Source organism: Oncorhynchus clarkii, chromosome 12 (assembly GCF_045791955.1).
Source record: "Oncorhynchus clarkii lewisi isolate Uvic-CL-2024 chromosome 12, UVic_Ocla_1.0, whole genome shotgun sequence".
NCBI classification, from domain to species: domain Eukaryota; kingdom Metazoa; phylum Chordata; class Actinopteri; order Salmoniformes; family Salmonidae; genus Oncorhynchus; species Oncorhynchus clarkii.
The window spans coordinates 68,692,438-68,747,436 of NC_092158.1; the positions used below are offsets into that span (position 1 = coordinate 68,692,438).

A 54,999-nucleotide genomic window follows, 5' to 3' on the forward strand; every position below is an offset into this window, starting at 1 on the left:
TTTTTCCACTAATTGGTCTTTTGACCAATCTGTCTCTGGTATTTCCAGCCTTGAAAACCCTCCATACAATCAACAGCTTTTGTCTTCTTTAAATAGATTTATATGTTTTTCCACAGGACCTTAGAAAGACAAAACAATAAATACTTAACACAAATATAAAACGCAACATGCAATAATTTCAATGATTTTACTGAGTGACAGTTCATATCAGGATATCAGTCAATTAAAATAAATTCCATAGGCCCTAATCTATGGATTTCACATGACTGGGCAGGGGCGAAGCCATGGGTGGGCCTGGGAGTGCATAGGCCCACCCACTTGGGAGCCAGCCAGGCCCAGCAAATTAAAATGAGTTTTTCACCACAAAATGGCTTTATTACTGACAGAAATATTCCTCAGTTTCATCAGCTATCTGGGTGGCTGGTCTCAGACAATTCCGCATGCGAAGAAGCCAGATGTGGAAGTCCTGGGCTGGCGTGGTTACACGTGGTCTGCGGTTGTTAGGCCGGTTGGACTTAATGCCAAATTCTCTAAATGACGTTGGAGGTGGCTTATGGTAGAGAAATTAACATTAAATTCTCTAGCAACAGCTCTGGTGAGCATTCCTGCAGTCAGCATTCCAATTTGCGAGTTCCTTTAAAACTTGAGGCATATGTGGCATGGTGTTGTGTGACAAAAGTGCACATTTTAGAGTGCATTTTATATTCATAAGCAAAAAGTGGCCTTTTATTGTCCACAGCACAAGGTGCACCTGTGTAATGATCGTTCTGGTTAATCAACTTCTTGATATGCCTCACCTGTCAGGTGGATGGATTGTCTTGGGAAAGGAGAAATGCTCACTAACAGGGTAAACAAGGGGAGGGGGGGATATTTTATTTGAGCTCATGAAACATGGGACCAACACAATATATGTTGCGTTTATATTTTTGTTCAGTGTAGAAATTATTTTTTTTGCCACATTTCAGGCTTCAAACATAAAGATATAAAACTGTATTTTTTTGTGAATAATCAACAAGTGGGACACAATCATGAAGTGGATGGAACGACATTTATTGGATATTTAATTTTTTTTTTTATTTATTTTTTTAAATTTTACCCCCCAATTTCGTAGTATCCAATTGTTGTAGTAGCTACTATCTTGTCTCATCGCTACAACTCCCGTACGGGCTCAGGAGAGACGAAGGTTGAAAGTCATGCGTCCTCCGATACACAACCAACCAAGCCGCTGCTTCTTTAACACAGCGCACATCCAACCCGGAAGCCAGCCGCACCAATGCGCCGGAGGAAACACCTGGCCACCTTAGCGTACACTGCGCCCAGCCCGCCACAGGAGTCGCTGGTGCGCGATGAGACAAGGACACCCCTACCGACCAAGCCCTCCCTAACCCGGGCGACGCTAGGCCAATTGTGCGTCGCCCCACGGACCTCCCGGTCGCGGCCGGTTACGACAGAGCCTGGGCGCGAACCCAGGACTCTGATGGCACAGCTGGCGCTGCAGTACAGCGCCCTTAACCACTGCGCCACCCGGGAGGCCCTATTTATTGGATATTTCAAACTTTTTTAACAAATCAAAAACTGAAAAATTGGGCGTGCAAAATTATTCAGCCCCTTTACTTTCAGTGCAGCAAACTCTCTCCAGAAGTTCAGTGAGGATCTCTGAATGATCCAATGTTGACCTAAATGACTAATGATGATAAATACAATCCACCTGTGTGTAATCAAGTCTCCGTATAAATGCACCTGCACTGTGATAGTCTCAGAGGTCCGTTAAAAGCGCAGAGAGCATCATGAAGAACAAGGAACACACCAGGCAGGTCCGAGATACTGTTGTGAAGAAGTTTAAAGCCGGATTTGAATACAAAAAGATTTCCCAAGCTTTAAACATCCCAAGGAGCACTGTGCAAGCGATAATATTGAAATGGAAGGAGTATCAGACCACTGCAAATCTACCAAGACCTGGCCGTCCCTCTAAACTTTCAGCTCATACAAGGAGAAGACTGATCAGAGATGCAGCCAAGAGGCCCATGATCACTCTGGATGAACTGCAGAGATCTACAGCTGAGGTGGGAGACTCTGTCCATAGGACAACAATCAGTCGTATATTGCACAAATCTGGCCTTTATGGAAGAGTGGCAAGAAGAAAGCCATTTCTTAAAGATATCCATAAAAAGTGTTGTTTAAAGTTTGCCACAAGCCACCTGGGAGACACACCAAACATGTGGAAGAAGGTGCTCTGGTCAGATGAAACCAAAATTGAACTTTTTGGCAACAATGCAAAACGTTATGTTTGGCATAAAAGCAACACAGCTGAACACACCATCCCCACTGTCAAACATGGTGGTGGCAGCATCATGGTTTGGGCCTGCTTTTCTTCAGCAGGGACAGGGAAGATGGTTCAAATTGATGGGAAGATGGATGGAGCCAAATACAGGACCATTCTGGAAGAAAACCTGATGGAGTCTGCAAAAGACCTGAGACTGGGACGGAGATTTGTCTTCCAACAAGACAATGATCCAAAACATAAAGCAAAATCTACAATGGAATGGTTCAAAAATAAACATATCCAGGTGTTAGAATGGCCAAGTCAAAGTCCAGACCTGAATCCAATCGAGAATCTGTGGAAAGAACTGAAAACTGCTGTTCACAAATGCTCTCTATCCAACCTCACTGAGCTCGAGCTGTTTTGCAAGGAGGAATGGGAAAAAATTTCAGTCTCTCGATGTGCAGAACTGATAGAGACATACCCCAAGCGACTTACAGCTGTAATCGCAGCAAAAGGTCGCGCTACAAAGTATTAACTTAAGGGGGCTGAATAATTTTGCACGCCCAATTTTTCAGTTTTTGATTTGTTAAAAAGGTTTGAAATATCCAATAAATGTCGTTCCACTTCATGATTGTGTCCCACTTGTTGTTGATTCTTCACAAAAAAATACAGTTTTATATCTTTATGTTTGAAGCCTGAAATGTGGCAAAAGGTCGCAAAGTTCAAGGGGGCCGAATACTTTCGCAAGGCACTGTATGTATGTAAATGTCTGTCACACAGAACATTTACAGAACATTTAGGCCTCACTGTGTTGTGTTACACAAGAAAACTAACATTTCAAAGTGATTTGTAAAATGGGCCAACAATACAGTATTTTACCTGAAGTTGTTATAGTGTCCTTTTTGTTTACTTTTTCATTTGAGTTGAATTCATTACAAATGGCAGTCGAGGTATTATTTTTGTTTTCTGTTGATGAATCATGCTGTTTGTTCTCGATAATTGGGTGGTTTGTCACAATTCGCTTCAAGAGGATTTTTTTTAAACGTTTTCTTTTACCTCTGTCTATTGTTTGGTTTAGGTGACCTGTTCCAATTCCACAATGCTTATGTATTAGTGTCCCATCCCTGTTTTTTTAAAAATCATCCTTAGGTCAGCATTAAGTACACATTGTTAATCTAATCAGACTTCACAAAGATGACCTGGTTATTCCTTACTTACCTTAGTCTGGGACTTTCTAGTGTAGAACTAATTAAACTGAAGTTAAGCAACGTCTCAGAAAGCCAGTTATTTTATCTGGGTTAATTTAAGTAGAATTAGCCTAGTCCTAAATTAAACTCTGTCCATGAAACCCCACTATATGTCTAATTTCAAGCAATTAGCTGCAGGCTTAAAGAAACATTCAATCATATACTTTGCATAGAAACCCAAATAAAAGCATGTAGATACTGTATAGAAAGATGTGTGTGTGTGTGTGTGTGTGTGTGTGTGTGTGTGTGTGTGTGTGTGTGTGTGTCATGTTCTTCTTTGAGATTGGGTTGGCGGAGCGCATCCAACTTTTATGTGCATACACTGCCACCTACTGTACTGGAGTGTGAGGCCATTCACAGCCTGTCTACACTAAATACCAGTAATACAAATTTGGGAAAAAGGAAAATGACCCCGCCAACAACTAGCCCTCTCTAGAAAACCCCCCACCCATTCCACTATTTAACCCTGTCTAATCCTACTACTGACTAATGGTCTGAGAGGACAGTAAAATACCACTCAACACCCCCTGCAAATCTTCTGCAGTAAAATGCCTTCCCAAGAACCACAACCTCTATTTTCAGTGATTTACATTCCATTTCTGCAGTACAGTTGACAACCATGGCTATGAATGCTAAGAACCCCACCTTACTGAAGCACATATTATTCCCATCCCTCTCTATTGGTTTCTGCCTACTCACAGGAATCTCTGCCTACTCACACTTTCTGTACTACTGTAACCCTGGCAACCTCAACCTGCTTTTCTCTCACCAGACACCCCCGATCTCCAGCCCCATGGGCACCCCCACAGTTTACACACATAACTTTCTCCACCGATACTACACATTCCTTCATCTCATACCCTCCTGCACACTTCTTACATCTAGGAAGCGCTATCCTATACACTACTGCAACATGACCATAAGCTTGGCACCTAAAACACCTAACACATCCTACCTTGACCTTTTCGGGCAAAGACTCTGCATCAAAACTCAACAGGACAAGGCACGTGTGGTCCGGAGAGCCCGCTCCCTCTGGACAGAAGAAACACAATAAATCATCAGGAGTCCATTTTGCGTTACTTTCACCAACTCAACATTACCCAACCTTCTGGATCAACCAGAATACAAGGATCCATTCTCTCCACAAATTTCACTCCCACTGGGCCAGAATCATCCTTTTCATCATTGGGACAAGGCACGAACTCGGCGATCCTCACCGCAGGTACTTTATCTTCACCTTCGTCAGGTTCCATCTCTGAACTACTGGAGCACGTATCCCTCTTTTTGCACTTTACGCCCGTCGCCAACTGTGTGTCATCCTTGCTAGAATGGAGGTTTAAAAACGACAGCTGCATATTAGATGTCTTCGTCTACTTGGTACATCTATCTCATCATGCCCATCTAGTGTGGAGGTTGACGGGAGAATAATAACAAAACCAGTTGATATTGGCAATCATTTTGCAGATTTTTTTACACAAAAAATTAAATTACTAAGCAACAATGTAGACATAAATTCTTCCAAACAAGCTATTGTCCAATGGATTGATGATCATATTATGAGCAATAAGATCTGCTCTTTTAGTCTACAAACGGTGTCAGTGGAGGAGGTGTTAAACCTATTGAAGTCATTACCTGATGGTAAATCTACAGGTTATGGTCTTATGGACAATTTTTTGCTTCGCTGTGCTGCTCCCCAGATTGCAGTTCCACTGAGATACATATTTAATTGGTCACTGGAAAAGGGGTTGTTTGCAAATGTATGGAAGCATGCGAAACTGTGTCCTATTCCTAAAGACAGCAAAGAACCCATTACTCCTGCCAATAGTCGACCAATTAGTCTACTCCCTACACTCAGTAAGATAGTGGAGGGTATTGTGAGTAGACAAATGTGGGAGTATATGGAAAAGAATGATCTGATTACAGCCAATTAGCATGCTTATCGCAAAAAACATTCCACTACCACTGCATTGGTTGACATGACTGACCAGTGGCTCAATGCTATGGATAATGGCAGGTTTGTAGGTGTACTATTTTTAGATTTCAGTGCAGCATTTGATTTAGTGGATCATGAAATTATTTTGACAAAATTAATGCATTATGGTTTTAAGGAGGTCGCATTGAATTGGGTACAGTCATATCTAACTGACAGGAAACAGTCTACCTATATCAATGGTTCATTTTCTTCCCCTAATGTGTTAAACTGTGGAATACCGCAGGGCAGTTGCCTTGGGCCACTTCTCTACTTAATATACACCAACGACCTTCCCTATGCCTTGGTTGAAACTCAATCTACTATATTTGCAGATGATACTACAATTTATGCAGCAAGACAATCGGTTCAACAGGTACAGCAAGCTTTGCAAGGAGATTTGGAGATTATCAGGAAATGGATTTGCCAAAACAAACTTGCTTTAAACACCAAGAAAACCAAAGTTGTGTTGGTCTGTTCAACTAGGAAAAGGCCAAAACAGCATGGGATACAATTAAGTATGGGAGGAGTACAAATTGAAGAAGTGGCAGAAACCAAACTACTGGGAGTGCAGCTAGACAACTGCTTATCATGGTCGTCTCAAATAACTAATCTATGTAAAAAAAAATATTAAAACAGCATGCATAATCAGAAGTCAGATAACATAATCAGATAGCTAAATATTTACCAGGGAAAATCCTTCAGCAAATAACACAGGCATTGGTTGAGAGTCAAGTGAACTATTGTTCGGTGGTCTGGGGAAATGCATCATCTAGTGAAGTTAGGAGGCTGCAGAATGCACAGAATAAAGCAGCAAGGATTGTTTTAAGGCGGAGATATGGTTCTTCTGTTGCAGTCATGCGCAGTGTTCTTGGTTGGTCCTCAATCGACAAGATAATTGAAAAAAACATGCTTATCTTATTTTATAATGTACATCATTTAAAACGGCCAAGTTCTATTCACAATGGTATTCAGTTGGTAAGAGACAGACATTCCGTAAATACTAGAAATAGATTGTCCACCATCTATGCGTTATCCAGACAGAAAAAAGAAATGGGCAAAAAAACATTTCGATTTAGAGCAATAAAGAAATGGAATAAATTAACTGAGCAAACTAGAAACCTTTCAATATATAAGTTTAAACATTATTTAAAAACTATTTAAATATAGTATATAGAAATGTTGTGGGACTATAGTAGATGAAGAATCAATACTTTTTTAGATTGAGTATTTATTGGGTCATTATGCTAGTGTATTAAGTATGTTTGTAATAGTGTGTTATATGTGAAAGTGTGTTTGTATTATAAATTGTATTTTAATGTTAAGGACTCTTGGAAGATTAGTCCAAATGGGGACTAAAAAAGATCCTAATAAAATCAAAATAAAATCAATCACAGATCCAAGTTCTGATATGGACCTGAGGCTTTCCAACCAGGACCCGATATGCATAAATCAAAAATGTAAATATAGAGACCCGTTCCAAATGGACCCATGGACAACTAGACCTGTTCCGTATAGACCTGGTTAGATACAGACCCAATCCCATTCGAGTGAGGGAAGCAACAGAAAATGCATTTTTTAAGCTACTTTATTAACCAGAGCTGATAAATCGCGAGAGGAGGAAAAAGAGGTGCCTCCCTCAGGCAGGGGAGGGGCCATCCTGTCAGCCAGTGATACGGGGAGCAGGGAGGGAGAGATGAGATACAGCAAACAACCAAGCTGACTCACGCTATTTTAGACTAATAGCTGCCATAGTTACAGTGCCTTGCGAAAGTATTCGGCCCCCTTGAACTTTGCGACCTTTTGCCACATATCAGGCTTCAAACATAAAGATATAAAACTGTATTTTTTTGTGAAGAATCAACAACAAGTGGGACACAATCATGAAGTGGAACGACATTTATTGGATATTTCAAACTTTTTTAACAAATCAAAAACTGAAACATTGGGCGTGCAAAATTATTCAGCCCCTTTACTTTCAGTGCAGCAAACTCTCTCCAGAAGTTCAGTGAGGATCTCTGAATGATCCAATGTTGACCTAAATGACTAATGATGATAAATACAATCCACCTGTGTGTGTAATCAAGTCTCCGTATAAATGCACCGACACTGTGATAGTCTCAGAGGTCCGTTAAAAGCGCAGAGAGCATCATGAAGAACAAGGAACACACCAGGCAGGTCCGAGATACTGTTGTGAAGAAGTTTAAAGCCGGATTTGGATACAAAAATATTTCCCAAGCTTTAAACATCCCAAGGAGCACTGTGCAAGCGATAATATTGAAATGGAAGGAGTATCAGACCACTGCAAATCTACCAAGACCTGGCCGTCCCTCTAAACTTTCAGCTCATACAAGGAGAAGACTGATCAGAGATGCAGCCAAGAGGCCCATGATCACTCTGGATGAACTGCAGAGATCTACAGCTGAGGTGGGAGACTCTGTCCATAGGACAACAATCAGTCGTATATTGCACAAATCTGGCCTTTATGGAAGAGTGGCAAGAAGAAAGCCATTTCTTAAAGATATCCATAAAAAGTGTTGTTTAAAGTTTGCCACAAGCCACCTGGGAGACACACCAAACATGTGGAAGAAGGTGCTCTGGTCAGATGAAACCAAAATTGAACTTTTTGGCAACAATGCAAAACGTTATGTTTGGCATAAAAGCAACACAGCTGAACACACCATCCCCACTGTCAAACATGGTGGTGGCAGCATCATGGTTTGGGCCTGCTTTTCTTCAGCAGGGACAGGGAAGATGGTTCAAATTGATGGGAAGATGGATGGAGCCAAATACAGGACCATTCTGGAAGAAAACCTGATGGAGTCTGCAAAAGACCTGAGACTGGGACGGAGATTTGTCTTCCAACAAGACAATGATCCAAAACATAAAGCAAAATCTACAATGGAATGGTTCAAAAATAAACATATCCAGGTGTTAGAATGGCCAAGTCAAAGTCCAGACCTGAATCCAATCGAGAATCTGTGGAAAGAACTGAAAACTGCTGTTCACAAATGCTCTCTATCCAACCTCACTGAGCTCGAGCTGTTTTGCAAGGAGGAATGGGAAAAAATTTCAGTCTCTCGATGTGCAGAACTGATAGAGACATACCCCAAGCGACTTACAGCTGTAATCGCAGCAAAAGGTCGCGCTACAAAGTATTAACTTAAGGGGGCTGAATAATTTTGCACGCCCAATTTTTCAGTTTTTGATTTGTTAAAAAAGTTTGAAATATCCAATAAATGTCGTTCCACTTCATGATTGTGTCCCACTTGTTGTTGATTCTTCACAAAAAATACAGTTTTATATCTTTATGTTTGAAGCCTGAAATGTGGCAAAAGATCGCAAAGTTCAAGGGGGCCGAATACTTTCGCAAGGCACTGTAACTGAATTCAAACATGAGTTGGTTTCGGGGTGTGGTTTGATGTGGGTGTCTCTTATGTGTGTTCGCCGACTTAGACTAATTATTCCGGCAATTAGCTTCAACTGGTTTCAACTCGCTGATGTACGGTTTGAGGTTTTTAAGTCTTGAAATTAGGACTTGTTTGGAAACAACACACCCATTGGCACAAAGTCTTGAAATTAGGACTTGTTTGGAAACAACACACCCATTGGCACACAATGGTCTTGCAGTTAGCCACTGTTGTTTGTGTCTTGTGACCCCCACTTCTACTCACTCTTTGGTTAGGGCCCTTGACCTATTAGGAACTGTCCTCAACCCATCAATTGGTCCCAAGTCCTGACACACCATTTGGGAAAAACTGGTGTAGAGACAGAATGGCATCCACCGAGTCAGTGGCTTTTATCTTCTTTGTCACTTTTCATATCTTCACATATAAATAATGTCAAGCTGGTCGGAGAACATTTCCCCACAGAATAAACAAGTCATTCATCTTTCTGTGGCAGTGTAAATTACTCTTGGTAGAAAAGCAGAAAGTGATCTTTTGAACTTAAAGATTATATGCTGTTGATAGTTAGAATTGTGTTTGTCAGAAATTACAGGCACTGGTGTACCACACACACCCCAGCAAAACGGGGTTGCCCTCAAGCTTTGGGGGCCCCCAACTCCCCCCCAAATATAAAAAAATATTGAAAGTCAGGACAGTCCTTGCCCGGTAAGAAAACATATATTTTTTGAATTTTTTGTTTAAAGAAATGTATTTTGTTGTATTATTTATGCTTCATAAGTACATTTAGGGAATTTTATAATGGAAAGATTTGATTTGGGAATTTTCAAAATACTTTCAATATTATTCATTTTCATGCCGGCTCTTTGCCTATAAATGCCCTTGTCCGAAGTGAAGGATCCCAATTTCAAACTCTCCAAAAAAGTGTTTAAAATTGGCAAAAATGTATATTAACTGAAAAATGATGGTATGTACACTGAACAAAAATATAAACCCAACATGCAACAATTTCAAAGATTTTACTGACTTAGTTTGCAAGGAAATCAGTCAATTGAAATAAATAAATTAGGCCCTAATCTATGGATTTCACATGACTGGGAACACAAATATGTGTCTTTTGGTCACAGGAATTGTGCACAGATCCTTGCGACATGCATTATCATGCTGAAACATGAGGTGATGGTGTGGGTGAATTGCATGACATCGGGCTTCAGGATCTCGTCACAGTATCTCTTTGCATTCAAATTGCCATCGATAAAATGCAATTGTATTCATTGTCCGTAGCTTATTCCTGCTCATACCATAACCACACCGCCACCATGGGACATTCTGTTCACAACATTGACATCAGCAAACCGCTCGCACACACCACGCCATACGTCTGCCACCTGCCCGGTACAATTGAAACCGGGGTTCATCCACAAAGAGCACATTTCTCCAGCGTGCCAGTGGCCATCAAAGGTGAGCATTTGACCACTGAAGTCGATTACGATGCCGAACTGCAGTCAGCTCAAGACCCTGGTGAGGATGACGAGCACGCAGATGAGCTTCCTTGAGATGGTTTCTTCGGTTGTGAAAAACCCGCAGTTTCATCAGCTGTCCGGTTGTGAGGCCGGTTGGATGTACTGCCAAATTCTCTAAAACGTACGTTGGAGGAGGCTTATGGTAGAGAAATGAACAGCTCTGGTGGATATTCTTGCAGTTAGCATGCCAATGGCACACTCCCTCAAAAAATGAGACATCTGTGGCATTGTGTTGTATCACAAAACTGCACATTTTAAAGTGGCCTTTTCCTGTCAGGGGGGTGGATTATCTTGGCAAAGTAGAAATGCTCATTAAACAGCTCATTATATTTTTTGTTCAGTATAGTTTCTTGCTATAGCCCTCTGTGACTTTAAATAATATTTCTCAAAACTTAGATTCCTAAAAAATGTGTCCGGAGATTTTGTTTACTCCGTCAGATTTGTCTAAAATCCTAAATGAATCAGGAATGGGCAGGGTCAGCTATACCATAAGGACCCCTTATTCATGTCCTCAGTACATGTAGTGCAACAAGACCACTCATGGTCTGTAAAGTTCTCTACTTTTGATAGATTTAAACAAACAATACTGGAATCATCACGGTCACAACCAGAAACTGTCAACTCCGTCTTCCTTATAGATTAAAATATGCAATATGCATTTTGGTTCAAATAAGTTACATCTAATTAGGTTTTAGAGTCATAAATCATCTGAAGAAAAAACTAATTGTTACTGTGTATACCACTTGAATGAAGAAGAAAAATGCAATTTTTGTCATCTCCATAAAATATCAACTCTGTCAGATTTTTGTCTAACGTCAATTCCGTCAGAGTGCTGAAAGATTTGATAGAATGGTTGTGTTTTTATTGTGGATTTTCAAATGAATGATTTTCTATATTTTACAAATGTAACTCCGTCAGTGGCTTGTCAACTCCTTCACTGATGGCTAACCCCCTTGTTTTTGTCAATATTATGATTATTTTGTTGTAATCACTGCACTGCAACTTATGTTTAAACAATTATTTGTATTATAAGTATTTGCTGTGCTAGACCTAAGGGATAACCAGACGGCATCCCCAGCCGCGTCCTCAGAGCATGCGCAGACCAGCTGGCTGGTGTGTTTACGGACATATTCAATCAATCCTTATCCCAGTCTGCTGTTCCCACATGCTTTAAGAGGGCCACCATTGTCCCTGTTCCCAAGAAAGCTAAGATAACTGAGCTAAACGAATACCACCCTGTAGCACTGACTTCCGTCATCATGAAGTGCTTTGAGAGACTAGTCAAGGACCACATCACCTCCACCCTACCTGACACCCTAGACCCACTCCAATTTGCTTACCGCCCAAATAGGTCCACAGACGACGCAATCACAACCACACTGCACACTGCCCTAACCCATCTGGACAAGAGGAATACCTATGTGAGAATGCTGTTCATCGACTACATCTCAGCATTTAACACCATAGTACCCTCCAAACTCTTCATCAAGCTCGAGACCCTACGTTTTTGGCAGGAATATTTTTGGGGTGACTTTGGGACAGTGTCTTAATATTTTATTAAAGAGCGTAATGTTTTATTCAATTTACCACTTCAAATGTGACTTTTGATGTTGCATTATGTGTATTTCACTTAACAGGTAAATGTATCCTACTGCGAACAGACATCAATTCAATGCCAAAAACGTAGACACATTGCTCAAAGCTTTGTTGTTGAAAGGTTAGGAGCTCCCGAGTGGTCTAAGGCCGTGGTTCAATGTAATTTCATTTTTTTTATTATTGCATATTTTTTTAATTTTTTAATTTTTGTACCCCCTTTTACATTGCCACATGACTCGACCTTCGGGAAGCACCAATGTGTCAGTGGAAACACTGTTCACCTGATGACCGAGGTCAGCCTGCAGGTGCCCGGCCCGCCACAAGGAGTCGCTAGAGCGCGATGAGCCAAGAAAAGCCCCCCAGGCCAAACCCTCCCCTAACCTGGAAGATGCTGTACCAATTGTGCACCGCACTATGGGACTCCCAATCACGGCCGGTTGTGATACAGCCCGGGATCGAACCCGGGTCTCTGTTGACGCCTCTAGCACTGCGATGCAGTGGCTTAGACTGCTGCGCCACTCGGGAGGCCTGCGAATCAACGTAATTTCACTGAAGTGTGTGCCCAATGGGTATTTTTCACTGCAGGAAACTTAATCCAATTTATTGGTCCACTTCCCAAAAGAAAACTGGTTTTACAAGGGATTCTGTTTCAGTATTGACCTTTTTGACTGTGATCCTGCCTCCAGAACCATCCAGTTTACATTTGAAAGACAGAAGAAAACATAATTCCACCCTAGACATGCCCACAAATGTTTTTTTGTAGATCTGTAGGCCTATAGTGGGCAGGGTTTCATCACACCTACAATTGCTTTCAATAGATACAAATATGTAAGCTCTTTGCAGTTTGCACATTTAACAAAAGCCCTTCATAGCATCACATCAGCTCCCAGGTTGGAGTTGTGTTGACAGTAGTCATGGCAGCATCTGCGCAGGAGATGGCACCCTGGCAGGTGTACCTTGCCAGTGGCGCTAACCGGCTCTCCCATGACCACAGAAGGGGACACTGGAACAGTGTTTGCAGTGGTGCGGGAGGATATGGAACCCGCATCTCAATGGAATATGCATCAAGTGTCCCTGTGAGCGTCACCAATGTCTCAAACTCCCTGTGCGTCAATGAGAGGGAGAATATGCAAGATCTTAACGATCGCTTCGCCTCCTACCTGGAAAAGGTAAATGAGATACCTTATCACTTAATATTTGTTTCAAACGGCTCAGCTGAAATAATTTCCTTTAACAAATGGGGGGGGGGGGGGGGGGTTCTTTTTTGTGATGCTAGGAGAAAGTTAGCTGTATATTAGTTGAGAAATTAACTGAAATCGAGGGACGATATTCTGGTCAGATACAACGGCCACCCACTGCTTTTAAGTACACTCAGCCTTTTAATTTAAATACACTTGGCCGTCAGTTGCTCTGGTGTGATTCCCCTCTTAGTTGCTAAAACAGTGAGAAGCCTACCTAGGATGTGTGTTGTATGAATGTGTGTGGCTCAGGTACACCAACTAGAGGCAGCCAACGCTCAGCTTGAGCTACAGATCAAGGAACATCTGGAGAGAAGCTCCCTTGGTGACCGTAAAGACATGGGTGGACACTTGGGGATGATCGATAACCTTCGGAACCAGGTAGGTCTACATGGGGACCTATCACTGAACACCTTCCCAAGTTCACCTTCTCCTCTTAAGCATCATCTTGTGACCAGACTCATTCTCCTGTTCCTTTGTGACCTGTAACCTCTGATTTAGAAAATACTTGCCAGATATAGAATTCCATCCCATCCTTTCAAACAAACAGTAGTGGGAAGAAGGGAAAGCAAATAAGCGAAGGAAGGAACCCACTGGGCACAAACGTCAATTCAACATCTATTCCACATTGGTTCAATGTAATTTCATTGAAATGACACTGAAACAACATTGATTCAGCCAGTGTGTGCCCAGTGGGAAGGAAGGTGTAACAGAGTTGTGGGATACAGCCAACATCTCATGGGGAAAACATTTAAAAAGGCTAAGGTCTTGGCACAGTCCTTCTATGTCAGGTTTTGACTTGAGTGCATGTGCTCTTAAAATAAAATGTTAGATTACTAATTTCATTGGAACAGTTTAACTGCATCACTGACTTGCAATGACAAAGACTGATAGTAAACATGCTAATGAAATATATTAGCTTCTGCCTATCTGTGTTTCTCCTATAGATTTCTGAATGGTACACAACCCATGCCCAACTCAGGCTGCAGGTCGCCAATGCTCAACTGGAAGTCTATGGCTATAAATACAAGTTAGTTTGTTTATAGTGTAAATGTGTGGAACCACTGTGTCCTGTGGGTTCACCAAGAATGATTACGCAAACAATGGCATGAACTTTGGTCACAAGTAAATTGCATTATTTTCCTTGCTCATGTGATCTTTGAAAGGTCACACGTGTATGGGCAATAATGAAATTCACACACATACACACTCTAAATTTCATCTTCTGTCTGGTATAGGTGTGAACAGGAGGAGAGGCGTCTCTTGGCAGCGGAGGCAGAGCTGAGCCACCTGCAGAGTATTCAGCATGAGTTCATCGATAGGGAAGGAGATCTGCACATCCAACTGGATGGAAACCTGGAGGAAATGGACCTCCTCAAGAGCAACCATGAGGAGGTGGGGTCTTTATACTGTTACTGTTTCAATGACATTTTTTATATTGTATGGTTCCATAGGTCTAGTACCATTACGGCACATACTGTTTGCATTGACTTTCTATTGTCAATGTTGTTTCAGAGCTTTTGGAAACAACAATGACATCCATGTTTGTATTTCCTGTGTCTGTATAGGGAGTGCAGGGAGTGATGGCCCAGATGTCTGGGTTGGTTAACGTGGAGATGGACTGTGCTCACTCAGTGGACCTGAATGAGAGTCTTAGTCGCCTAAGGGAGCAGTGTGGGGCGATGGTCCTGAAGAACAAAACAGAGGCTGAGAGCTGGTTTCGGAGCAAGGTGGGCCACTGTCAACACAAACACTGAGTCCTGAAGATGTTATAGATACAGAATATATGATAAGATATTCTCCATGTTTGTTTTGACCCTTCAGGTGGACAGCATGAAGACCCAGGTGACCGTCTGTTCCGATGGGTCCGAGGTTAGGCAGACAGAGATAGATGACCTAAAGAGAAAAGTCCAGGACCTAACTCTGGAGTTGCAGCTATTGGAGACCCAGGTAATAAACCACATACGCCAAAAAAATGTACACAATGAAGTTTGCAGTCTTTTTTGTTGCACTGAAACTCTGGAGACAGAATCTGAGATTTACAGGTTTAAAATGGCTGCTCTTTCACTTTACTCACTTGCTTACAGAATCTGTCAATGGTGAGGGACGAGATGGAAGTGAACGAGCGATACAGTGTTCACCTCAATCGGCTTCAGCAGCACTTAGACAGCCTGGAGGTGGAGCTGCTGCAGCTATGTACAGCCACAGAGCAGCAGGCTGTCCAGTACCTGATGCTACTGGACATCAAGACCAGTCTGGAGAGGGAGATTGCTGAATACAGGAGACTGCTGGATGGAGGGGGAGCCAGGTAAGGCCAAGAAAAGGGTTGTCACTAGTGATTACCCAAGAAAAGGGTGCAACGGGTGATTTGACAGAAGCGAAATTCATGTCCGAGGTCTGACAGATATTTTTGTCTTCAGCAGGAAATCAAGCTCCAACGCCATGGCCAGTGTCACGTCTCACTGTGCAATGAGCAATGGAACTGCCTTCCAACACGTCTTCATGCCAATTCAGAGTTCCTCCATTAGTGTACCAAGAGCAAGTGTACCAATAATTTGTGTACCAAGAGCAAGCGTGTCAAGTATTAGTGAGACCTCAAGAGAGACCTCAAGCAATTTAGAAAACGGAGGACAAGTGGTAGGTGCAGCCATTGGGGAGCAGGTTACCCGTGTGCAGAAAGTGTTTCTGTATAATGCCTCCCATAAAACAGTGCAGAGTGTACAAACTTCCAATCAGGTTAGCACTGTAAAAGAAGTCCAAAGCAAGTGTTTAGAAAGTGGGCATCGGGTTGGATATTCAGAGAGCAGCACTAACACCAGCTCTGCACAACATGGAGCTAGCGCTAACACCAGCTCTGCACAACATGGAGCTGGCGCTAACACCCGCTCTGCACAACATGGAGCTAGCGCTAACACCAGCTCTGCACAACATGGAGCTAGCGCTAACACCAGCTCTGCACAACATGGAGCTGGCGCTAACACCAGCTCTGCACAACATGGAGCTAGCGCTAACACCAGCTCTGCACAACATGGAGCTAGCGCTAACACCAGCTCTGCACAACATGGAGCTAGCGCTAACACCAGCTCTGCACAACATGGAGCTCACGTTGTGAGCAGTGTTGAGAATAAAACCACCACTGTCAGTAGAGTCAATGACAGACCACTTGATAATATCAGTGTGATTATCTCAACAGCTCAGATTAGCGAAGATGCATCTCAGATTAAAGACACAGAAGTTGTTCAGATCACTAGTAGTGATGTTGATGTTACCAATGTTAACTGTGAAGGACAGACTGCTAGCAAGGTGAATGAAGAAGAGATAAGCATTGCCGATGACACAGTACAAGTTAGCAGTGAGGAGGCCGTAGTGGTGGTTGGTGTCAGTGATGTAAAAAGCACAGGTCAGATAAAATGTAGGGAAACTGAGATCCAGGAGAGAAGTGTGGAAAGTGAAACTAACATTGGCAGTGAAAATCAGATTGTTAGTACTGTGCATGATGCTCGAATTATCTCCGATAAGGAAGAAAACCAAATCAGAAGTGAGGAGACTCAGATTGACAGCATGGAGGTTAAGAGTCAGATAAATAGCTGTCAAATTGAAACTCAGATCAGTGGAGTTCTGAGTGTTTCGGAAAGTGTTGCTCAGATAACCCGTGTAGGAAATGGCAGTCAGATCAGCTGTGTTGAAACTGGAGCACAGCTCTGCTCCTTGGAGATAAACATCACAGAAAATGAGGTTCAGCCAAGCAGTCAGCCAATATAAGTAAATATCACCCAATCGGAAGACAGATTTGAGATGATAAATGCTGAACATGGAGAGCATGTTATTATAGAGGAAACGATCATTGAGGAGACAAGCTGTATATCCAGAAAGAGTGACACTGTGGAGAGCAGCAGGGTTGAAAGCGTAGGACCGGTTGATGAGCTGGAAGTCACAGCTGTAGTTGGTGATGCAGACGACGAAGGTCAAACAAACTGTGAGGAGAGTAGAGGTCAGATAAACATTGCTCAGGGTGGTGACCTGACGAGCACAATCATAACAACAAGTGTGGTTGAAATGAAGAGTGCTGATGAGGCTGATGACCTGACAAGAAGTGTGGTTGAGATGATCAGCACAGAAATATCAATGGCATCCAGCCCTGAATTTGAGGTTCCAATTGTCCACAGGGAGTACAGAGCTCAAACCCCCTTGATGGAGAGTGAAGGTATGATTAGCAGAGATGTTCAAATGATTGACCACGTCTCTACAGGTGACATAAGCACTGTGGAAACTGTAGTAGTCTCGTTCCCATTCGTGTCTCAGACAACTGACAGCGATAATGCTAGCAGCATGGGATGCGAGGCTAAGGAAACTGTGATCCAGGTGAAGAAAGTGGAAGGTCCAGTTCCAAACAGCAGTGCAGAACATCGGGGTATGATCACCAATGTTGTACAGATTAGCAGCGCTGCAAGTGACAATACGATCAGCAGTGCCACCGGTGAAGCGGTAAAAGTGCCAGCTAGCACAGTGGCAAGTGCAGTGGAGATCATCAGTGATATGAGAAGTGGAAGTATGATAAGTCCTGGAGGTATGACTAGTGTAGGCAGTGGTGGTTTGATCAGCAGGACAGAAAGTGGCTATATGATGAATAATGTGGTAAGTGGACAGATGATATCTTGTGCAGGAAGTGGACACATGATAACTAGTGCAGGAAGTGGACACATGGTAACTAGTGCAGGAAGTGGACAGATGATAACTAGTGCAGGAAGTGGACAGATGATAACTAGTGCAGGAAGTGGACACATGATAACTAGTGCAGGAAGTGGACACATGTTAACTAGTGCAAGTAGTGGAGGAAGTGGAGAATGGTTGGTTTATGGTGGAGGTACAGGCAGACTCAGTGGTCCAGGTAGTGGAGGCAGACTCAGTGGTCCAGGTAGTGGAGGCAGGCTCAGTGGTCCAGGTAGTGGAGGCAGACTCAGTGGTCCAGGTAGTGGAGACAGACTCAGTAACGGCAGTGGAGTCTGGACCCATGTGAATTCCGAAAGTGTCTCTCAGTTTAACAGAAACACGAGCAATGAAAGGACTGGTAGACTTAGCAGTGCAGGAAGTGGAGAATGGAAGGTTTATAGTAGAAGTAATGGACAGATCAATAAGGCAGGAAGTGGGGGAAGAATCAGCAGTGCTGGAAGTGGACACATGATCAGCAGTGCTGGAAGTGGACACATGATCAGCAGTGCTGGAAGTGGACACATGATCAGCAGTGCTGCAAGTGGAGGTAGACTGAGAAGCAGAAGCACAGGAAGTGGAGGTGGACTAAGTAGTGCAGGTAGTGGACATATGATCAGCAGTGCAGGAAGTGGAGGTAGACTGAGTAGCAGTAGCACAGGAAGTGGAGGTAGTGGACATATGATCAGTAGTGCAGGTACTAGTGGACAGAGAATTAGTAGTACAGAGGGTGGTGTCAGGATCAGCAGTGGGGGTAGTCGAGTGATTACCAGCAGTGGTGGTCCAGCCAGCAGCCCCAGCAGAGTGACCATCAGGAACACAGGAAGTGGAGGCGGTGGAGGCAGAGAGCGGATCAGCGTCTGTAAAATGGCTGCCCTCTCCATATCAGCTGCCGTGAAAGAAAGAGAAAAGGCCCAGGAGGTCCGTCGGGAATCCTACACAAAACGGGTGTCAGGTGAGAACCCCAGTTTTCAAAGTGGTTTAAACAGAGACACATTTCCAGCTCGACTGTTCTTGTAAAGTCGCATTCAATATGAGATGAATGATTGTGATCGATAAAGCACATTGGTGTTCTTCCCAGTGCATTCTCTCCCTGTCTCAACCTCTCAGTTCACCCTGTCTTTTTCTTTCCTTCGCTCCCTCTCTCACTTTGCATTCCCCAGCCACCAGTCCTCAGGTCCAGCGGTGGGTGAGAACATCAGTGGAAGAAACTGTGGACAACAGTAAAACTGATGACGACAGTGTGCCATTCTGAGTGGACAGAGGAGCAAGGCATAATGACAAAATAGTCACACTACTTATAGTTAATACATATTTATTACATTGCATTCCATCAAAGGAGCGTTAATACCTTTAAATGACCAGTATCACAATGCACCTTCAGGTTAGAGATCACAGGATCTCTGTCTGCAATAATTCCTGTTACTGTGCCTTTCATCATTGCTGTGAATAAGTAATGCACTGAGTTTTCTGTTTGAACAGTAATCTATAAAGTTCTGAAATATACTCTGACATAGTTATAGGGACGCAGGGGTGATGCAATTTGTTCTACGCCAAACAATTTGATCTTATTGGATTCGGTTTCCTTGTAAAGCGCTTACACTTACATTTATCCAGAAGATGTCAGTATATGCATTTAGGTGATCAGTTGTGGAGCGAGTCAGCTAGTCATCTCATTTGACACATTTACGCAAGTTAGTATAACTTGTAGATTTTATTTTAGTAGTTTGAAGTCAATGTATCAAAGCTTAAATAAAGCTTCTGATGACGTATTACTTTATATTGTTTTTAATGATGAAGAAAATATTTTACTGTTATTACTTCACACTTATGAATACAATTGTTCTGAAATATTATTCTCATCTTATTTCGTTTTATTGTGATACACATTTGAAATGTATTTTAAAGTGTTCTTATAATAAAGTTACAATAAAGTTTTACTTAATTCAAACATGAAACAAACTGGCTTTGGGTGTGTTCGTAAATTCACTCTGGCTATCTACTCCGATTTCAGAGCACTCTCGTCTGAGTGTAAACATCTGCAAAAAAAACATATTTAAATTGTTTCCAGAGGCATAGTTAAATTCACCAACGCTCTAGAAAAAATAAAAACAGCTTAACCAGCTCTGCTACAGTTGAGTGAAATGGTCAGAGTGAAGTGTTCTCTCATTTGTGTCTGGAAGTAGCTAGCAAGCTAGCCAACTTTAGCCAGTTAGCTTGAGTGCTTGACTGCAGTTGTGAGGTCAGAACGCTCTGATCAACTCTACTTTTCCGCCAGAGCGTCCTGTGTGCGCTCTGAACTGCTCCTGAAAATGCTCTCAATTTAGGAACGCCCAGAGCGCACTCTGAGTGAATTTACAAACGCACCCTTAGTTGGCTCATGCTATTTAATTCCAATGACACAGTGAGGTGTCATTGTGTTTAGTGAGGTAGTAAGGCACTGTCTACACTACAGAGCTCAGGCCATGAATGAACAGTGTTGGGGAAGCTACTCTGAAAATATACACTGAAAAGATATAAACGCGACATGCAACAATTTCAAAAGATTTTACTGAGATACTGCAGTTCATATAAGGAAATCAGTCAATTAAAATAAATTCATTAGGCCCTTATCTATGGATTTCACATGACTGGGAACACAGATATGCATCTGTTGGTCACAGATATCTTTAAAAAAATAAGGTAGGGGCGTGGATCAGAAAACCAGTCAGTATGTGGTGTGACCAACATTTCCCTCATACAGCACGATACATCTCCTTCGCATAGAGTTGATCAGCCTGTTGATTGTGGACTGTGGAATGTTGTCCCACTCCCCACTCCTCTTCAAGTTAATGGATATTGGCGAGAACTGGATCACGCTGTCATACATGGGTGACATGTCTGGTGAGTAGGCAGGCCATGGAAGAACTGGGAAATGTCAGCTTCCAGGAATTGTGTATAGGACCTTGAGACATGTGGCCGTGCATTATCATGCTGAAACATGAGGTGATGGCGTCAGATGAAAGGCACGACAATGGGCCTCCGGGACCTCTTCACCGTATCCCTGCGCATTAAAATTGCCATCAATAAAATGCAATTGTCCGTAGCATATGCCTACTCATACGATAATGCAGGGTTTCCCCCTAGCACGACACGGTTGATTCATTATTAAGGCATCTTTACCTCAATGAAACATGGGACCAACACTTACCATGTTGCGTTTATATTTTTGTTCAATGTATTCAAATATATATAAATATTTTTTTTCGCTTGGGGGGGAAGTGTTGGCTGTGCATTTGGCCAATGACAGGCATTCCACATGTAATCCCACCCATATGTGAAAATCTACATTTCTACTTGTTTTTTAGTTTATATGCAAAAACGAGAACTGAAAAATGGCTAGATTTTTGTTTTCCAGTTTTTGTCCAACAATAAAACATTTATTAAAAAACAGGCAGTTCTCATTCATTCCTGCTCCATTTGAATGCAGAAAAGGACCTGTAACACTGCTGTAGATATACTTCTGCCATCTCCACTTCCCTTATGTAACACTGTCATCTGCACACTGCAGAGCTATCCACACACTCCACACTGCCACCATGCGTCACTGCGACACACTTCTGCCATTTCTCTCTACCACACTGGAGCTTTTAACATCATGCTCTCTACACTCAGAATTCTATCATATGCTGATATTTCCACCTACAAGATAATAACTGAGTTCTGTATGTGTAGATCCATTTTTTTTAAGGTTAGATACATACGATTTCAGGCAATTAAAGCCATAGTGATGTAAGGAAGTAGGAGTTGCATAGAATGATTGAGCAGTGACTTGAGCAACTTGTTCATTCATCAAAGGGCTGGGATGACACGAGGCAAGGCCAGAATGGGAGTAGATGAATGGGAGGGATTGTAAGCACCTGGAGGTGGCTCATCAAAATGTCCATGACTTTGTATGGAGTTGACTTTTGGTATGTCAAAGGCAGGATTAACAAATATGAACACACCCCTTACACACAGCTCAAAAGAACATAGGCACAAAAGCAGCCTGTGTGTGTTAATTACATACTCAAACAACATACAAGGAAGTAGCGGAGTTCTGTGCGGGTTAATGCAATTTAATGTGCATTGGAGGCTGCTCCTTATTACTGTTAAATAATGATATTGTTCAACATGACCGTTCAAATGAGAATTTGAAACAGTTGCGTGACCTTGCCTGACACACAAAAAAGATCAAGCTGAACTTGATGACAGTACAAGTCTTTGTGATGGAGAGGAATATAGCATGGGAATGACGCTTCACATCAAGCGGCTTCGTTTGAAGTGACATCAGTGTCAAATGCAAACTAGCCAATGACAGACAGAAGTTGAAGATAAAACCTGTCTGTTCAGAATCTCTGTGGTGGGAGGTTTCTCTCTCTCTGCGCCTGTATAAACCTCAATCATGCCTGTGGTTTCATAGCCACTCCATTGTCAAAGGAGGACCAATGAACTGGGGATGATGATTCACTACTGCAGTTTGCTTGGTAGCACAATTGGGTGACTTTCAAGGAGATCTACAGTACCAGTCAAAAGTTTGGACACACCTACTCATTTAAAGGTTTTTCTTTATTTTAAAAATGTTCTCCATTGTAGAATAACAGTGAATACATCAAAACAACATATGGATAACACGCATGGAATCATGTAGTAACCAAAAAAAAGTGTTAAACAAATCAAAGTCTATTTTATATTTGAGATTCTTCAAAGCAGCCACCCTTTGCCTTGATGGCAGCTTTGCACAATCTTGGCATTCTCTCAACCAGCTTCATGAGGAATGATTTTCCAACTGTCTTGAATGAATTCCCACATATGAGCACTTGTTGGCTGCTTTTCCTTCACTCTGCGGTCCAACTCAACCCAAACCATCTCAATTGGGTTGAGGTCGGGTGATCATCTTATTGGTGTCCTTTAGTAGTGGTTTCTTTAAAGCAATTTGACCATGAAGGCCTGATTCACGCAGTCTCCTCTGAACAGTTGATGTTGAGATGTGTCTGTTACTTGAACTCTGTGAGGTATCATTTATTTGTGCTGCAATCTAAGGTGCAGTTAACTATAATGAACTTATCCTCTGCAGCAGAGGTAACTCTGGGTCTTCCTGTCCTGTGGCGGTCCTCATGAGAGCCAGTTTCTTCATAGCGCTTGAGGGTTTTGGCAACTGCACTTGAAGAAACTTGAAAGTACTGATGGACTGTCATTTCTCTTCGCTTATTTGAGCTGTTCTTACCATAATATGGACTTGGTCTTTTACCAAATAGGGCATTCTTCTGTATACCAACCCTACTTTCTCACAACACAACTGAATGGCTCAAATGCATTAAGAAGGAAAATAAATTCCACAAATTAACTTTTAACAAGGCACACCTTTTAATTTAAATGCATTCCAGGTGACTAATTCATGAAGCTGGTTGAGAGAATACCAAGAGTGTGCAAAGCTGTCATCAAGGCAAAGGGTGGCTACTTTGGAGAATCTCAAATCTCAAATATATTTTTATATGTTTAACACTTTTTTGGTTACTTCATGAGTCCATGTGTTATTTCATTGTTTTGATGTCTTCACTATTATTCTATAATGTAGAAAATTGTAAAAATGAAGAAAACCCCTTGAATGAGTAGGTGTGTCCAAACCTTTGACTGGTACTGTACATGAGCTATCGCAAACTCACACACTAATGGTAAGGATGTCTGTAGCGTTAGAGCTAATATTTTGTCCAATACATGTTCTTTATTACAACTTGTGAATTAGTTGTGCAGACTGGTGCAGCTTCCCGCTTCAGTGTGTTTAAGCTGTGCCAGCACAGAAGTGATTTTATTGAAAATAATTAGGCATCATGGACAGACATGATTTGATTATTGGTGATCCTCAAGGCTCTGTATTGGGGCCTGCTAAATTCACTTTCAACATTTGCAATCCCTGGTTAAGGTTTGGTATGTTAAACCAAACTTCTCAGGCCTCATTCTCAAAAAGGCAATCATGATGTAGGTAAATCCCGGAGAGAGAGGTTCACTACTGTTTTAACTATTATCCCAAATAGTTGCACATGGGCTGAGGACAATGGACTGGGGACATTTTGATATCAGATGCCAAATAGTCTACTCAATCATGATACTGTAATTGTTCAAATCATAAAAGACCAGAGATGGTCTTCTTTATCATTGCTCTAGTAAATCTTATCAGCAATCCAAGTTGCCATGGACCAGCAAAAAATGTCCCCTCCCCCTCATACACACACAAACTCTCTCTCTCTCTTTGTATGTGTGTGTGAACCAACCCTTGTGTATGGGTGTACCATTGTGTACATGCTGTTTTATGTGTTCATTTTTAGATTAGATGTAGACCAGGGTTAGCTGATCTGTTTTTGTAGGATCCCTAGCTGTGTCTTCTGTGGGAAGAGATAGCTTGTCCTTAAAGCTCACCCATCTGTTTTTCTTATCTGCGGGGTGAAAAGCATCTGGCTCTCGCTTTGATTGCTTGCACAACGCTGTGGGCGGATGAATTCACCATGCATGCACAAATAAAAAGCAGCAAAAATCTGCTGTAGAGCGTGGAAAGGTCAGGTATTGCATACATTCCTTCATTAAACCGACCGTGTCAGTTACAATGCTCCATCGACTGTGTGTCACCAGTTCTTGCCCCATCCGGACTTCAAAAGTTGTTTTACTTCATCTAGAGGCACGTTGCCAAAGCTTGCAAGGCTCTAAGCATGCAAATGCTAAATGCCACCCAGTTAAGCCTGAGGCAAGAGGAAGTAGCGTAAAGTTTTGTTTTGATTACTGCCAGAAATCAAAATAAAGACAAGCGCCTACTTTAAAAGGTGAAGGCTTGTTCTGGCATGATCATATTGAATTAAATAGACATCAAATAGTATCACTTGGCTTTTGAGAAACGCGGGGTTAATCACATTTTACACTGCTTCACCTGTTCTCATTAATCGATATAAGATATACAGGTTGGTCATAAGTAGGGAAGGCTAGGACAGGAAGTGGTTTACAGGTTTTCATGAATGTGCAATAATAATAAGGGCTGGGATGCAGTCATAGAGTCGACATTCAGACTACTGGGAATCACAGGTTAACAACCACTTCTCTTATCTCAGTAAGACCCAACCCTTCCTCCCACTCAGTCTCCCGACCCATACCTCCCACTAGTCACTCCCAACGTCATTTATTCTTAAGACTCTCTTACCAAATTGGTATCTTGCGAAACATGTGTGTACATGTTGTTCTGATTTGTGGCATAGGGCAATAACTGTGCATGGCTGTAATTCGTTTCATTACACAGAGCTGTAAAATGACGTAGAAGCAGTTAACAGACAAATCGTCTAATAATTCAGTGGTTCATCAAACAACTCAACTCCTTGCTATGGGATCAAGTGCTGCAGCTTCTTTTCGGCGGAAGGTTGGGCTTGATTGCTTCACTTGCTAGGACCTTTGTTACATGGAATATTGCTGAATCCAAGATGGGGGAAAGACTGGGCTTAATCAAATGGGACTGTTGGCATCACACTGCATGTATTCATCTTTCACAACATCTCAATCGCGTTTGTATTTGTTCACTCCTTTTAGACCAGTTTCCACTGTACCATTAGTGTCAAAATCGTATTGTTCGTTCCAAGGTAAAAGTGTCAAGTTAATTCTACACTTTAGTTACTTAGATGGAAGTGATAAGGGGATCATGCATGACATTTCCTTATATGGTAAAAATCCCCCTTTCCAAAACTGCAAGGAGCTCACAGAGAAAGCCCACACCTGATGAACATCTTGCAAATGAATGAGGCAAGATAGAACAGCCTTAACCAGTTTACTCCAGGGTTTAGGTTTGATATTTCTAAATGTAACCCTTGAGATTAACTTTTTTTTTAAAGCAAGTTACCATAAACTATCACTATGGTTACAGAGTATTAATATGCTCCGGCTGAACTTTTTAGTTACAGAATATACACTGAGTGTACAAAACATGAGGAACATTCCTCATATTGATTTGCAGCCCCTTTTGCGTTCAAAACAGCCTCAATTCATCAGCGCATGGACTCTACATCGTGTTGAAAGCGTCCACAGGGATCCTGGCCCATGTTGACGCCAATGTTTTCCACAGTTGTGTCAAGTTGACTGGATGTCCTTTGGGTGGTAAACCCATTCTTTTTACACACGGGAAACTGTTGAGCGTGAAAAACCCAGCAGCGTTGCAGTTCTTGACACACTTAACCAGTGTGCCTGGCACCTACTAACATACCCCGTTCAAAGACACTTCAATATTTTGTCTTGCCCATTCACCCTCTGAATGGCACACATACACAATCCATGTCTCAATTGTCTCAATTGTCTCCAGGCTTATCCTGTCTCCTCCCCTTCACTGATTGAAGTAGATTTAACAAGTGACATCAATAAGGGATCATAGCTTTCACCTGGATTCACCTGGTCAGTCTATGTGATGGAAAGAGCAGGTTTTCCTAACAATACTGTCAACAAGGCAGGTCCTACAGACCCTGGTTTTGTCACACCTAGACAACTGTTCAGTATTGTGGTCAGGTGACACAAAGAGGGACTTAGGAACATTTCAGTTGGCTCAGAACAGCGCAGCACTGCTGGCCCTTAAAGGTACACGGAGAGCTAACATTAATGACATGCATGTCAATCTCTCATGGCTCAAAGTGGAAGAGAGATTGACGTCATCACAACTTGTTTTTGTAAGAAGTGTTGACAAGCTGAATCTACAGAGCTGTCTGTTTAAACTACTAGCAGACAGCTCGGACACCCATGCATACCCCACAAGACATGCCACCAGAGGTCTCTTCACAATCGCCAAGTCCAGAACAGACTATGGGAGGTGCACAGTACTACATAAAGCCATGACTACATGGAACTCTATTCCACATCAGGTAACTGATGCAAGCAGTGGAATCAGATTTTAAAAAACAGGTAAAAAATACACTTTTTGGAACATCGGGGACTGTAAAGAGACACACAAAGGTGCAGATACACGCATACATTGTAATATTTGTTGTAATAGTTGTATGGTGGTATAGTACATTTTGTATTGCAGATATGTAGTGGTGTAATAATGTTATATGATGTACTGTTTTATATTTTGTTTTATATGTAATGTAAGTGCTTTAATGTGTTTGGGCCCCAGGAAGAGAAGCTGCTGCCAGGGATCCCTAATAAATACAAATACAAAATACAAATATTATAATACTGCATTCAATAGTGCAGTCAAGTAGCAAGGCCCTTAAACTGGAAAACGCCGACACCATTGTGCCTGCTGGGATGGTATGAATTGATGGGGTGGAATCAGAGAAAGGCTTGTGGAAAACAAATGGCTGCATAGGCAAATAGGCATGTGGTGCCTTTGCAAATAGGGATCCAATTTGACTTGAAAATAGGGTGTGTCACAGTTTTTATCGGGGCATGAGTCGGGGGGGAAAAGCTAGCTCTCTCGTTCTTTCTCTGTGGAACCATAAAGGGAAATGCATGCATTACAGATTGGTTAATGTGTCAAAGAGAGAGGCTCCAGACTGCTTATCTAACCAGAGCCACCATGCAATGATTTATGACAGAAACGCCTCTTTCTTCATACAAACCAGCATTGTCACTGAGGCGGAGCGTTTAAAATGCTTGGATTATCTGCACTGATGTTAACATGATGAAATATAATCCAATCTGGGTTTGTTGAACACTCTACTCTGTAATTAGGATGTGTTCAAGAGTTGTAGTCAATTTGTAGTGGGGATCAACACTGATTGTTAGCTCTGAAGTCATTTATTCGCACCAGTTTTTGGATGGAACACCAACACGTTTGTGCATCCTCTGTAGTTTTATGGCTCTACACTTGGTCATATTACTAGACAGAGTGATGTGGATTCCAACAACAGCTTATTGGGTACATTTGCATGAAATCATTTCAGCGATGTTTATCTACATTGTTTCAAATGGAATTCCGTAATTAGGGAATTACTCTAAAACGCACAGTTGTAGCTATTCAATAAATGTATAAGTATTGATATTGTGAATGTCCCTTTGTGTGATTAGACCTTTAGTATTGTATCCTTTTATTCTTAATTAGTCTACTATCTGGACTAGTTTAGCCTGACAGCAGTTTGCTTGAGGCCCCATGCACAGCGTTTCCCTGTCACTGATTTAATAGCACTTCGGTCGTTAGTGTCCATTCTTAGTCTAGATGGGAGTGGGGATGGGTGTGGCAGAGAAGGTTGAGAAGGGCAAAGGTTACTGTGTAGGCAACATGTCCAGAAAGGGTCAGAAAGTTACATTTTCTATCTTTGGGACTGGGTCAATCTGCTGTGGAGAAACTAGCCATTTAATGTACATATTAGTATATTGGACGGAACATTGTACTGTACCTTGTAATATGTTTTTCTATATCGTTATGTTTGGCATGTTTTCTATACCTCTATACCGATTGCAAGGAACATTTACTTATGGTCACTAATTTAAAGCAATAATAATGGAAATTAATCCATACTATTATTCTACTTTATTCTAAAAAGCTCCAGAGAGGGATTTTACACTGCTTTCGGGCATCAGTTTATGTAACCTAATGGAGGCCAGCTTTTTGCTGCACAAAATGTCTGTCAAAGAGTGAAAATTAACTCGTGGGTTCAGAGGCCTACTTTACCCTTCCCTGCAAGATAGCTACGGCTCCAGACTTACTGCCTGCAGCTCTTTACCCTTCAACTAAGGATTACTATGACAGAGCTGAGGAAGCTTAGGCATCTTGGTTGACCTAGCTGTCACTCAAGAGATCAGTGGTAAAACCCTGAGTGTGCTCAGACTCCTTCCTTTAAATATTCCTTTTCAAACCCTTTAAGGCAAATAACTCCAGATTGCATGTTCCGAGCACATAGGCTAGTTCTTTAAATCAGCCAAGTCAGCGAATGTTTGAGATAGTTTCTGACAGGGCCAGGTGCCTTGCACTGTTTGTATATAGTGTTTTAATGTTGAGATAAGTTAAAGTAAGAACGAAGACTTGCGATTGGTTAGTCATTTCAACCGATAGATTTCTCCATTCTCTGAGGGACGGGTGTTGACACATAGGTGTGGCATGTCAATGTTTAACCCACAAGATTTAAAGGTTATAAAGGCTTATTTGTGTTACTAGGAAACTAGGAGTGACTGATAGTGACTACAGAAGTGATTTATTGGTAACAACTACTGTTGCATTTAGTTTTATCTTACTTTTTGTATTATGATTGTCAAGTGCTATATACACCACACAGTGTGCACCCTTGTTGATTTTTTCTAATCTTCCACAAATCAAAAACACCTTAAACAAATGTAAGCACTGTAGTTCCTCTTATAGTGACACACCTCACAAGCCAGATCTAGCAGGCCCACCATTAACCTGTTAGGTACAGTGAGGGAAAAAACTTATTTGATCCCCTGCTGATTTTGTACGTTTGCCCACTGACAAAGAACTGATCAACTGTTGTCACCTTCTCACCAAGATGCTTGGCGATGGTCTTGTAGCCCATTCCAACCTTGTGTAGGTCTACAATCTTGTCCCTGACATCTTTGGAGAGCTCTTTGGACTTGGCCATGGTGGAGAGTTTGGAATCTGATTGATTGATTGCTTCTGTGGACAGGTGTCTTTTATACAGGTAACAAACTGAGATTAGGAGCACTCCCTTTAAGAGTGTGCTCCTAATATCAGCTCGTTACCTGTATAAAAGACACCTGGGAGCCAGAAATCCTAATTGAGAGGGGGTCAAATACTTATTTCCCTCATTAAAATGCAAATCAATTTATAACATTTTTGACATGCGTTTTTCTGGATTTTTTTTAGTTGTTATTCTGTCTCTCACTGTTCAAATAAACCTACCATTAAAATTATAGACTGATCATTTCTTTGTCAGTGGGCAAACATACAAAATCAGCAGGGGATCAAATACTTTTCCCCTCACTGTATGTTGCCTTTCACTCAGTCACACTGCATTCGTGATGTATAAATTCCTTAGCACATGCTTGAATTGTTCCCATCCCCATAGCTTATATAAAGGATCATGAGAGCTTTAAAATAGTTGTAGGCTATACCTTACCTATAAGTACAGCCACTGTATGTCATGGCTCTATGTGAGGAGATGAAAGGATCAAACAAAAGGCACCTGTCACGCCCTGACCGTAGATTGCTTTGTATGTTTCTATTTTTCATTTGGTCAGGGTGTGATGTGGGTGGGCATTCTATGTTGTATGTCTAGGTGTTGTGTTTCTATGTTTAGGCCTGGTATGGTTCCCAATCAGAGGCAGCTGGTTATCGTTGTCTCTTATTGAGAACCATACTTAGGCAGCCTGTTTTCCCACTATGGGTGTGGGTAGTTGTTTTCTGTTGTGTGTCTGCACCAGCCAGAACTGTTTCGGTTGTGCTCTTTGTTATTGCTGTGTTCATTAAATCAATATGGACACATACCACGCTGCACCTTGGTCCTCTCCTTCCAACAGCCATTACAGCACCCTTTTCAATTACTGGCCATAAAGACTGCAATATGGAATGTTTTAGAGGTTTTCATGTGTTGCTGACAGTAACTAAGTAAAAAGTTGTAGCGGTATTTATTAGAGAGGGGTAAAGAAAGATTTTGTTCGGGTGCCAGGCAGGTATTAACCATGCCGAAAGGAAAAGAGTAGAATAGAGAGAACCACTACCAGACCCACACACATCAGCAGAAGAGACTGCCTAGAGTGTAGCCTGTTTACCAGATAGCCAGTGGAGAGAAAAGAGAATACACACCATATAAAACCCACATCACAGCACAGGGGTAACCCCAACAAGAATACCTCATACAATAATACTAATACTAATAATGGCAGAGCAATTCAACAGCAACTTCATACAAGAATGAACCCAGTCATCAACATAGGATTTGCAATAATCTGTATTATTTTTAGGAGGACTTCCCTGGTTTTGTGTAGCAGGAACATGAACTTGTCAAAGCCTGCATCCTCTTTGTTTCTACAGGCATTGTTTTTTCATGGGGGGAGGAGTGTGGCGAAATCTGCACGGAGCCTTCACCGTGCACTGCCACTTTAAGAGCGCATGAGCAGTAAGGAAGGAGAAAATAAAGAGAGCTCGTTCAGCTCTTTGGGGAGGGGCTCTTTGGTGGCGCGACAGTTTCATTGTGTGTGCTGTGCTGCAGAAGTTTTGTTTGTTTTCAGCGTGTGTAGTTTATAGAGTGTTTAAATCAATCATCGGTGTAATTGCTAAGTAAAAATACTTTGCGGTACTACTTAAGTAGTTTTTTGGGGTATATGTACTTTACTATTTACTCCACTACATTCCTAAAGAAAATATGTACTTTTTACTCCCATACACTTTCCTTGACACCCAAAAGTACTTGTTACATTTTGAATTCTCAGGCAGGACAGCAATATGGCACAATTCATGCACCTATCAATATAACGTCTTGTCATCCCTACTGCCTCTGATCTGGCACACTCACTAAACTCAAACACTGTCTTTGTAAATTATGTCTGACTGTTGGAATGTGCCCCTGGCTGTCCGTAGACAGCTTAATACAGGCATTTGCAAGCTTTATGCCTGGAAGAGGCATGTATTACACCACTGGTTGTTAAAAGACAATAACCTTCACCCTCATTCACCTTTCTCTCAGTCCCAAGTGTTTTCTCGCTTGGCCTGAAACACTAAGTGCATTTTAACATGCAGAGACCCAGCCAGGTGACAGGAGAGATGCATTGCTGTGACACATACACATACACAACACAATACACAACCAAAACAATGAAGGACTATGTAAAAACATGTTTGTGAATAATGTAACATACTGAATGCATTTATGGTATGACAGAGTATGGAGCTTATAGGTCAGTTGCAGTTAGTGGGGGGAAATGTGATTTTGGTGTTTGCACTGTTCTACCATCAGTTACCATCAGACTCATTAAATGTTAGCCATGGTAAAGCAACAAGATGCAGCAACAGATGAGGCTTAGAGAGAGAAGACAGAGAAAATATTGTTTCAGCAGGACGAAGTGACAATTCTTTGTCTGAGAGGGATCCTGCTGGACGAATCGTAAAATAGACTTTATTTACACATAACATCTAGAGAGGGTTTGTTTAAACGACCTCTATTGCGGATGATAAATGAAGAGGCCTGTATGGGGCTGGGGGCCAATCTTGCGGGGCCACAGGTTGGACAGGTTTTTGTACAAGCAGAAACCTGCATCGGTCCACAAACAAACTAATCAGATGAAGCCGTGGATGAGATATGGGTTCTATCAGTGTACATAGAATTATACAAGTGTTACGACAATTATATACAAACCCTGCAATCAAAGAGACTAAAGAATAATTATCTTGCGGTGACAAACATATTTTGATGTTTTTTTTAATCAATGATAGCGACTTAATGGATTCCTAAAGTGTTACTGTAGCTTGTTACAAAGCAGGGCACAATGGAAACATTCAAGATGGCAAGACAGGTAGAGGATGGCACGTACCGGTAAATAACATATTTACATGCCCGTATCATCGATGAATGAACATTTTTTAAGATCCATGTCATCCCCTTACGCAGAGATTCAGCAGCTGATGATGAGAACAGGCAAGTATCATCTTGTCTTACATTTTTTTAGGTGTAAATGCTTTATCTAATGCTTCACATCAAGTTTTGGCTTTGCTCCTCCCTCGCTAATGATTTCAGGTGCACTTGAGGCTGTTAGCAACGCAATATTGTTAGCTTATAACCAACCACACATGCATTGGTAGAATTTTAACTCTAAAGATGGTGAAAGGTAGCTCAGTAGCTCAAGGCTTGAGCTGTGGTATGTTTTCCTATTCAGACAGACACAGGTTACAAACAACAAATCAAAATGTATAAATGGCATTAATAAGACCCAATAGTGTGGCTTAATTTCATTCCAAATTCTTAAGAACTTATAGATTGATTATTAAGTGAGTGTAACAAAAACTCATGCTATCTTAGACTGGATCGGCTTTTGATTCATTTGTTTATTAGGGAAAAACACCAATTCAATTAAATCCATGCACTGTTATCATTGTTGATTCAAGATTATACAGCGCTGAAGTGTGATTCTGCAGGCAATGAATAGTGTGTGTTGTTGACCAAAGAACTGGTTTACGTCGTAATCCCGGTGTGCACAATGCAAAGCTGCTACCAGTGAATCCAGGGCACCACATTCCTTCATGAAAGGCTGAGTTGTAAGCAGTTGTTAAAAGTTTGCATGGAGATGGCCTTGACTCAATGAGTTATCTTTAGCCAGTCCACACACACTTCTCACCCTTAGTGTCTTACTGGCACAGCTAGGGTGCCTTGTGTAATCAGGGGGAAAGTTACTCTTTAACCAAGGCGCAATCTCCACTACACTTTTGTTTGTTCTAAATTGTGTTTTAAGTCAAATTGTATTAAAGATGAACTTTCAATGGTTTAGTGTGTTTTAATCCTGAGTACATTATTAAACATGTGCTCTGCAGACTGATACTCTCTGACGAGCAGAAATACATGACGATTGATAAGAAATGACATCTCAGAACACGCTGCCCTTTGCCACACCCACAAGCAATTGACAGATTGAGTCTGTCATGCCTGTGTGCGCTCATTTGCTTTTTATGACTTGAATAGGAGACTTTGGGGAGGTGTTTCTCCCACGCCTTTCATTATCTTTTCCCTCCCACCTCTACCCCCCCCCCCCCCCCCCCCCGTGAAGTTGTATAAAACAACTAGCCCTTCTCCTCTACTCTTCACTAAGTCCGCTCCAGCTAGAGCAGTAAGACCGCAGACTCAATCAACATGTCCTTCTCCAGCAGCAGCTTCATGTCATCTGGTGGATCCATGAGGGAAGCACCTATGGGCTTCTCTCGCCTCTCCATGTCTGGAGGTGGCAGCATGGGAGGTGGCAGCCGCATCAGCGGCACGAGGGCCGGCAGCGTGTACGGGGGTGCAGGTGGCTCCGGGGTCCGGATCTCCAGTTCCAGTGCATCCAGGTCCTTCTCTGCTGGTGGTGGTTTTGGTATGGGTGGTGGTGGAGGTGGCTTCAACCTGTCTGATGGCCTGGACCTGCATGTGTCTGCCAACGAGAAGGCCACCATGCAGAACCTGAACGACCGTCTGGCCACTTACCTGGACAAGGTCCGCTCCCTGGAGACGGCCAACGCTGATCTGGAGCACAAGATCCACATGTTCCTGGAGGCCAAGACCTCCCCCACTGGTCGTGACTACAGTGACTTCCATCTCTCTATCACCGAACTCCAAGGCAAGGTATGTCAGTCAACTCGTTTAAAACTGCAGTACACCATTATGACTACTTTTACCACTTGTTTAATAAAGGCTGGGTTTTACGGTCACTGATAGCTGTTACCTTACTATTGTGGAAGAGGAAGGGGGGTGCCAGTTACTCCAAGGCACAAAATAAACACCACTACTTAGTAAGCCTTCACCAGTTACCCAATAATATCCAGGACAATATCATAAATCTAGTTAATGGCCATTACCGTGTTGATGTTCTTAAATGTAGCTTTATCATTAATACCATTGTGCACTGTGAATGCAGTGTACGTATCCCCAGGGTCATTGATCTCTGGTCCAATGTCAGACAGACTAACACACCCAAAACAGCCTCAAAATCAGATCAAGTTTATAGCGCCATTCATTTAATCACTCCAGACAAAGCTGTTCAACTCCAAAACTTAATTTTCTCTTTCAGATCCAGGATGCCACACGCATCAACAGTGGAATCTACCTCAGCATTGACAACGCCAAGCTGGCAGCAGATGACTTCAGGGTCAAGTGGGTGACATCATGAATGATCACAATAAATGTGCATCGATCCATACTGTCTTCAGTAGACAGAGTATAACTTTAGTCCAGTAAACAAAGCTGTTTTGATTTTGCTTAGGTATGAGAACGAGCTGTCCATGAGGCAGTCAGTGGAGGCCGACATCAGTGGCCTGAGGAGGGTGCTGGATGACCTGACCATGGCCAGATCTGACCTGGAGATGCAGATTGAGGGCCTGAGAGAGGAGTTGATCTTCCTCAAGAAGAACCACGAGGAGGTGAGTCTGAGTGACTTCAGATTTAGTCATACAGAAGTAATTGCCAAGCTTCATGACGATTTGTCATCAGTTGATTGGGGAGGGGAAACGTCATTGTCATGCATAATGAGTAATGCATGACTGAGGTTGACCCATACTAATCATGATTCCTTTAGGAGCTGTTGTCCATGCGTGCCCAGATGAGCGGCCAGGTCCATGTGGAGGTTGACGCTGCACCACAGGAAGACCTCAGCAAAGTCATGGCTGAGATTCGCGAACACTACGAGGCTGTCGCTGCCAAGAACAACAGAGAACTGGAGGGCTGGTTCCACGCCAAGGTAATACTGTTTGTCATTATAAAAATGAATCCATAATTTAGGTTCACGATGTCCAAAATGTCCCATCAATTGAATTGTTCATGTAAAAACATTATTTTGGATGGTGTTTCCCACAGACCGAGGCGCTGAACAAGGAAGTCGCAATCAGCACAGAAGTTATCCAAACGTCCAGATCTGAAATCTCAGAAGTCAAACGCACACTGCAGAGTCTTGAAATCGAACTGCAATCACAAATAAGCATGGTAAGACTGTTCAGAAATCAACCAAAATGATTTTGTTTAAATGTCTGCCACCCATCAAAGAATTTGCTCAACTACTTCCTGATGTTTTGTTTTACTCTTAATTTCTCTCCAATAGAAATCATCCATGGAAAATAACCTCGCAGAGACAAAGAACCGTTACTCCATGCAGCTGTCGGGTTATCAGATGCAGGTGACTAGCTTGGAGGAACAGTTGGTGAATCTCAGGGCTGAGCTGGAACGACAAGGACACGAATACCGGATGCTGCTGGACATCAAGACCAGACTGGAGATGGAGATCGCCGAGTACAGGAGACTGCTGGATGGAGAAGCTAGCAGGTGAGCTTTGAGTCTCATGCCTCGTGTTTCAAATGGCATAGACATACAGTAAAAAAATTGGCCTCAGAATGATGAAACCTAACAACATAGTTTTTTTGCTCTTTCAGCATGTCATCCTCATCCTCGTCCACAACAACACGCAAGGTGGTGACTATTGTGGAGGAAATGGTGGACGGCAAGGTGGTCAGCTCTACCAGTTCCTCTGCCGGGACACTGGTTGTGTCCCCGTGAGAAACATCTTGAACCAGAAATGTCACAACAAAGAACACCATATCTCTGATGACTACTGTCAAACTTTCTCAAAGAGATTAAGAAATAAACGTGCTCTGAAGTCTTGAAACTGACTTTTCGTGTCTTGGCATTGTCTACTTCACATCAACTCAATACACATTTCCTGAGCATTACCTGTTAATCTAACTCTGGTAGCCTTTAATTTTGATGTTGTGTTTAACACTGACAGTTAATTAGGCTGTATGGAAAATAAATACACTCTTTCCCTTGCAAAATAACATCAACTTGACAAATGTTTGACCAAATACGAGAAACTCAGCAAGAGGATGTTGCGTGCACAAAGTAAATACATAGTGGGTCAACGTCCGCAACAACTAAGAGTGTTGAAGCGCAAGGCTAAACTTCTCAGCTGTTTTGGTCCCGTAGCTACCACTTTGTAGCAGCGTGAAGTTCACCCGTGGACATGCGCAGATACTCTGTGTGACTGTGTAAGAGCAAAGTATTGCATCACGCTCATCTCATTATCTACGGTGCTGTTTGTTGCAACATCCTCTCGCTATCTTTACCTTTAATTGCACGCACAATACATGCATTATAAGCTAAGCCCTTATCATAGGCTATTAAAGCCCTTTGTACCCTATAAAAGGCCTCACCCCATAAATGTAGAATAATGATGTCTACACTGCAGTTAACAATGTAATATGTCTGCTTACTCCATAATGAACCTTTTGTTGACACACTATAAAGCCATGGGACACTAAATAAACAGATTATATCTGGCCAATTGAAAGTCAAACAAATAATGTAAACATAGTAATCAGTTGTTAAGTCTAATTGCAGTCTTATTGAAGATGACCTTTGTCCATTTAACCCAGTTGGCCATTTAATGGTGTGTGCATTCAACAACAAGTGTCAATTACTGATATAAGATCACCAGTTATCAGTTTTTCTCTTTCACTTTTGGATTAAACAATTAATACCACAAACAGTGTTTTGGAACTTCAGCCAACCCAGTGATCTGGAAATCCCTTGGCAGTCAGACAAAACAAACGAATGAAGCTTACCCAAGTGACAAAACAAAGCACAAACTGTAACTTGTAAAACAATATCTCTCATGGAAAAACAAACAAAATACAAAAGAGACTATTACAGTGAACTATAAGACATTTTCTATCTGCAACAAGATTTGCTATCCGCAACAACTGACAAAATCCACTATCTGCAACAATTGACTTCTGGACTAACCAAAGCCAACATTGTAGTCGGGCTGTAAAATGTACACTATCGTTCAAATGTTTGGGGTCACTTAGGCATTTCCTTGTTTTTGAAAGGAAAGCAAAAAAAAGTTGAGAACAAGTTCTCATTTGCAACTGCGACCTGGCCAAGATAAAGCATAGCAGTTTGACACGTACAACAACACAGAGTTACACATTGAATGAACAAAACATACAGTAGAAAAAAAAAAAAAGAAAAAAAGTCTATATACAGTGAGTGCAAATGAGGTAAGATAAGGGAGTTAAGGCAATAAATAGACCATGGTGGCGAAGTAAATTACAATATAGCAAGTAAACACTGGAATGGTAGATGTGCAGAAGATGAATGTTCAAGTAGAGATACTGGGCTGCAAAGGAGCAAGATAAATAAATAAATACTGTATGGGGATGAGGTAGTTGGATGGGCTGTTTACAGATGGGCTATGTACAGGTGCAGTGATCTGTGAGCTGCTCTGACAGCTGGTGCTTAAAGCTAGTGAGGGAGATAAGAGTCTCCAGCTTCAGTGATTTTTGCAGTTCGTTCCAGTCATTGGCAGCAGAGAACTGGAAGGAAAGGTGGCCAAAGGAGGAATTGGCATTGGGGGTGACCAGTGACATATACCTGCTGGAGCGCTGCTACGAGTGGGTGCTGCTATGGTGACCAGTGAGCTGAGATAAGGCAGGGCTTTACCTAGCAGAGACTTGTAGATGACCTGGAGCCAGTGGGTTTGACAACGAGTGAGAAACAAGGGCCAACCATCAAGAATATGCTCGCAGTGGTGGATAGTATATGGGGCTTTGGTGACAAAACGGATGGCACTGTGATAGACTGCATCCAGTTTGCTGAGTAGAGTGTTGGAGGCTATTTTATAAATGACATCGCTGAAGTCGAGGATCGGTAGGATGGTCAGTTTTACGAGGGTATGTTTGGCAGCATGAGTGAAGGATGCTTTGTTGCGAAATAGGAAGCCGATTCTAGATGTAATATTGGATTGGAGATGCTTAATGTGAGTCTGGAAGGAGAGTTTACAGTCTAACCAGACACCTAGGTATTTGTAGTTATCCACATATTCTAAGTCGGAGCCGTCCAGAGTAGGGATGCTGGACAGGCGGGCAGGTGCGGGCAGTGATTGGTTGAAGAGCATGCATTTAGTTTTACTTGCATTTAAGAGCAGTTGGAGGCCACGGAAGGAGAGTTGTATGGCATTGAAGCTCGTCTGGAGGTTAGTTAACACAGTGTCCAAAGAAGGGCCAGAAGTATACAGAATGGTGTCGTCTGCATGGAGGTGGATCAGAGAATCACCAGCAGCAAGAGCAACATCATTGATGTATACAGAGAAGAGAGTCAGACCGAGAATTGAATCCTGTGGCACCCCCATAGAGACTGCCAGAGGTCCGGACAACAGGCCCTCCGATTTGACACATTGAATTCAAATCAAATCAAATCAAATCAAATTTATTTATATAGCCCTTCGTACATCAGCTGATATCTCAAAGTGCTGTACAGAAACCCAGCCTAAAACCCCAAACAGCAAGCAATGCAGGTGTAGAAGCACGGTGGCTAGGAAAAACTCCCTAGAAAGGCCAAAACCTAGGAAGAAACCTAGAGAGGAACCAGGCTATGTGGGGTGGCCAGTCCTCTTCTGGCTGTGCCGGGTGGAGATTATAACAAAACATGGTCAAGATGTTCAAATGTTCATAAATGACCAGCATGGTCGAATAATAATAAGGCAGAATAGTTGAAACTGGAGCAGCAGCACAGTCAGGTGGACTGGGGACAGCAAGGAGTCATCATGTCAGGTATTCCTGGGGCATGGTCCTATGGCTCAGGTCCTCCGAGAGAGAGAAAGAAAGAGAGAATTAGAGAGAGCATATGTGGGATGGCCAGTCCTCTTCTGGCTGTGCCGGGTGGAGATTATAACAGAACATGGCCAAGATGTTCAAATGTTCATAAATGACCAGCATGGTCGAATAATAATAAGGCAGAACAGTTGAAACTGGAGCAGCAGCACAGCCAGGTGGACTGGGGACAGCAAGGAGTCATCATGTCAGGTAGTCCTGGGGCATGGTCCTAGGGCTCAGGTCCTCCGAGAGAGAGAAAGAGAGAAGGAGAGAATTAGAGAACGCACACTTGGATTCACACAGGACACCGAATAGGACAGGAGAAGTACTCCAGATATAACAAACTGACCCTAGCCCCCCGACACATAAACTACTGCAGCATAAATACTGGAGGCTGAGACAGGAGGGGTCAGGAGACACTGTGGCCCCATCCGAGGACACCCCCGGACAGGGCCAAACAGGAAGGATATAACCCCACCCACTTTGAATTCTGTCTGAGAAGTAGTTGGTGAACCAGGCGAGGCAGTAATTTGAGAAACCAAGGCTGATGAGTCTGCCAATGAATAACATCAAATTGATCAGAAATACAGTGTCGACATTGTTAATGTTGTAAATGACTATTGTAGTTGGAAACGGCTGATTTTTAATGGAATATCTACATAGGCGTACAGAGGCCCATTGTCAGAAACCATCACTCCTGTGTTCCAATGGCATGTTATGTTATCTAATTCAGGTTTATCATTATAAAAGGCTAATTGATCATTAGAAAACCCTTTTGCAATTATATTAGCACAGCTGAAAACTGGTGTTCTGATTAAAGAAGCAATAAAACCGACCTTCTTTAAAGTAGTTGAATATCTGGAGGATCAGCATTTGTGGGTTCGATTACAGGCTCACTCAAAATGTCCAGAAACAAATAACCTTCTTCTGAAATTCGTCAGTCTATTCTTGTTCTGAGAAATGAAGGCTATTCCATGCGAGAAATTGCCAAGAAACTGAAGATCTCGTACAACGCTGGGTACTACTCCCTTCACAGAACAGCGCAAACTGGTTCTAACCAGAATAGAAAGAGGAGTGGGAGGCCCTGGTGCACAACTGAGCAAGAGGACAAGTACATTAGAGAGTCTAGTTTGAGAAACAGACACCTCACAAGTCCTCAACTGGCAGCTTCATTAAATAGTACCCGCAAAACACCAGTCTCAACGTCAACAGTGAAGAGGCGACTCCGGGATGCTGGCCTTCTAGGCAGAATTCCTCTGTCCAGGGTCTGTGTTCTGTTGCCCATCTTAATCTTTTATTTTTATTGGCCGGTCTGAGATATGGCTTTTTCTTTGCAACTCTACCTAGAAGGCCAGGCCTCTGTACGCCTATGTAGATATTCCATTAAAAATCAGTGTCACGACTCCCGCGAAGTTGGTCCCTCTCCTTGTTTGGGCGGTGTTCGGCGATCGACGTCATCGGTTTTCTAGTCGCCACTGATCCACGTTTCTTTTTCCATTTGTTTTGTCTTCATAGTACACACCTGGTTTCCATTCCATAATCATTGTTCACTATTTAACCCTCTGGTTTCCCCCTTGATTTTGTGCATGTTTGTTAATGTCAAGTTGTCTCATTTTGTGATCTGGATTATTTTGTCTCCTTCATGGAATATTGTTTTTGAGTAAAGTAACGGTTATTACTCATCTCTGTGTCCTGCGCCTGACTCCGCCTTACCAGCATCACCTAGACTTATGACAATTAGCCATTTCCAGCTACAATAGTCATTTGCAACATTAACAATGTCTACACTGTATTTCTGGTTTATGTTATTTTAATGGAAAAATAAATTGCTTTTCTTTCAAAAACAAGGACATTTCTAAGTGACCCCAAACTTTTGAACAGTAGTGTAGGTTTTAATCACAATAATCAGCTAAGTTCTAAAGGAAATAGCAATTTAAAAGTGTGGCCTAATGCTGGATTATTCTAAAACTATAGGTGCAGTGTATGGACAAATAGTTAAAGCCAAGGCTCATGTTCCCTATACAAGGACAAACTCTATGCACATTTGGATCAGGTGTCAAACAGCTCGCTTGAGGAAAGATTTTTCAAGACCAAGCAGCAGGACACACAACCAGTGTTTTACGGTTCACAATGTTCAGTGGTTGTTGTTCAGCAATGCTCTGCATTACTTTTACCAATGGGAAAACTGCAATGGACCATGGTGGTCTCCTTGAAAATAATATCTGTACGTTTGAGACAGTAAGCTTAGTACCCAACAATAGCCGATGTACAAATAAAAATAAACAAAATAAACAGCAGTGATTTGGAGATTGCTGTTACTAGTGCTCTGTCACAGAATAGGACATTGTACAGAGCTGCTGCAGGGTACCTCAGTCTGCACTAGCTAGAATATTGGTTGTGCCAAAAAATGTATTTGGGAAATAAAAGGAATTACATCGGCAAATGACAGGAGTAGCAAGGAGTGGAATGTTAGTTAAAAAGACTGCTACCCAGACTAGGGTATACTACTATCTCTATGCCCCTACATACCTGCTTTATTGACAGGTTTCTTATTTATTTCCCTGAGTTACCGGTCTTGTGCTGTATGGATGGAATTTTCCACACATTCACCTGTGTATAAACCTCAAACCCCCCTCTCCCTCCCTCATTGTCTGGCATAAAAGGAGCCGTGTCCAACTGCTCTGCACTCATTCCCCTCCAGCCAGAGCAGTACGACAGCAGCCTCAGTCACCATGACCTCCTTCTCAAACCGTAGCTTTGTGGCCTCTGGTGGATCCATGAGAATGGGCTATCCTCGCTATTCCGGTGGTAGCATGGGAGGTGGACAGATCAGCGCCATGGGGGCCGGCAGCGTGTACAGGGATGCAGGTGGCTCCGGGGTGCGCATCTCCAATGCCTCTAACACTTACTCTGCTGGTGGTGGTTTTGGCATGGGTGGTGGGGCTGGTGGCTTCAACGTGTCTGACTCTGTCGATTTGAACGAGAACAAGAAGGCCACCATGCAGAACCTGAACGACCGTCTGTCCTCCTACCTGGACAAGGTCCGCTCCCTGGAGAAGGCCAACGCTGATCTGGAGCATAAGATCTGCATGTTCCTGGAGGCCAGGACCAAGACAGAATTTCATGACTGGACTGCCTTCAAGGTTACCATCCATGAACTCCAAGACAGGGTAAGGCCACCAATTCCAGGCTTAGATACAAAAAAATGAACATCTGGCAGAAAGTAGTATATAGCAAAGAAGTAACATTGTACATAGGAAGACAGATTAGTGTAAAGTCCATATGAAAATGAGAGGTCAGTTTAAAGCAAATGCACACTGGGTTTTTTCAATGACAAACTAAAAAATAAAATTCTGTTGGCAGAACAACATAATGGTTTATTTATTTTTAAGGGTGTTGTTGTGGAGGGGTGCAGTCAGTTTTTTTAGGAATGGGCAGCTGCTCAGATTTTGATTACTTGTCCCAATAACGCCCAATGTCTGTAAATATGAGCTGCATCAGCTGAAAGATATTCCAGACAAAGTTTCCCGTAAGGAGTTTTTTTTGTCTTGTGTCTCGAGCCACACCCAAACAGAGCTCCGCAGAGGCAAGATGTTTTCACTAAGGATGAGGGTGTATTTAGAAAGGGAGACCTCAATATTTACCTGAAGAATAAATGTATGCTAGATTTTCATATTTTAGTTCAGCTGTCAGTATGTGCATTATAGCTAGTTTTGCTAACATGCTTAAAAAAAAAAGAAAATCATGTATTTTGTCATTATCAGTTGCATGTAAGCAGATACATTTTTGTCCAGTGCAACCACAAAGCCTACATAGAAATGCCTCTTTCACAATAGATTTTTCCTATTTTTTTACCTATAGTGATCAACTTTCCATCAGATGATCGCAGCTATTTGGAATCGCCATTTTGCCCTCCGCTGTCTTCTATTCCATTGTGAAGCTTTCACTGTGGTGTATTTACAGAGCTCTGTTCTCTTAACGTTGGATACACACCACTACACCCACTACACACTGCCAAACAATGCTTCTGGTCCACAGGAAAATGTCTACGTGAAATCTGATCTCAGTAATCCACCCATAAAATCGGAGACATACCTCTGTGCCCTCTTTCAGATCGTTGATGCCACTCATTTGAATGGAGGAATCTACCTGGCCATTGACAACGCTAAGCGGGCCACAGATGACGTTCAAGCAAAGTGAGTCTGAGAATAATAATAACTTTCATGTTGTGCCTAGATAGATTATTCTCAAAATGTATTATACAATAATGTTGAAATCAATCACTAATTTAGACAAACATAAAGTTAGAACTAAGAACCTTGTTGATGCATTAATGTTACAAAGGTATGAGAATGAGCTGGCTATGAGGCAGGCTGTGGAGGCCGACATCAGTGGGCTGAGGAGGGTGCTGGACGAGCTGACCTTGGCCAGATCTGACCTGGAGATGCAGATTGAGGGGCTTAGAGAGGAGTTGACGCACCTCAAGATGAACCACGAGGAGGTGGGTTTGACAAAGACCTCAAGCAGAGGCTATGGGATGAACGTTGCTATGAATCAACATTAGGCTACTATGTGATAATGACTCACAGGATTGAATACTGACCAGATATATGTTAATGCTTTGTTCCCAGGACCTCTTGGCCATGCATAATCAGATGAGCGGCCAGGTCAACGTGGAGGTGGACGCTGCACCACAGGAAGAACTCACCAAAGTCATGGCTGAAATCCGCGACCACTACGAGGCCGTCGCTAACAAGAACTGTAAAGATCTGGAGGGCTGGTTCAATGCCAAGGTTATACTGCATCCTTTCTTTTTGGCCAATAACATGTTTATGTTTTCCAGTTATAGTCTTCAGTGAATGTAATCAGTAATGACCCCCTACGGTATGCTGTCTTTCATTCACAGTCAGAAGAAATCAACAATGTTGTGGCTGTCAGCACAGAGACCCTCCAATCATCCAGATCTGAAATCACTGAAGTTAAGCGCACACTGCAAAGTCTAGAAATTGAACTCCAATCCCAACTCAGCATGGTGAGATAAACAAAAGATTATGTCTGTCTGTCTGTCTGTCTGTCTGTCTGTCTGTCTGTCTCTCTTTCTTTCTTACTTACTTATTCCTGTCAGAAAGCATCTCTGGAAGGCACCCTGGCTGAAACACAGAGCCGCTATGCCAATATGCTAGCTGGCTATCAGAGGCAGGTGACCAGCCTGGAGGACCAGCTTGGTCATCTTCGTGCTGACCTGGACCGCCAGGGCCAACAGTACAGAATGCTACTGGACATCAAGACCAGATTGGAGATGGAGATCGCTGAGTACAGGAGACTGCTGGAAGGAGAGTTTTCCAGGTGAGCCTGGATCTTTACATAAATCGTTAAAAAAACAATGGTCTTGAAATGTGTGTGCCAAAAATAATTGAGCCAAGGTAGGCCTTTCTAACTATATTGTCTCTGCCTCCACAGTCCCTCAACCGTCACCACCACGAATACCTTTTTGCAGAAGGTGGTAACCTATGTGCAGGAGATTGTTGAAGGCGAGGTGGTCAGCACCAACTCAGACGCTGTGCAAGAGATCGTGGATGAGGATAAATCTTGAATTGGGAGCCACACGGAACAGAACACAAATCCCCTGATGCCTGCTGTCAACCTTGCTCAGAGCGATTAAGAAATAAAAGTGATCCGAGGTGATGAAACAAAATGTTTGTCTCTTGCGCTTTTTTATTTTTTTAAAATGTTTACATCAAAACTGTTTCCTATAAAGTAGTGACAATTTTGACTGCTGCGGTTGCCATCGAGATGGTCAATACCAATTAAAAAATGTCACAAACACCACGTTTCTCGCCCTTGGTAAATTTGGATCATTTACTGTTATTAAAGGCCCATTGCAGTCAAAATGCGATGTTCCAGTGTTTTATATATATTTCCACACTATGAGTTTGGAATAATACTGTAAAATTGTGAAAATTATTATAATGGCCGGATACATTTTCTGTCAGCAAAAACAGCACTGAAATTACCACATTAAAAATATTAATAAGACTAGCATAGGGATTTTAATAAATAGAAACCTCTCCTGTTACAATGTCCAAAATAAATTATTGATTGTTTGGAGGTGTAACAGTCAACTGACAGCAAATATAATCTGGAGAGTGTTACAGTGGACTGGTCAAGAACATTCTAAATTGATAGTCTAGTTTCTCTAGTACATTCTTGAATTTTCAGGCTTTCTTCAACATGTTATTTGGTAAATATCCAGTTGTGTAAAAATACTTAAGTAAAAATACTTTGAAGTACCACTTAAGTAGTTTTTTGAGGTACCGGTACTTCACTTTACAACTTATATTTCTATCAACTTTGACTTTTACTCTACCACATTCCTGAAGAAAATAATGTACTTTTTACTCCATATATTTCCCTGACACTCAAAAGTACTTAGCAGGACAGGAAAATTGCCCAATTCACACACTTATCAATAGAACATCTCTGGTCATCCCTACTGCCTCTAATTTGGCTGACTCACTAAACACAAATGGTTTGTTTGTAAATGATGTGCCTCTGGCTATCTGTAAAACACAACAGGAAAATCGTGCCATCTGGTTCTCTTAACAGAAGGAATTTGAAATGATTTATACTTTTACTTTTGATACTTAAGTATATTTTTGCAATTAAATTTACTTTTGTTACTTAAGTATATTTTAAACCAAATTCTTTTACACTTTTATTCAAGTAGTATTTTACTGGATGACCCATTTTCTATTAAGGTATCTTTAATTTTACTTAAGTATGACGATTGGGTACTTTTTCCACCACTGTAAATATCATTGATTGAACATCTTGATATATACATTAAGGCCTAGGGCGATATGTTGAGACTGGTAAAACAAGTGCAACAGAGTGCAAATACGTACTGTCTGTACTTACAGAACCAGTCCAAAGTTTGGACACACCTACGCATTCAAGGGTTTTTCTACATTGTAGAATACTACTGAAGAGTTCAAAACTATGAAATATCACGTATGGAATCATGTAGAAAACAAAAAAGGGTTAAAAAATATCAAAATGTATTTTACATGTTAGATTCATCAAAGTAGCCACCCTTTGCCTTGATGACTCTTGGCATTCTCTCAACCAGCTTCATGAGGTAGTCACCTGGAATGCTTTTCCAACAGTCTTGAAGGAGTTCCCACATATGCTGAGCACTCGTTGGCTGCTTTTCCTTCAGTCTGTGGTCCAACTCTTCCCAAACCATCTCAATTGAGTTGAGGTTGGGTGAAATTGGGGGGGGGGGGGGGGGGGGGGGGACAATCCATCACTCTACTTCTGGGTCAAATAGCCCTTACACAGCCTAGTGGTGTGTTTTGGGTCATTGTCCTGTTGAAAAGCAAATGATTGTCCCACTAAGCGCAAACCAGATGGAATGGCATATCGCTGTAGAATGCTGTGGTAGCCATGCTGGTTAAGCGTGCCTTGAATTGTAAATAAATCACTGACAGTGTCACCAGGAAAGCACCCCACACCTCCTCCTCCATGCTTCATGGTGGGAACCACACATGCGGAGATCATCCATTTACCTACTCTGCGTCTCACAAAGACACGACGGTTGGAACCAAAAATCTCAAATTTGGACTCATCAGACCAAGGACAGATTTCTAACAGTCTAATATCCATTGCTCATATTTCATCGACCAAGCAAGTCTCTTCTTCTTATTGGTGTCCTTTGGTAGTGGTTTCTTTGCAGCAAATAGACCATGAAGGCCTGATTCACGTAGTGTCCTCTGAAAAGTTGATGATGAGATGTGTCTGTTACTTGAACTCTGTGAAACATTTATTTGGGCTGCAATCTGAGGTGCAGATAATTTACTATTTCTGAGGCTGGTAAAACTAATGAACTTATCTTCTGCAGCAGAGGTAACTCTGGGTCTTCCTGTCCTGTGGCAGTCCTTATGAGAGCCAGTTTCATCATAGCGCTTCATGGTTTTTGCGACTGCATTTGAATAAACTACTTTAAAGAATCTCCAATATAAAATATTTTTTGGTTACTACATGATTCCATATGTGTTATTTCATAGTTTTGATGTCTTCACTATTATTCTACAATGTAGAAAATAGTAAAAACAAAGAAAACCCCTTGAATGAGTAGGTGTGTCCAAACTTTTGACTGGTACTGTCTGTATATATGTAAAGTATGCATGGTGTGTATTCAGGGCTCTAAATAAATGCTCCTAAATACAATATTTTGCTATGCAACCTGGAATTTTAATTTGGGAGCACTAGTGCTCTAGCCCCGGTAATAATTTTTCTAATCAAATAAAATGTTATTTGTCACATGCGCCAAATACAATAGGTGTAGACCTTACACTGAAATGCTTACTTAGATGCCCTTAATCAACAATGAAGTTTTAAGAAGAAAATGTATTAAGAAAGTATTTCCTAAAATAAACTGAAGTCAAAAATGAATAAATAAAAGTAAAAAAATAAAAAATAAAAATCTAAATGTGAAAAATAACAAATAATTAAGGAGCAACAATAAAATAACAGTAGCGAGACTATACACAGGGGGTACCGGTACAGAGTCAATGTGCAGGGGCACCGGTTAGTTGAGGTAATATTTACATTTAGGTGGAGGTATGCTGACTATTCATGGATAATAAACAGAGAGTAGCAGACTAAAATGGGGATGGGGGAGGGGACAATGCAAATAGACTGGGTAGCCATTTGATTAGCTGTTCAGGAGTCTTATGTCTTGGGGCTAGAAGCTGTTAAGAAGCCTTTTGGACCTAGACTTGGCGCTCCGGTAACGGAGCAGTGCGGTAGCAGAGAGAACAGTCTGTGACTAGGGTGGCTGGAGTCTTTGGCAATTTTTTGGGCCTTCCTCTGACAGCGCCTGGTATAGAAGTCCTGGATGGCAAATTGATTAATGATTATGCTTCTCTGTACCGTAGCCTCTGAGTGCCATAGACAAAACACTGAGGATATATTCGTGACCACCATTGTACCATTACTTAAAGAAAACGTCTTGTTTGTAGCCCATACCGTTAAAACTTTATGACTGTATTACCGACACAATGTTTGTTTTTTTCTGTCGTGGATTGACCGGACTGCATTTTACATCCAGTATATAAATCATGTCACAGTCGTTCTGAAACTACTTGCGGGACGCTAACTACTTGTAAATAACCTTGTTGTCATCATGTTATATCATTAGCTAGATAGCTAGCTAACAAACTGCCAACTTTACCAGTAGTAAGCAAACATTAATGAAAATGTTCATTTAGAATCCTGTGTGTGTTGACTGTTAGTTGACAGTATACCTCAAAGTACTCATTCTATGTTACTTTTGTCGAAGAAAATGTCCACAATATCATTTTTTATAATTTGGATTAAGTGCCCTACCGTCAATTGAAAAATATTTTATCAATGATGTGCACTGGAATGTCTGTTAAATAAGCAGAAGACATTAATCATAGTGTTTTAAGAACACATTCAAGCTTCATTCTTCTTTCTGATTTTGGCTTGAACAATGTTCAGTAACATCTACATTTCTTACAAAAATGATCTAGATCACTCAAGGGAGTATTGCACAGAGCTGGAGGATTATTGTGAATTGACCTTTGGGGGACATTGGAGGCACTAAAGGGCACAAAAGGTGGACTGGTCTCAACTCACATTGTCGCTTAACCTGTCTATCAAGAAAAATATGTCCAGACTCACCCAGATACAGGACATCCCCCCAAGCCCTTAAGATAAGTAGCCTACTACCTGCACCAAACAATAGTACCTGTTTGGCCAAAGATGCAAGTCCTAAGAAAGTCATGATTTTATCATGAAACAGGTTAGAATTTAGATTCCACAGATTTTGTGTTGGCTCTCCTCCCTGCCCATACCTGATTAGTGAGCCTGTTAATTTGATTTGTTTTCATTAGCTTTTGGCTAAGGTTGGAGTGATTTCGCCATATGTCATCTGGGTAGAGCCCCCTCGCCTCTCCCTCATTTCGTAGCATAAAAAGGCCTGTGTCCAATGACTCTTCACTCACTCTTCTCTACTCAGACCAGACAGCAACTTCCGCCACCATGACCTCCTTCTCCAGCAACAGCTTCATGTCCTCTGCATCTATGGGCTCCTTTCGCCACATGTCCATGTCTAGTGGAGGTAGACACATCAGCGCCATGAGGGGCGGCAGCGTGTACGGGGGTGCCGGTGGGTCCGGGGTGCGCATCTCCAGTGCCTCCAGCACCTTCTCTGCTGGCAGTGAGTCTGGTGGCAGCTCCAACCTAGCCGACGCTGTCTACCTGAACGGAAATAAGAAGGCCACCATGCAGAATCTGAATGATCGCCTAGCCTCCTACCTGGACAAGGTCCGCTCCCTAGAGAAGGCCAACGCTGATCTGGAGGTGAAGATCCACCAGTCCATGGAGAAAAAAGCCACACCTGAGACTCATGACTGCACTGCCTTCAAAGTCGTCATCAGCAAACTCCAAAACCAGGTAAGGCCCCCAAACAATCCTCTGCTAAACAGGTAGCTTCTATTGAACAGAGTCAGACTGTTGTGAAAGGAATGGTAGAGGGAATGTGGAAGAGGATTAGAAAATGGGGCTTTAGTGTCAGTATAATGGTGTGAGTGTCGTCATGCCCTCTGCGCTCCCTTTAGATACAAAATAATAAGCATTAAGAAAAGACTGTTGCTTGGATACATCCATTTTTTTTTAATCAATTTGAATAGTGTTCATTGACATCAATGGATAAACTTAAAGCCATTTTATGCACAAAATGAAGCACAATGTTTATATACTTCCAACTCTGTTGGATTAGACCCCTCAGTAAGATAAAAGCTGAGTGGGTAATTTTGCATCAACTGTTTTTTCTGTTTCCACTCACTCTTTGAGCCTCATCTAAACCACAGGAGGTTGGTGGCACCTTAATTGGGAAGAACTCATGTTACTGGAGTGGAATGGTGTCGAATACATCAAACCCAAGGTTTCCAATGCCATTATTATGATCCTCCAGCCTCCTGTGATCCAAACTGAGTTTCCCTGAGGCCTATAGACTTATATTAAAAAGGGTTTATTTGGTAAGGGATACTTTTTTTTCTTCATTTTTGGACATAAAATACTTAAATCTCTAGGAATTCACCTACATTTTTTTATTTAGGAAAGATATTCCCAAGTATTTCCACTCATAAACAGAGTACAGTATGTGATCATGTACCAATGTAATCAAGGTTTGAAATGGTTATGTTTTTGTCATATACAATATCTGTTCTGGCTTCTTGTGTCAATTTGCAGAGTATAAATGATTTATAATTATGTTCCAGCCCTCTGACCATCCGCTCAAGAAAAAAATTGGCCATGCCTTAGGGGGTAACATATGCTTGGTTCTCATTCTGTATTGTTAAACTTTTGAAAATTATCCAAATTACGCCAGGCACTGTAAAACAAGAGTGAAGACAGGCTACCTGAGCCTGTTTCATGTCAAATTGAACGTGTTCTCTCTTCTTGCATCCCATGCAACCCATATTAGCAGATTTCAGAATAGTTTCTGTTTATTTTACAGTAGGTTTGTGTAAATCTCTGTACAGTTGTGACCCAGATTACATTTCTTGCCAATTATCCTCTACATTTATCCCAACATTTGTGATTGGCATTGTACCCGTCTTCTTTCTATACCATTGTGACAGTGACATTCCTCTGGAATGTCACTGTAAAACACCGTATTATATTTCAGATCTTTGATGCCACTCATATGAATGGAGGATTCTACCTGGCTATTAACAATGCTAAGTTGGCAGCAGATGACTTTCAAGTCAAGTGAGTGTGAGAATGACTGTGGTATAGCTGTAAAATACATCAGCAACTATCCATTAATGCAACCTCTATGAAAATGGGGAAAAGGTGTGGTACATGAAGTATAGTACAGATGTTGCCAAACAAAAGGCAACCTGTTGGTGTTTTGATGTTACACAGGTATGAGAATGAGCTGGCTATGACGCAATGTGTGGAGGCTGATATTGCTGGGCTGAGGCGGGTGAGGGACGAGCTGACCATTGGAGGATCCAACCTGGAGATGGCGGTTGAGGAGCTGAAGGAGGAGTTGGTCCACCTCAAGAAGAACCACAAGGAGGTGTGCCTGAATGATTGTACTAAGTACCAAGTCATCAAAGCTTCTAAGCTGGGGAGGGGAGGTTGATGCTTAGTCTTCTGTTATTTCTTCTTCAGGAGGTCAAGGCCCTTCGGGCGCAGGTGGTTAATCAGACGGTCAACGTGGAGGTTGATGCTGCCCCACAGGAAGACCTCACCAAAGTCATGGCTGAGATCCGTGAGCACTACGATGCTGTTGCTGCCAAGAACCAAAAAGAACTGGAGAGCTGGTTCAATGCAAAGGTACAATACCAGATCTTTTATTTTTGACCAATGATATGATACATTTTTTAACTAATTGTTTTCAAATTTTTCTTCAGTGAGTTTGATAGCTTACTATGCCCTTTGTCCTTTACAGACAGAAGAAATCCAGAAAACTGTCGCCTGCAGCACAGAGACCGTCCAATCATCCCAATCTAAAATCACTGAAGTTAAACGCATAATGCAAAGTCTAGAAATCAAATTCCAATCTGAACTCAGCATGGTGAGATGAACTACAAACACCAAGTTGAATTTTTATTTTTTAGGTTTATTAACAACCAATCTTCTACAGTATGTCACAGCACCTATTCATTTCTCTTTTCCCTATTCTTGTTTAATAGAAAGCATCCCTGGAGGGCACCCTGGCTGACACACAGAACCGCTATGCCAATATGCTATTGAGTTATCAGATGCAGGTGACCAGCTTAGAGGGCCATCTTGGTCAGATACGTGGTGACTTGGAGCGCCAGGGACAGGAATATCAGATTCTGCTGGACATCAAGACCAGGCTGGAGATGGAGATCACTGAGTACAGGAGACTGCTGGACGGAGAAATGACAAGCAGGTGAGCCTGTGCTTCTACACCTTATCCCGCACAAATCTTCCAAAGTATTACATTCAATTGAAGTAAAGATTGTATGGCAAAAACAATTGAGCCAAAGTAAGTGTACCTGACAATGCTGTCTCTGACCTTGCAGTGTCTCGACAGCCACCAAAACACACAAGGTGGTGACTATCATCATGGAAAGTGTTGACGGCAAGGTGATCAGTGAGACCAAGACCAAGTGAGACATCTTAAAACGGGGAATTCACAGAACAGAACACGATCCCGCTGATTCCTACTGTCAACCTTTTTCAGAAGCTGTGATTCAATTGGGTTGTGTAAACTTGTATCTTGGGATTTATGTACTTCCTCTGATACCTTCAGAGAGATTTGTCAATAAAACTAAGCCCTAAAACTTTTGTTTCATTTTTGTTTTGATTTGACGGAATCATTTTATGAAATTAAAGCTATCGACAACATAGTTGAAGCAATCTCTATTGACAAATTGTTATTTTTATACAGTATAGCATACTCTGTAGAGTTAGGCTATGCCAAACAGATGAGCCTAGATCCTAACATGATATGCACTCACATAATTAATCATGTCGATTTCACTGAAAAATGGCAAAGGTCTACACCAGAGGAGGCTGGTGGGATGACCTATAGGAGGATGGGTTCATTGTAATGGCTGGAATGGAATAAACAGAACAGTATTAAACACATCAAATTCATAGAAACCACATGTTTGACTCCATTCCATTTATTCCATTCCAGCCATTACAATGAGCCTGTCCTTCTAATGCTCCTTTCACCAGCATTCTCTGGCCCAACATTGCATTTTTTTTAAACTGCTATTTTTTTGCTCCCTATTGTATGTGGTGTCATACTGTTTAATCAGAGGCAATGCTACCCTCTTCTGCCATGACATAGTAATGCAGTTCCATCACTTCTATGGCAGAGGGCTTCAAATAGAAAAGCCATCTGCCTCGTAGGATATGAATGTGATTCAGTTTTATTTTTCTGGCATGGACAGTGTAACTTGGAGCAAAACATTTTGTTGGGTTGAAAGTAGCCCAACAGTTCAAATCCAAGGCCGGGCGCTGGAATAAACTGAATAAACCCAGCAACTGGAGGGCTGCTGGGTTCATATCCTAACAATAATCCTCTACCGTACCTTAACCCCACAACATGCTCGCCATCCAGGGGTGCTGCACTGCAGCTTGACCCTGTGCTCCTCTCAACTGTGTGTCTGTATGATGTGTGTGGAGGGTTGAGAAATGCAGAGAGCAGAATTCAAATTCCTGTTGTTTGCTGTGACTACGGACAATGAAGTTGTGTTGTATTATTTTAGGCCTTTCTAGCCTACTGAGTTGAAGAGCTTTACTGCTCTGGTCTGGTAAACTTCAAGAGATTCTGAAACTCTGTGAAACTGTGACAGTCACCTTTAGAGTAACTGTCCAGTGTTTCCAGATTTCTATGAAATATAATATAATTCATTAGTGAAATAGTTTTCTTTCCAATTTTTTAAATTAAGTATATTAAAAAGCATATTTTCTGTGTTGGAAGGGTGTGGGCGTACCCCAACAAAAGAATGGTGTGGGCGTATACCGGTCATTAAAAATAGTCATGCGAGTAGACTGCTGATTGGCCAGCTACTCTATGAGGAAATAGCAAGCATTTTTTAAATGTCTGTTTGAGATGAATGTTTGAGGTGGATTTCTTTATATTTACTTGAATGTGCGATCTAGGCTCCAGGGGAGGCCACTGACAGAAACAATCATCTGTGGTATATAACAAATTACCAAAGTAAGGAGGTCTCTAATTACAACAATGTGAAGAATATCAATGGCTATCTAGTAAAACTTGAAGCCTGTATTTGTGTTGGCTTACCACAGACACATTTGGTGCATGCATTCAACTATAAATGGATGAGCAGGGCTATAAGCCTGCTGTAGGTTTGTTGGCCTACAGCAAGCTAGCTAGCTAGCTAGCTAGCCCCTTTCCAATGCTCAGTCAAAGAGATTGAACAATTATTTGAGTTCACTCAGTTTGATGGCTTTACTTTTAGAAAAAATGACATTGAGTTTGTATTCTTATGTTTGCTCTACGTCACACATATTTTCTCCTCAAGTATGGGTCTCACTTAGCTTATTAAGCTAACATTACAAAGCTAGCCAGCTTGATTCAACAAAGCTTAATGGCTTAATTTATTAAATGTTTTTCAGAACAAGATGACGGTAGCTTGTATGAAAGGACCATAAAACATGGCAAAGCAAGTAATATGACTACAGTTAACTACCTATCTACCTAAATTAGCTAACTTTAGCTTTCACTAAACTGCCATTTTTAGCATGGTGCCCTTCAACTGTCATGATGTTTGAATTGAACCACAAAAATTGTTGCACTCGCAGTGGCCACAGATTCAAGTAAGCCCATTAGAGTTTGACTTGTCGGCTAACTCCAGGTTGGGCCCTGGCCCCTGGGATAAAGGGATAGTTTACCCAAAATACAAAATTGCATATTGGTTTCTTTACTCTGTAAGCAGTCTATGGACAAGGTATGACAACAATCCATGCTTTGGTTTACAGTGCCTTGCAAAAGTATACCACCCTTGGCATTTTTCCTATTTTGTTGCATTACAACCTGTAATTTAAATGGATTTTTATTTCGATTTCATGTAATGGACATACACAAAGTGAAATGAAAAAAATATCTGTCACATGATCTCAGTATATATACACCTGTTCTGAAAGGCCCCAGAGTCTGCAACACCGCTAAGCAAAGGGCACCCCCAAGCAAGCGGCACCATGAAGACCAAGGAGCTCTCCAAACAGGTCAGGG

General features: G+C 41.9%; 4 protein-coding genes across 4 annotated transcripts; all 4 read left to right on the forward strand.

Moving 5' to 3' along the window:
- Window positions 1–12,916: 12,916 nt before the first annotated feature.
- On the forward strand, window positions 12,917–16,352 carry LOC139422518 (keratin, type I cytoskeletal 19-like). The gene is made up of 9 exons (XM_071173676.1): window positions 12,917–13,171; window positions 13,493–13,621; window positions 14,188–14,270; window positions 14,479–14,635; window positions 14,809–14,970; window positions 15,065–15,190; window positions 15,328–15,548; window positions 15,664–15,769; window positions 16,041–16,352. The coding sequence occupies exons 1-9, from the start codon at window positions 12,917–12,919 to the stop codon at window positions 16,350–16,352; spliced, it is 1,551 nt and encodes a 516-aa protein (XP_071029777.1).
- Window positions 16,353–33,695: 17,343 nt separating this feature from the next.
- LOC139421110 (keratin, type I cytoskeletal 13-like) lies at window positions 33,696–36,239 on the forward strand. The gene is made up of 7 exons (XM_071171657.1): window positions 33,696–34,206; window positions 34,652–34,734; window positions 34,844–35,000; window positions 35,156–35,317; window positions 35,434–35,559; window positions 35,675–35,895; window positions 36,003–36,239. The coding sequence occupies exons 1-7, from the start codon at window positions 33,739–33,741 to the stop codon at window positions 36,124–36,126; spliced, it is 1,341 nt and encodes a 446-aa protein (XP_071027758.1). The 5' UTR covers window positions 33,696–33,738; the 3' UTR covers window positions 36,127–36,239.
- Window positions 36,240–41,944: 5,705 nt separating this feature from the next.
- Window positions 41,945–44,897, forward strand: LOC139422187 (keratin, type I cytoskeletal 50 kDa-like). The gene is made up of 7 exons (XM_071173346.1): window positions 41,945–42,391; window positions 43,335–43,417; window positions 43,566–43,722; window positions 43,853–44,014; window positions 44,128–44,253; window positions 44,347–44,567; window positions 44,682–44,897. Exons 1-7 carry the CDS (start codon window positions 41,954–41,956, stop codon window positions 44,812–44,814), a joined length of 1,320 nt encoding a protein of 439 aa, XP_071029447.1. The 5' UTR covers window positions 41,945–41,953; the 3' UTR covers window positions 44,815–44,897.
- Window positions 44,898–49,289: 4,392 nt separating this feature from the next.
- LOC139421112 (keratin, type I cytoskeletal 50 kDa-like) lies at window positions 49,290–52,420 on the forward strand. Its single transcript, XM_071171660.1, has 7 exons — window positions 49,290–49,703; window positions 50,941–51,023; window positions 51,180–51,336; window positions 51,432–51,596; window positions 51,712–51,837; window positions 51,956–52,179; window positions 52,313–52,420. The coding sequence occupies exons 1-7, from the start codon at window positions 49,290–49,292 to the stop codon at window positions 52,401–52,403; spliced, it is 1,260 nt and encodes a 419-aa protein (XP_071027761.1). The 3' UTR covers window positions 52,404–52,420.
- Window positions 52,421–54,999: the final 2,579 nt, after the last annotated feature.

Coding starts and splice junctions, on each gene's coding strand:
- LOC139422518 (XM_071173676.1), top strand. CDS start 12,917: ATGGCAGCATCTGCGCAGGAGATGGCACCCTGGCAGGTGTACCTTGCC. Junction 15,191..15,327: donor TGCAGCTATTGGAGACCCAG/GTAATAAACCAC, acceptor ACTTGCTTACAG/AATCTGTCAATGGTGAGGGA. Junction 15,770..16,040: donor TTCAGAGTTCCTCCATTAGT/GTACCAAGAGCA, acceptor TTGGATATTCAG/AGAGCAGCACTAACACCAGC.
- LOC139421110 (XM_071171657.1), top strand. CDS start 33,739: ATGTCCTTCTCCAGCAGCAGCTTCATGTCATCTGGTGGATCCATGAGG. Junction 35,001..35,155: donor TCAAGAAGAACCACGAGGAG/GTGAGTCTGAGT, acceptor TGATTCCTTTAG/GAGCTGTTGTCCATGCGTGC. Junction 35,560..35,674: donor TGCAATCACAAATAAGCATG/GTAAGACTGTTC, acceptor TCTCTCCAATAG/AAATCATCCATGGAAAATAA.
- LOC139422187 (XM_071173346.1), top strand. CDS start 41,954: ATGACCTCCTTCTCAAACCGTAGCTTTGTGGCCTCTGGTGGATCCATG. Junction 42,392..43,334: donor TCCATGAACTCCAAGACAGG/GTAAGGCCACCA, acceptor GCCCTCTTTCAG/ATCGTTGATGCCACTCATTT. Junction 44,254..44,346: donor TCCAATCCCAACTCAGCATG/GTGAGATAAACA, acceptor TATTCCTGTCAG/AAAGCATCTCTGGAAGGCAC.
- LOC139421112 (XM_071171660.1), top strand. CDS start 49,290: ATGACCTCCTTCTCCAGCAACAGCTTCATGTCCTCTGCATCTATGGGC. Junction 51,597..51,711: donor AGAGCTGGTTCAATGCAAAG/GTACAATACCAG, acceptor TGTCCTTTACAG/ACAGAAGAAATCCAGAAAAC. Junction 52,180..52,312: donor GACGGAGAAATGACAAGCAG/GTGAGCCTGTGC, acceptor CTGACCTTGCAG/TGTCTCGACAGCCACCAAAA.